At 35.7% G+C, this 72,089-nt stretch overlaps 2 protein-coding genes and 1 pseudogene across 2 annotated transcripts; all 3 read left to right on the forward strand.

The window, feature by feature from the left end:
- The first annotated feature begins 19,270 nt into the window (after positions 1-19,270).
- Positions 19,271-21,050, forward strand: LOC145099138 (protein FAR1-RELATED SEQUENCE 5-like). The gene is made up of 6 exons (XM_079036725.1): positions 19,271-19,388; positions 19,845-19,895; positions 19,980-20,173; positions 20,266-20,756; positions 20,820-20,924; positions 21,008-21,050. Exons 1-6 carry the CDS (start codon positions 19,271-19,273, stop codon positions 21,048-21,050), a joined length of 1,002 nt encoding a protein of 333 aa, XP_078892851.1.
- A 43-nt stretch (positions 21,051-21,093) lies between these two features.
- On the forward strand, positions 21,094-22,473 carry LOC145099139 (protein FAR1-RELATED SEQUENCE 9-like). The gene is made up of 3 exons (XM_079036726.1): positions 21,094-21,105; positions 21,182-21,607; positions 21,856-22,473. The coding sequence occupies exons 1-3, from the start codon at positions 21,094-21,096 to the stop codon at positions 22,471-22,473; spliced, it is 1,056 nt and encodes a 351-aa protein (XP_078892852.1).
- Positions 22,474-61,671: 39,198 nt separating this feature from the next.
- On the forward strand, positions 61,672-62,866 carry LOC145100520 (cytosolic sulfotransferase 5 pseudogene; annotated as a pseudogene).
- Positions 62,867-72,089: the final 9,223 nt, after the last annotated feature.

A 72,089-nucleotide genomic window follows, 5' to 3' on the forward strand; every position in this document is an offset into this window, starting at 1 on the left:
TCGACATGGTGCTTCAGTCTTTGCCTCCGACGTACAACCAATTTAGGATGACCTACCACATGAACAAAGAAGAGGTCACCCTAAGCAAACTCCAAGGTCTCTTGAGGGTCGCTGAGAGCAACTTCAAGGACAAGTCTGTTGCACCTACTCCCAATCCGACTACTGCTCCTGTCTTGGCTATTGGTCAAGGAAAGGGAAAGAAGAGGAAAGCTTCATCGAAGAGCTATCGCAAGGTCAAAGCCCGAGATGGTGCCTCTTCTAGTGGGACCAAAGTTGATCCAGCTAAGCCCTGTCCTAACCCGAAGGAGGCAGAGTGCCACCACTGCCACAAGATAGGACATTGGAAGAGAAGCTGCCCAGAGTACCTGCAAGCAATCAAAGAAGGAAAGATCAAGCCATCTTTCGCAGGTATATACACAATTAAATCTAACGATTCTAATCATGTTATTTCTTGGGTTCTTGATACCGGTTGTGGTTACCACATTTGTTCTAATGTGCAGGGACTAAGAAGAAGTAGGGATGTGGACCAAGGAAGGATCAATCTAATCATGGGGAATAGAAGATCGTCGCCTGTGACCAAGATTGGAGTGTATTCTTTAGTGCTTAGGAATAATTTGGTTTTAGATTTGAACAATTGTTGCTATTCGCCAGAAATGGCTAGAAACATCATTTCATTTCATGGTTTATATAGACAAGGATTTAGATTTTCTGTTAATAATGAGAATGGTTCTATTTTAGCTTATCTAAATGGTGTCTTTTACTTTGAAGCTACACCATGTAATGGAATATATGAAACTGTTATGATTGTTGATAACTTAGGAAATGATGTTTTGAATATAGATTCTTCCACTAGTATGGATAAAGCATCCTTGTGGCATTGTCGTCTTGGACATGTCAACAAGAAACGCATAGCCCAACTCCAAAAAGATGGAGTGTTGGAGTCATTCGACCTTAGGGAAGATGACACATGCGAGTCTTGTTTACTTGGAAAGATGACTAAATCACCCTTCACAAGTACGTGTGAAAGGGGTGAGGGTCTATTGGACTTAATACATACCGATGTATGTGGACCATTTAGATCAACCACGAAGGATGGGAACCGCTTCTACGTGACTTTTACCGATGATTATAGTAGATATGGGTATATCTATTTTATCAAGCAAAAGTCAAATACCTTTGAAAAGTTCAAAGAGTTCAAGAATGAAGTGGAGAATCAATTGGGCAGGAAAATCAAGATGCTTCGATCCGATCGAGGAGGAGAGTACCTAAGTCTTGAATTCCACGATTATCTCAAGGAGTGTGGAATAGTTTCACAATTGACGCCTCCTAGGACACCGCAGTTGAATGGTGTGGCAGAAAGGCGTAATCAAACCTTATTGGATATGGTTCGCTCTATGATGAGTCGTGCTTCACTACCTATCTCTTTTTTGGGGTATGCCTTAGAGACTGCCGCCCATATCCTTAACCGAGTCCCTACTAAGAAGGTTGCCAAAACACCTCACGAGATGTGGACAGGGAAAGCTCCCTCGTTGGCACATATCAAGGTTTGGGGTTGCGAGGCTTTCGTAAGATGAGATACTCACGACAAGCTCGAACCTCGAAGTGAGAGATGTATTTTCATCGGCTACCCGTAGACATCCTTTGGATATCTCTTCTATAGACCGAAGGACAATGTTGTCTTCGTTGCGAGGAGAGGAGTTTTCCAAGAGCGAGAACTCATAAGCCAAGGAGACAGTGGGAGGCAAATCGAACTTGAAGAGATTAAAGAGTCGATAGATGAAGGAACCTCTACTGCTAGCACTCAACCCGAGGAGGAAACTCCGGTTGAACCGATTGACGAGTCCTTACCTCTTAGACGTTCCGATAGAGTTAGAGTTCATCCCCAGTTCTATGGTTTTCATATTACTACCGAACGGGACACGTATATTAGTGATGGTACACTAGTAAATCTTGATGAACCTAATAGCTATAAGGAAGCCATGGCAGGCCCGGATTCTACGAAATGGAAAGAGGCAATGGATAGCGAGATCCAATCCATGTATGATAACCAAGTTTGGAATTTGGTTGATTATGTGCCCGGACGTAAGACCGTTGGGTGAAAGTGGATCTTCAAGAAGAAGACCGACGTGGATGGAAATGTGCACACATATAAAGCGCGATTGGTTGCGAAGGGCTTTACTCAAACTCCTGGAGTTGACTATGATGAGACCTTCTCACCAGTTGCGAAGATTAAATCTATTAGAGTGATGCTAGCTATTGCCGCATTTCATGATTATGAGATTTGGCAAATGGATGTCAAGACCGCTTTCCTTAACGGGAAGTTGGCTGAGGATGTTTACATGGCTCAGCCAGATGGGTTTGTGCATCCGAAGCATCTAAATAGAGTGTGTAAGCTTGAGAAATCCATTTATGGACTTAAGCAAGCGTCTCGCAGATGGAATCTTTGCTTCGATGAGAGAGTCAAAGAGTTTGGATTTGTACGAAACGAAGACGAATCATGTGTATATGTCAAAGCCAGTGGGAGTATAGTAAGCTTCCTCGTTCTATATGTCGATGACATATTACTCATAGGAAACGACATCCCGAATCTGCAGGAGGTTAAGTTCTGGCTCGGGAAGTGCTTCACTATGAAGGACCTCGGAGAGGCTTCTTACATTTTGGGAATAAGGATAGTAAGAGAAAGAAGTAAGAGACTAATTGGACTTAGTCAGAATAGTTACTTAGAGAAGGTACTAAAACGTTTTAGTATGGAAAACTCAAAGAAGGGAGAATTACCGATACAAAGTAATGCCAAGTTGAGTAAGACTCAAAGTCCGAGTACCGAAGCTGAGATAGCGGAAATGAGCCGAGTACCATACGCTTCCACAGTTGGCTCAATCATGTACGTTATGACTTGTACTAGCCCTGATGTAGCCTTCGCTTTGAGCATGGTTAGCAGATATCAAGGGAATCCTGGCAGAGCACATTGGATTGCGGTGAAGAACATCCTTAAGTACCTTCGGAGGACGAAGGAATGGTTCTTAGTCCTCGGAGGGAGTGATGACTTAAAGGTGCGAGGGTATAGTGACGCCAGTTTTCAGACCGACAGGGACAACTACCGTTCGCAGTCGGGCTGGGTCTTTACCCTAAATGGAGGAGCATTGACATGGAAGAGTTCCAAGCAGGAAACCGTAGCTGATTCAACGTGCGAATCAGAGTACATTGCAGCGAGCGAAACGTCGAAGGAGGCAATATGGCTAAAGAACTTCATCGGTGATCTTAGAGTTGTACCTGCCATAAAGGAGCCCATGGAGATTTTCTGTGATAACGAAGGAGTGGTTGCCTTGACCAAGGAACCGAGGGATCATGGTAGATCAAGACATATCGACAGAAAATATCACTTCATCATACATCGTGTAGAAGAAGGACAACTCGTAGTGAATAGGATATCATCAGAAGATAACCCAACAGATCCGCTTACGAAGGGACTGAGTAGGGTTAAGCACTTGCAGCATGCTAGGAGTATTGGGCTAAAGGATGATATTAGCATAGATTAGATAGTATTAGGAATGTGTAATAGATAAATGTAATTAACATTTGATGATTAAATAAAGGAGTTTTATTTATGAGTAATGTTACTATCTTATGTTAATTATTTAACTATTGTTTCACTTTGCATGTTTTGACTTCCAGAATAATTGAGTTTATTAGGAATAATCGAATTGTTCAAATTGACCACAATCGTTCATATGTTGGAAGTAGATATGAATGAAGATTGTCATGAATTGGTGTGTAGAATGTCTAAATGGTGTTAGACATAGCAAAGGGTTGCTACAACGTTCATGAGTGCTTATGAACTAGTTTTGAGCAATGGAACAAACCCGCGCTTGCTGGAATCACTTTATGGAATATGATATAAAAGGTGATCGCAAGACGATAATATCATATAGTCTTAAAACCTAGATATATGGTTTGTTATTTGTTGATTGATTGTACATTGATAATGAGAAAACGCATCAGTAACTCAGTGTTATAAAACGCATTGTTGTGTATAGTTGGTTAATGAATAAGTAAATGCATATAAGTCGAAGTTTATCTGTAACTTTTATCTAAGAAGGGAAAAGTGATATCTCGGCCGCTCGATGATTTGATTTGACTTATGTGCCGGGCCCAGTCAGAACTGAATTGATGTGTCCGATTAAGTTCTATGTCAAATGAATCAGAGATCGAGAAACCTATATGCTTGACTAACCATTCCATAGGATTGCCAACATGATATCTAACAGAGGACTGTACGTTCCCTTATCTCAAGGACAAGATTGATTAGATCAGAGTTTGACAGCGTCTTTGAGAGCTACGATTGCAAACCGAATTGTACTTGTACATATAGTTACTAGACTTATCCAAGTGAGAGACTGTTGGAATAGTGTCTAAGGCTGCAACTATATTAGGCAAGTATTTGACCCGGTTGTGCATGGTCCTTTTGGGTTGCCTTCACCATAGCAACTTGATAGGATGATTTATTAAGAGTGAGTAAATATTATTAATATATTATGAGAATAATATATTGTTATTTGATTAATATAAGTCATAGAACTAATTGGAATTAATTTTGTGACTTAAAGAGGTTAATTAAATAAAGGGGTATAAACTATCAATTGTTTGATAGTTAAGCTTTAGACTGTAAATCCTTATAGATATACAAGGGACGAATTCTAGAAGCTAAAGGATAGCTAAATTCGTCCAAGGCTTATCTATGGAAAGGATTTGGATAGCCTTAAGAGAAGATTATCCAATTAGGGTTTAGGTTGTAACCCTTAAGGAGTCTACAAGTATAAATAGACCCCATGGCTAAGGGAAATCGGCACACCTCCTAAAGTAAGAGAACCCTGACCGATTTCTTCCCCTCTCCTCTCTCCTAAATCATCTTTCTTGCTATTGGTGTTTGTAAGCCATTAGAGGAGTGACATTTGTGACTCTAAAAGCTCCAAGACCACAAGATCAACAAGGAACTCAAAGGTATGGTTCTAGATCTGTTTCAATGTTGTTATTTAACCTAATTAGCCATTAGAAGTCTTGGATTCAAAGCATTTTTAATTAGAAAGCCTAGATCCAAGCATTAGGGTTTTTCATGCGCACATAGGAAAGATCTTATGGCTAAAACCCATCAAAATCTTTGTAAATATGATCATCACAATAGTTGTAATATTGAGGCACTAATGATATCAACAGACAAGTGTGAATTATACAATAAACCAACATACATCCCATTGAATTCAAAGGTTGGTTTAAGATAAAGGAGGCTTATTCTGACATTCAACACAAGGTTTAGAGTACAAAATATAAATGAAGTTTTATCCTCCTCCATATACTTACATCAAAACCACAACTAACTCAAAATAACAATGCAAGGGTGCAAACTCCTTCTGAACATAAAAACATATGAGAAAATACAACTAACTCAAAATAACACAACACGAAATACAAAGGGGAAGTGTGTACCTTACTCAGTAATTCATTCACAAAAATTTTATGCAAAGCCACCATAACAGCAACCTCCATCATGACCCTGAAATCTGCAATCTTCCACCATAAAACACAAAGTATAGCATCCCACTTTTATATATCTCGTTTTCTATTAAAAAAACACTCTCACATATTTCTCTTTTATTGTTGTAATTCAAAAAACTTTGACCAAGTTAACATGAAATGTGAACTTCATAGCAATGACTGATCAAATCAGTTCATCAAAGAAATATGTTACTACCTCCCTTAGTACGTGCACCTCCAATTGCTCTTACAATTTTTTTTTTGTTGTATAGAAGCCTGTAAATTGGATAAAATTGTTAATAGAAAGATAGGATATGTCAAATTTTTACTAACATATGAGCCAAAAACATGTTAATAAATCCATATTTAGGAAAACTTCTTACCTCTCTCTTTAATAAAAAGGTTTCAGCCTCAATTTAATATGACTGTATAACAAAATTATCAAAATAGCAATAATAAGATATAGAAGATTTATTCAAATGAAAATGAAAATCTAATTCAGCCACAAGAAACTTACAGTTTTGGTACCACTAGTGGACTATATCTCAATCCACAACTCTTTGATGCAGACCCTTGTTATGAACATCTACATTTTCGAAATTTAGGTTCTGATTATTCACATTTTCATGATTGTCATTTTCATAACTGAGTTCCCAAACACTAGTAGGTAGCCTCTCTTTTTCTTTTCATGCTCCATCACTTCAAATTTGTTCAGAGACCAAAACCAGATACGTAGAGCTGAGTTGTCACTTTGAATACTGTATTATCTCAATATATCTTTTCTTGCATACATTAATAACCACTATTTAAGTGACATAAAGAATAAAGAAAATCAAACTTAAGAGTAATAACTGTTGTAACAAATGTTCTTTCCAAACTACAAATTGAAGACGCATAGGAGATATCACCAACCAAAAATTTCAATATGATATTATAAAAACAAGTCTACCGAGGTCCCATTCCCAAAAAGGTGAAACCACATCTTGAGAATATGAAAGGAAATTAGTTTTTATAATACCAAAAACAGGTTCATGAACAGCAATAATCAATTCTTTTGTTTATTGTTTGGCTCCATAATTTTGGGGTGAGGGGTCTAGAGGGCATGAAAAAACTATGGTTTTCTGTAGTTACCTGATCAGGTAATTGTACAGTTAATTTACACAGTCAATTAAACAAATTCACAAACTAAACTACAACCCTAAACATATAAATTGACACATAGCAATTTCTTCAACACATTATCGATTCAACATTGCACATTGCGTCTAGAAATTGGTGATATCATGAAATCAAAACCAGAAATGTCATAAGAAAATGCTATTAAAACATGGAAATATAAATAGAACCATCTGGGGAAGGGATGATGCATGAATAGAGTTGAGATGAATCATAGTTGCATAAGAAAATAAAATATATTTTTCTCTCAATAGACTTATATTTAGTCTTATCAAGCACAAAAGATCAATCAAACATAAAGAAAAATCAGATAAACAATAAAATGAAAATACAAGCAATAAATTACAATAAACACATTGGATTTTGGAGGAACAACTAACAATGCACTGGCTATATAAAGAACAAACCATGAACAGAAAAAAGATGAAATGCCTAAGCATGAAATCAGAGTGTCAATAAACATAGTAATTACATTTAGACTGATAGCAGTGGTTTACCAATGAGACATTGTCAGCGGAGGAAGTTGATTGATCGTACTTATAAACTATGTGAAAGAAAGGGAGGTGGAAGCAACTGGAGGTTGGAGTAGGAGGCTTCACCGGTGTCGTCAACTGGAGACCGGAGGCGGAGGCGGCATGAGGTGGAGTTGATGACTTTATTATCCATTTTGAATTTGTGAATGAATAATAAAAGTTGTATTACATTTAGACTTGCGCCAGGCTTTTGGGGGCTTTCTCCAAGGCCCAAGCATTGGCAACTTAACCAATCTTCAATTGTGTAACCGTTCAAGTAATATAAATATTAATTATTAATTTTATTTAATTTTTAGGTTTTTTATGGTTTAATACTTTATTTAAATTGGTAGATTTTTGGTACAGATTGTTGTAGAATAACATCACAGGGGCAATCCCATCTTTAGGTCATTTAACAACCATTCAATACATGTAAGAAAATTCACAAGGGTATTTTAGTAATTTTGAGTAATAGAAATAATTAGTAGGGTAGATTTTTCAAGTTTGAAGGAGTTTGACTAATTGCCAATTTGCTTCAATTTCAACAGATGATGTTAGAAATATTTTAAAAACATTAAACTCATGTTCACACTATTTAGGAACGTATGACAATCTTATTTTATTTTCTTTATTTTTTTGCAGCTGTTAAGAGTCAACAATGAAAAAGCCAATCTTTTTACACTTGAAGATACACCCATCAGGGTGGGTTCAAATAAAGGATATTTTAAGATCAACTATGGGTTTTAGTCCATTAAACTCGAAGATTGACAAAAACGACTTATGATGAACAAATCAAGAAGAAAAGGGGAGTTAAACACAAAGAGACTAAAATGGGCACTTATGCTACACAATCCTCATGTTATTTATCTAATGTTACTTTAAAAATCAATCTTTCAATTTCCAAAGAAATACTTGAAACGATCATCTTCCTCCTCAATTCACATCTTCTTTGTTCTTTCTTACCTGCAACTTGAAGGAAATACAAAGAACTAACCTTCCTTTGGAGTTATTCCTTTTTTAGAAGCTTTTCAGAGGTACAATTGTCTTTTAGTAGATTGTTGAATTTGGTTTGCTCCAATACTAGGAGTAACTTACCATTTTCCTTTTAACTTCTTATAATAACTATCCTTGTACTGCTCAACTCTGTCCAGCAAGACCAGAAATTCAAGTGTTTGTATATACATAATTCATAGTGTATACAAAACAAAGGATTTCTATGTTATTTATGCATTATGCTATTACATAAACTGTTCAATTTCTAACCATTATGATATAAAATGATTATTGTATAGTTCTTATTTGTGTATTAAAGGGACATAAATTCAACACAGTCAATAAGATAACCATCCATTGTAGAGATGATCAGATGATGGTGTTGTGACAGGGCGGTGTAGAGATGGAGAAAGGGTGGTGTTAAGGTGTTGTTCCATTTCATGATTGGGAGGAGGAAGTTGAGTACTTGATTCAAAATGGGCGTAATTGATGTAGGTATATGCGTATTTAACTTAGGAATTAAGTCGTACTTGATTCAAAATGGAGTATATTTGATTTAGTTTCTAGTATGTCTAATTAAGAGTATTAGATGTTCTAATTGTTTCTATTAGATTAATTTAGCATTTTATAATACAGTTTATATTTACAACCATATTAGATGTCGGTGTATTGTATTACCTATTTTCCAGTAGTGGCTACTGCCGGAGATTGGAGAAAGACCCACCATGGCGGCCAGCCATGGTGGCCACCGCTTGTTGCCATGTTCCGTCGCCACCAGCCATCATGGAAGGTGGTTGTGTGTGTGTGATTTTGTGTACTTTAGGTGTATGTGTGTGTGTGTGTTACTTTTGTGAGTTCATTGTAAATTGTAACAAAATGGAATAATGGAAAAGAAAATCGGTCACCACCACCGTAGGGTGGTGGTTGCCGCCTCTTGCCGCCACTGGCCGACGTGTCGGGTGGCGGTGTGCTTTGATTGTGTTTGGACCTCGTTTGATGGATGTTTGGACAATATGGGACCAATGAAACCCTAATGGGCCCAAAGAAAACCCTAATGGGCCCTATGAGACCTTAATGGGCCCAATGAGACCCAAAGCAACCTAAAAAGCCCAACCAAATGATTAATGGGCTAAGATTGGGTAGGAAACCCTAATTACGGGTTGGAAAACCCTAATAACATAAAACCCTAATTTGGGGGATATGGTCGGGACACACACACACGAGAATTATTTAATAAACTTGATATATTAAATAATAATTATTGGCAAGTTAATTTAAGGCATAATGGACTTAATGGATTAAGTCCTTAATGGATTAAGTCCTTAGTAGGTTAAGTGAGAAACACTTAACCCTAATTGTCATTTTATGTGAAACCCTAATTTCACTTGGGCTTTGTATTGGGCTTTGGTAATTAGGTTATTAATGGACCATCCAAGAATGATCATATGGATTAGAATATGATGTTGGGGCTTTAGGGTAACGCCCATATGAGGGTTGAGCCCAATTTGGAAAATTGGGCCATGTGTTAGACTTTGGGCCATTATTTGAATTTTCGGCCTTTGGTGTGTGTGTTAGACTTTTTGAGCAAATCATTGATTATCAATCTGGTTTCCACTTCCTGCAAAATATAGATAATGTTGGTAGTAGCTGTTTCACTTAAAGTCGAACATAATGTAGGAAAAACACTCTCTTTTGTCTTCGGGTTTTGGTTTTAGGTTTGGGTTTTTCCTACTAAGTTACGTTTTTTATTATATTTATTTCTTCCTTATTGACAAAAGTTTTATTTTTAACCTAAATTCTAAATCCCCTTTATCTTCTTCCACATGTTTCTTTGGTGGAGATTTATGGTGAAATTCATCTCTGGAATACTTTATGGGTTCTACTCTGAATGGTTGACTTTGCAATTTCATCTTAAGTTATGATAATAGTATTGAAATGATAAAGAAATATGACCCTGAAGTAAAGTTGTGATGTGAACATGATTTCAATTAAACGGGCGACAACTGGCAAAATAACCAATAAACTTAAACTACAAATCAAATAATAGTCTATGATATGAAAGTAGTAATTTACATAATAAATTTCAAAAGATAAATAGTTTCTTATTCAAAAGTAATGTAACATCCTGATTAAAATAGAATAAATACATAATAAACCCGGAACCCCGAGATGTAATTTTATTATTATTTTATAGCCAAAATCAAAGAATAATTAATGGGGTGTTGGTTTCGGGGTGCCAAATGAGATACTTTTGATTTCTGAGGGTTAAAGTGTAAGTGAGGGACTTATATTGAAAGGATTTTATGGAGTCAGGGGCCGAAGTGTAAATTTCGGATCTGATTTGAAAAGAATTGAAGAGGGCAGGTTTGAAAAGGTAAATAATGGGCTATGATTGAAAGGAATATTATGGGGAGGGACTGTAGTTGCCATCATGGCAAACTTTAATTAGAATCAGGTATTTAAGGGATCCGAAACCCTAACCCTACGGACTATTTGTGCAGCCGTCATCTTCTTCACTCCCTCTCTCTCCGCCGCTGCTATATCGCCACTTTTCTTCCTCCACAGCCCATCCGACCTCTTTCTTCCTGTTCCGATCTACCTGGGCCGCCGGAACCATTGTTGTGGACAATGATGCTTTGAACGGGCCCGCTCGATTGCGCCTCTACCACCCTCCGTTGTTCTCCTCTCCTTCTCCTTTCTTTCATTGTTCGCAGATGCACTCGGTTGTTGTGGGTGCCTTGTCGATCACCGAGAGCAGTCGGATGAAGTTGTGCCGATTGGATCTTGGAGAACCCATTGTCACGTGGGTTGCTACTGCGGTCGCTCGTGAAGAGCTCCTTTCAGTCGTGAACCACCACACTTTACTCGGCCGGTGAAGTGAGCACCAAGAGTGAAGTCGTGCATGTCGGGAGGTGTTAAGTCAAGATCGGAGCTGTGTCACCGATAGCCATTGTTGCTACCATTTCCCTATGCCACCATCGTGAACCTCTATGTAGGTGGTGGTGTAATGGCTCCTGGGGTCTGTGTGTGTTCTTACTACTGTGTGAGTTGCTGCTGCTGGAGATTGGAGAAAGACCCACCATGGCGGCTAGCCATGGTGGCCACCGCTTGCTGTGATGGTCCGTCGCCACCAGCCACCATAGAAGGTGGTTGTGTGTGTGATTTTGTGTACTTTAGGTATGTGTGTGTGTGTGTTAATTTTGTGAGTTCATTGTAAATTGTAACAAAATGGAATAATGGAAAAGAAAATCGGTCACCACCACCGTAGGGTGGTGGTTGCCGCCTCCTGCCGCCACTGGCCAACGTGTCGGGTGGCAGTGTGCTTTGATTGCATTTGGACCTCGTTTGATGGATGTTTGGACAATGTGGGACCAATGAAACCCTAATGGGCCCTATGAGACCTTAATGGGCCCAATGAGACCCAAAGCGACCTAAAAAGCCCAACTAAATGATTAATGGGCTAAGATTGGGTAGGAAACCCTAATTAGGGGTTGGAAAACCCTAATGGCATAAAACGCTAATTTGGGGGAAATGATCGGGACACACACACACGAGAGTTATTTAATAAACTTGAAATATTAAATAATAATTATTGGAAAGTTAATTTAAGGCATAATGGACTTAATGGATTAAGTCCTTAGTGGGTTAAGTGAGAAACACTTAACCCTAATTGTCATTTTATGTGAAACCCTAATTTCATTTGGGCTTTGTGTTGGGCCTTTCCATTGGGCTTTGGTAATTGGGTTATTAATGGACCATCCAAGAATGATCATATGGATTAAAATATGATGTTGGGGCTTTAGGGTAAGGCCCATATGAGGGTTGGGCCCAATTTGGAAAATTAGGCCATGTGTTGGGCTTTGGCCCATTATTTGAATTTTGGGCCTTTGGTGTGTGAGTTAGACTTTGGGCTTGGAACCAATTATTAATTGGGTATTTTTTGATGTTGACAGTTCGGGAAGTTGTCAGCCAGCAATTGGAGTTTTACCTGCGGGACTTCAATAGTGCCAGGTGAGTTCTCCTCACTATATCAACAGGGTCTAAGGCACCAATGCCGGCCCTTATCAGATTTGTATTCTAGTTTATTGCATGATATCTTTTTGATTTGCATCCTGGTAATTAGGATGGTGATATGTTTAATGACTGGGTAGTTAGAGTGTTGTTATGATGTTATGCTCTACTAGAATGGTACCTTAGTAGTTAGGGTGTTGTCATGCTATTATTGTCACACCCCAAAACCGATAACGGCGGAATACGTTTCGGGGTGGAGGACGTCATGTGCAGTACCATCACAATTGCATAATAGTAAAAACAAGAAACATGCAACCATTGCATTACACAGTGAGTTTAATTACAAGTGTGTTTTGTAATGTTCATCAAACACCAAAAGTAAATCAAAAATAAGAGATGGATCTTGTAAGCTCCACCTTCTCCAAAAAGCTGCACCTGTAACTGTCTATCTATGACCTGAGGATACAAGTTATTTTGAAAACGAATATCAGCATAAAGCTGGTGAGTTCATAAGAGTTTAGTGTGAGATTTTTGTATAAAAAGCATTAGAACTGATAGTATGAGAAGCTGCATTTTACATTCTTAAGTAGTAGAAAAACCTAGAAAATCCTATATTTTCCAGAAATACCTTGTGAATGAAAACCTTTATGAACATGAAATTTTCATCTTTGAAATCCATTTATTGTAAAAGTATAATATTAAATCTCCAATAAGTAATGCAATATGATAGTTTATGCCTGAAGTCAATAATAGTGGTGCAAACTTCCTTTAGTGTTAGATTCTTGATTACTTCGGGATATTAACTTAACTTTTAGTTTAGTATTTTAGTGTGGTTATAGTGTATTTCTTGTATGTTACCGATAGTGTGAGAAGTAGAGGACCCCATGACCTTCCCGGTCATGCACAATGTAGTGAAGTAGTGGCATCCCTGGACCTGTGTGGTTCAGACTGAAGTTAACAGTCGGGATGTAATAGCGTCTGCCTCGTATAGATCTATACATATAATGTCGTCTTCATGTCAGAAGACTCTGGGTGTAGTGCGTAGCGAATAGAGTATCTCGTAGTGGGTTAGTGTGTTATCTCATGATTAGTGCTTTCTCTTGTATTATAGTGTAGTAGTCTTTTGTATAACTCGTATTGTGTTCTCTTATTAGTTTATAGTATCATAATAGAATGTATTATAGGGTGTAGAGTAATAGCTATAGCGAGTAATAGTGGCCTTAACTATACCTATTATAGTTAACTTAGTGCGTATGATTCTTGTCAGTTTAGTGTTTTAAACATCGAATGAAATGAAAATACTCGTATCCAACACTAATATATATATGATATATAACTAAGAAATCAACGACAGTCGGACAGATAACAACTACCCTAAGCCCACAATCAAACAAGAACAGGAAATAAGGCGAGCTATCGGTCCTAAGTCCTTCAAGTCTTACTTATATAAATATATTGGTGTGGTTACATTTTATAAGGAATTTATTGAATAAAAATCTTTTCAAAAGGGAACATCTAGAAAATCGTTCTTTTATCCAAAATACTTTTGAAAACGAAAATCCTTTTTATAAAACATAGTGGTAAATCACATGTGATTTGAACTACGGATAGTGAATCACATGTGATTAATTTCTGTAACATGAATAATTTACTTGTATAAATTTCCATAAACATGTATAATTGACTTGTATCCCCCCCCCCCTAAAACATATAAAACATTTGAAAGGTTCATTAAAGGGGTATGAACTCACCTGAAATCGCGTAAATCGGGTGAATCGGGTAAATTGGGTGAAAAGTGTCGGTTGAGTGTTTTGTACCAAATAACGACTTGTGCACCTTTTAGGACCCTAATGTCATATGAAATATGTATTTTACAAGAAATTAATCATTTTATGCTTTTCATTAAAGTATTTAGGCATTCTAGCATCGATTCGGGGTTTTAGGGCTTAGAAGGGGTTCCCGGGAGTGGTATAAGGCCAAGAGGGGTTTGCGGGGGAGTCTAAGAGTTCAATCCCTTGGAGTTTATGTCCCAAAGGCCACTCCTTGGGAGTTTACCGCCGTAAGCCCCCTAGGCTTGGCCGTAAACTCATGTCCTCCTCCAAAAGTGCAAGTTTAGGCCTCAAATCAACTCCATATATTCCTAGTAAATGCCTAGGACTAATTTGGAGGGTTAAAACCTTCATTTGGTGTCAGTTGGGGGAGTTTACGGTCCAAGCTTGTGCTTGGGCCGTAAACTCCATTTTGTCCCTCAAAATGGATTGTTAAATGGTCCTAAGCACTCCCTTAAATCATAGCTAAATTCTAGAAGGCCTTAGGTGGGTTTTTGGGACATTTTACCAAGGAAATTGGGTGTTTACGGCCCAAGCATAGTCTTGGTCGTAAACTCCTCTTTTAGGCTCTAAAATGTGTTGTTTAATGGCCTTAAGCATTTCATAGGGTCCTAACTTAATTCCCACATGCCTTAGATGAGTTTTTGGGGCAAATAAGCATGGAAATTTCGTGTTTACGGCCTAAGCACAAGCTTGGGCCATAAACTCCCTTTTAGGTCCTAAAAACTTGTGTTTTCATGTTCAAACTCATCTAGGCTATTTCCTAAATTAATATCCAAGCTTAAAGGAAAGGAAAATGGGACATTTGGCCAAGTTTTGGGTGTTTACGGCCTAAGGGGCTTCCTAGGCCGTAAACTCCCTTTAATCCACTAAATCTTATGATTTTTGACCTTTAAATGTAATGGAATATGTTTAGAATAAGATAGGGAAGAAACCCTTACGTTTGGAATCCGGAATTCGTAGTTTTGGAGTCGGGTTCGGGTCTAGAGAGAAAGTAGTGAGAGAGAGTGAATGAGTGGTAAAAGAGTGTTCAAATGGTGTTCACTCTCATTTTAGATGCCTCGGGTATTGCACCTAGTACACGGCTACCCGATGCTAAAGTTTAACGGGATTAAAACTTTTTACCCGGGTGAAGTGGTTGAAAAGTAATATAACTCTATTTAGTTAAACGAGGTTAACACTTAAGTTATAATTACTTAGGATAATATCAAGAAATATAAATAACTAGATATTTATTTATTGACGACTCCAAACATTACGGAAAATAATATATAACGACGAATTCCGTTAGTGAAGACGGGATTTTGTAACGGCAATAAATTTGGGTTGTCACAATTATGATATGTCAGAGCGGTATCCTGCTTATGGTATGCTTGTATGTTGCTTTAATCTTTTAGATCGGTACCCTGGTAGTTAGGGTGTTGTCATGCTATTATGATCTGTTAGATCGGTATCTTGGTTATGGTATGCTTGTATGATGTTATGATATGTTAGATCGGTATCCTGGTGCATAGGATGTTTTATGCTATTATGATTTGTTAGATCGGTATCCTGGTTATGGTATGCTTGTATGCTGTTATGATATGTTAGATCGGTATCCTGTTAGATAGGATGTTGTATGCTATTATGATCTGTAAGATCGGTATCCTAGTTATATGATGTTGCTATGATTGGTGATCTGTTAGATTGGTATGACTGTTATATATGCCATTGTATGATTTTATGTACACATGTTTGTTTGATTTGGGGTTGGGTTGAGACGATCCTGCTTTGTGTTGGAAGCCAACATACCCAAGGCGGTCCGGACAAGCTGAAGGCCCCGCAAAGGGATTTAGTCAGATCGAAGGCCCGGCGAGCGGTCCGGATAGGTTGTAATTCCTGCGAGGCGGTCCAGACGTGTTGAAGGCTTGGAGAGCAGTCCAGATAGACTGAAGGCCTGTGAGGCGGTCCAGACAGGCTGACAACTTATTATGCAAGGTGTTATGTATTGGTTATATGATATGGTTATGTTTGTATGGTGTTGGTATTTTGGGGTAACTCACTAAGCTCTCGGGCTTACAGTTTCAGTTTATTGTTTCAGGTACATCAGATGATCGCAGGAAGGCAAAGGTGTGATCATACAGCTCCTCATATTTTATGGTTTTATGAATTGATTCTGGGAATACTTTGATGGCTAAACTATTTTGAAAACAAACTATAATAACTTGATGGTTTTAAAATGTATTAAAAAGTTTTAATTTGGCTTGAATTTTATGGGTGTTACAAGTAATTTTTTTTATAGTGTATGCCGACAAATAATGTTTTTCTTGAACGATATAAGAATAATTATTTAATTAACGAATGAGATAAGTTCCATAAAATTGAACTGCAAGTAGTTTTTCAGGATATAAAATTTCAAGAAAATGTAAACAAATATTTCATAGTTTATTCAAAACATGCTGATGGTATGTATGTATACTTAATTCAAGTCAACTCTTTTGTGTACAATTCAGTGATTCACATACAACTCATACAAATTTCAGCTCATCACATTGTTCAGGTCATCTGTGAATTTTATCAACATTGAATTTCATCAAATCATCAATAAACAACAAAAAGAAATACTTACATAAGAAGAAAATCGATGAGTGAGCCTGATTGTTACTGAAAAAAATAAGATAGAATAAGATATCAGAAGGACCTGAAATTGAAACATTTGTGAACTTTTTTAAGAAGATTAAGCCATAATCTAGCAAAAGAAAAAGACCTAACCTTAAGCTTTGATTTGGGGTTGACAATTGGTTTCAGAATCTGATCGGAAGAGAAATTCGAAGAGAAAGCATTGAATCATGTTTGCAGAAACTGACAAAATTAAGCTAACAGTTGAGATGACATCATAAACCTAAAACTAAATCCTAACTTCTAAACTTAAGAAAACAAAGACGAAAGAAGGGGCATTGATACCTGGTTGGTAAACATTTGATGAACCCAAAACCGGCCCTAATAGAGATTGTGACAGAAGGTCTTCGTTTTGTCCATGGTTGCTGGCACCAGTTGATACATACTCAGTGCACTCACATGACTTCAAAGTTATAAAGCACCATAAATAGGATCGACAATTGAAAGGGTAACTAATGAATCACAATACCCTGAAATAATCATTGATGTTGCACTAAAGGCACCAGTATATGTATATGTTGCATATGTTATTAGTCTAATAAAAGTGTATGTGACTATAAAATTATTGTAGTTATCTAAGAGCTCTTTAGCTTATTGTCATGACTCATGAGGTACGCTTATTTAGGAAAAAATTCATCTAAAATCCACACGAGGAAAGGCATTCGGATTAGAAAGCTACAGTTTTCATTCCATACCAGTCATTTGCGCGGTTAATCCAACTCCTACAAACTTCCGGGATGTTGTAAGAGTCTTCAATGTCGTTGCATATGTAAGCGTGAACAAACTTTATTTTTTCGATTAGTTTGATCAACTCATGTACAGTGATAGATTGCACAACCATCCTCTTGGACTATGTGGAAACGTCTTCATCTTCTTCATCGCCTCCATTAATGCCCTTTTGGTAGAAAGGTTGGAGGGACAACAAGTTCTTATGATTGAGCAATGGACACCGTCTAAGGTAATTCTGAAGGTTGGATTCCAGTACAGAGTTGTTCCATTACATGGGATAGAATCATACTACCAACTATAGAAAGAGGAAAACTAAGAATTCGATAATGGATAGTGGAGAAGAGCCAAAACTTACCGGGAGGGGTCTATTGAGCATTGAATCCACCTGTCATCCGACTTTGTAGAGTGGTTGTCGTAGAAACTATATTGGAAATACGCCAAGTTAAAATCTTGAGGAAGTGTTGGGTAATGCTTATTCCTTAGCTTACTCAGTCTTGGGGAGCGGGGAATCACACAAAATCACTTTTTTTAGCAACTAAAACTTGCATCTAACCCCCATTATTCGTGGCGCCTAAACCCTAAGAAGGGCTCTGCTTTGCCCAACTGGTTGCAGCCTCCTCACAAGAGTCGACGGTGGTATATGTTGCTCAGAACTATAGAAACCAAAAGACCTAGAGGGTGGAGTTCGAATTGATTGTTACACAAGACGAGCTTCTATGGCGATCAGAATTGAAGGACGATTACCATGAGTCCATATCATATACCCAAAATCGACCAGTCACGTCGATATTAGAAGAAGCATAAACCCAAAATTATGAAAATGTGAAAACCAAAGACGAAATAAGAGGTAGCGGTACCTGATTAAATGCCTATTGAACCCAAAATCATATGTCTCACACTTAAGAGAGTAATCGAACAACCGACATGAAATTTTTTTTTTTGTGTTGTCCGGTGATGAAATTGAAGCCGGAGAAGAAGCCGTCGACAAGAGCAAAGATACACAGGGCGGAAGACATTGTTGGACTGTGTATCTTAGGGTAGTGGGGGTGGTCGTTCTTTTATGGTGGGGAAACTGTGGTGAAGCAGACGATTATGTGATAGAGGGTGTGACATAAAAAATGAAATATATAAAGCGGAGGGTTAAACTAACCGGGGCGACGCTGACACGAACTGAAGAAGACGGTGGTGATGGCGGAGCTCAATTGCTTCTAAAGAGAAACCCCGTGGAAGGATCGAGATGAAGAAGCGGTGGGAGATAAAAGGAAGATGGTGGAAGGATCGGGAAGTAAAATTGTAACCCTGTGGTAACCCAACGAACAGTATCCTGGTTGTTTAAGGAACTAAATTGGCAACATCATAAAGTCTAGTGGCAAAAATCTGAGCTATTGAAAATATGGAAAGTTGTGGACGAATATTGCCAACCCCTTAGGAACATTACTGTTCCTAAGGTGCACAACTTATATATATATATATATATATATATATATATATATATATATATATATATATATATATATATATATATATATATATATATATATATATGGGAAGGCTCATGCAAAAATGCAAACTATATGTGAAAATGAAAGAACCAATCGTATATTGCCACATCATTATTCATGTTTTCTTCAATTTATTACTTAAATTTATTAATAAAGGGTAAGATAGTAATTAACATAAAATAGTGATTGAAATCGTTCTTCACATAAATAACCGCAAACAAAAACTGACATATTAATATAAAAATAACTTTTTCCGTATGTTTATGATCGACAAAATCATCTCCATTAAAATCTTTGATTGATTTATAAGTTACAATATCAAACTGAAGAGATGTCTAGTAAAGAATATGAAGATATTTGTTCTACTTACTCAATTGATAAAGCAAAGGAATCTTCCCAAAATTTAACTATCGGAAATTCAATATCAACGTTAGATGATGTTGATAAAGGCAAGTTTTCATTCTGTATAATTACTATATTTTTGATTCTAATATTAAAAAATTATAAATACCTAACATTACAATACTATAATACACACTCATTACATATATTTTTACGATTATACTGAAAGTTAATTTCAACCTTCAAACTGATGTTCATGATCTGAAGAAAAAAAAAAGTTAATCGTATGATTAATTAGATTTCATGTACTAAATATTTACATATACATACTAATTTCAATAATCTTTCTGAATATTGGACAGGAAGTAATGAATCGGAAGACTCATTCAATGTTTTAACTATTGAACCTTGAGAATCAACAATCAACAATGGTGATAAAGGCAAGTTTAATAAATAATAACATGAATATTTCTGATGTTATTCAATAATTAAATTTAAGATAGATTACTAAATTCCATAGAAAAATTACTAATAATTTTAAAATAAACAAACTGACTCTGAAGTTCAACTTTCAAAAGGAACTACAAGTGCAACAGCAAAAGAAAAGGATAAAGGCATGTTTACCTAATTTATATTAAATACATAATTATGAACATATTTAATATATTTCAATATTGAGCTTTTTGAATATTTGACAGGAACATCTTACATAAATCAAGATGATGTGTATATTCCACATGTTGCTGAAAATATCATTCCCAAAAAAGGACAAATTGTGTCAAGTTTAAATGAAGGAATTGAAATGTACAGAAATTATGCAAAAGCAGCTGGTTTTGGAATTAGATTAGGAACAACAACCAAATACGGGGATCTAAGTCTAAGGAAAAAACAAGTAAGATGCAACAGATATGGAAATCCAAAAAAAACATTGGTACTCTTACATCCAAACGACTGAAAAAACAGTAAAGAAAATCATATTCTAAGGTCACAGGATGTATGGCAATGATTGGTTTTGACAGAAATGCTGCAACAAATATAATCACTGTATATGCTTTTGAAGACACTCATAACCATCCACTTACTGAATTTAATGAAGAAAACATCTGCTCTCCAAATCATCGTCTTAGTATTTTTGATCAAGAACTAATTGTTAAAGCTTCAATTATCAACATTGGTGCCACAAAAGCACACAAGTTAAGAGCATCATTAAAGGGAGGATATGATAATTTGCCAGCAACAAAGAATGATTTCAAAAACTTTTGGAGAGATTATACAAATATTGTTGGACCAAATGATGCTCAATGTGTTGTAGACCAGTTGATAATTCGCAGAGATAATTATCAAAATTTCAATTTTCAATATAAGTTGGATGATGATGTGCTAAATGCTATGTTTTGGGTTGATGAAACAGGAAGAGAAAACTACAATAAGTTTTCTGATGTTATATCAATGGATGCTACTAATAGAACAAACAGGTAAAATTTATATTTATTAAATAATATTACATAATAAGGGATAAATTTTACAAATATTTTCAGGTACAATATGATATTTGTTCCTTTCACTGCAATAAACAATCATGACAAGACAATCAACATTGGAGCAGGACTAATCTCAGATGAAACAATTGAATCATACTCTTGGTTGTTAGAAGCTTTTTTGTCATCACATAAGAAGAAACCAAATTTAACATGACAGATTGAAACAATTTTACAAATATTTTCAGGTACAATATGATATTTGTTCCTTTCAATAGCAAAGGTGTTTGAAGGATGTACTCACAGATTATGTATGTGGCACATAATGTCAAAAATGCCATCAAAGGTAACAAAAAAATTAATTTAGAGAATTACATATAGCTTATGAAAATATACTAATAAAACCAAATTTAACATGACAGATTGAAGCTGACTTAGTTTCAAATACAGATTTCAAGAAACGCATAAATCAACTAGTTTGGAATATGAATATTAAACCAACAGAATTTGAGAACAAATGGGATTTGATGTTGAATGAGTTTCATTTGAAGGAAAATAAATGGTTGGCTGATATGTTCAACAAGAGAGATAAATGGATTCCATCCTATTTCAGAGATATACCAATGTGTGGACTTATGAAGACTACATCTCGATCTGAAAGTTCTAATTCCTTTTTCAATGTTTTCTCAAGTCCAACCAACTTACTTGTTAATTTTATGTTCAACTTTGACACTGCACTTTCAAAGCAGCGTCATGAACAAAAAAGATTAGACATTGCATCAAGAGATACTTCGCCACAACTACTATTTCCAAATGAAAATTTGAAAATAGAAAAGCATGCATCATTGGTATACACTCGAGAAGCATTCATAAAAGTGCAAAAACAAATAAAAAAGGCATTCTATCAGTGTTTTCAAAAAAATTCGGTTTTGATTGATGGTCGTCAACAATGCACAATTGTCTACAAAGAACTAAAATCAGGCAAGCGACCATAATTTAAGGTATTCAATTATGCTACTTCATTATTATTTTAATTTAACATTATTTATAATTTATAAATATATTTTTGAAATAAAATTTTATTATTACTTCTCAGGTTTCTTTTGATGCAAAAGATGAAACAATTGAATGTGAATGTTTGCATTTCACATTTTTTGGAATCCTTTGCAGTCATGCTTTCAGAATTCTTATAGATTATGACATTGCCATGATACCTAAAAAATACATTCTGGATAGATGGAGAAAGAACATAGTGGATATTGGTTTTCAAAAGATAAACAAAAAATGGAGAGTGTGCAGTACAGCAATTTCAAATCTCTTGCAGGATGCAACTTCTTTTTTTGAAAAATGCGTTGAATCGGTTATTCATGATATAGAAAAACTACAAGAATTGGTGAACTCTCTTCAACAATTAAGTGAAACTTGTGGAAAGGATGTTTCTACAAGATCAAGTTCAATTCCCATAAAAGATGTGATTGAAAATATCATCGGAGTTCCAATTTCAAGTGATGTGAAAATCAAAGTACCAAGTGAGATAAAAACAAAAGGAAGTCGAAAGAGGAGTCGAATCAAAAGTGCTGCAGAAAAAGCAATAGCAAAAGCACTTAAACCAAAACGCAAATGCAAAGGATGCAACCAATTCGTCAACCATGATATAAGAAATTGCCCAATAAATCCTTCAAATGTGCTTAGGCCTTTCAAAAAACATCAGTAACTTATATATGAATTTTAGATTTGTTTGTTGTTAAGCTTCTCTGTATTAAAACTATTACTATTAATCGCATTAAACGATTTGAATTTTGAATTACGTACCTATTCTTTTTCCTTCAACATCTTCTCTTCAACTCTTTTGACCATGTCTTTTGACAAATGTACAATTAAAAATATTAACTCGTTTGACCATGTCTTTCACATACAAACCTTTTCATCTAATAGAGACTTTATATTATACACACGTACATACACGCAACAAATCTTCAACAATGTATAATACTACATAACCTAATAAAATCTTTCATTTATTAGTTAAATCTATTCATAAATGGAGACATCAAATCAACTTATTTACAATAAATACAAACCATTCTATCGCATAAAAACCTTTTCATATAATACTAACTTCATAATTTAAATTTAAAGAAAAAAAAATAATGTAAAAACTATAAATAATAACAATACTGTAATCACATTATAACATACAAAAAAAAATTATATATATCAAATTAATAAAAAATGTAATATATTATTTTGAATTACGTACCTATTCTTTTTCCTTCAGCATCTTCTCTTCAATTCTTTTGACCATGTCTTTTGACAAATGTACAATTAAAAATATTAACTCTAATGAGATTGAAAAATATAATATTATATATTACACATGTATATATACGCAACTAATCTTTAAAAATATATAATACTATATTACCTAATAAAAAGTTCCATTTATTGCTTAAATCTCTTCAAAATTTACAATTACAAAAAAAAATTAAAAATAATAAATAGAGAAGTCAAATTGACTTAAATACAATAAATACATACAACCCTTTCACATACAAACCTTTTCATCTAATAGAGACTTTATATTATACAATAAATACATACAACCCTTTCACATACAAACCTTATCATCTATTCATAAATGGAGACATCAAATCAACTTATTTACAATAACTACAAACCATTCTATCACATAAAAACCTTTTCATCTAATACTAACTTCATAATTTATATTTTAAAAAAATTTAAAGAAAAAAAAATAATGTAAAAACTATAAATAATAACAATATTGTAATCACATTATAACATACAAAAAAATATTTGCTATATATCAAATTTATAAAAAAAGGTAATATATTATTTTGACATACATGTCTTTAGGTTAGTACGTAACGGTTGTTGGTGACATTTGAAAATCAATGAGCTTAATGACTTATAGATCACTATACAGATGTTAAGTTTGAAATGGCTAAGCAAGTTATCTTTGTCTCATTTGTTAATTATGAAACTCTTATCATATCCTTTTTGATAACCTAATTTTGAATTGTTAAGATAATAAACTATTTGAAATTATGATACTTGTTTCTAAATTTATTACTTAAATGTTTTCAAAAATCTTTCATTTATTACTTAAATCTATTCATAAATAGAGAAGTCAAATCACCAAAATTACAATAAATACAAACATTTCTTTCACATAAAAACTTTTTCATTTAATATTAACTTTATAATTTATATTTAAAAAAATAAATAAATAAAAAAAATGTAAAAACTATAATCAATAACAACACTTTTATCACATTATAACATACAAAAAAAATTATTTTATATATATCAACTTATTAAAAATAGGTAATATATACCGATTACTTTTATAAAATACAAAAAAAAAAAAAAATCATAAAAAGATAAGTATTATCATCTTCAATGTATAGATAACATCATTAGCTAAACCTACAACCGCCAAAATAGCTATACCACTTATTGAAGCAAATGATGGCAGAAAATTAATTACTCCTCTACTTACTCCGATTGTTACCGCTATATATTCCTCTTAAACAGAAACATAAACTTAAGGAAGAAAACACATACATTGATGGCTTCTGAATCATCCCTTTGGGTAGTTCGAAACACCTCGGATTATCTTGATCTTTACGACACATATGGTATGCTCTTTATTGTTACAATCGTATACTATTAATACTTATATAATATTCTTTTCAATATTCATTCAGGGTGAGACAACAAAAAGTACTTCACGATGATGCTACATCATGGAGGAAGTTTCGAATACTACCCAAATCACGATTACGCTGGAGGCAAGATTGACTATGTAGACTTCATCGAGGATGAAACTTTCTCCCCAAAGGTATTTCAAAGCATCTTAACTTCTTTTGGTTATGATGTTGAGACAACATATGCAAACTCTCTAGTCTCGTTTGCTCCCTTAGACGTTGGTCTAAACAAGCTTGCTTATTGGAATGATTTCATTAACTTTGTCAAAAAAGTTAAAACGGAAGGGTTTTTTTGTGTTCAACAAGTTTATTTGGAGCATAATCAAACCACTGTTACAAACTTCTTCCCAAATACTTTAAACTTTGCAACAAACAGTTATCTGTGCACAAAACTCTATTCAATAGTTGCATCAAATCCAAAAATTACTGTTTGGGAGGCTAGGATCATGCTTTTTGACAAATTCAACTTTTGGATAAATGTTGACAAACTCATTGAAGCTTTAGATTACACCAAGTATCAAGTGAATCTTCTGGGGAAGTAGATGAAGCTGCAAGGTGAAAAGTTGGGAATTTGGGTTTTTTGGGTTTTTGGGTTTAAGTAAATGGTGTTATTATTAATATTTGGACGCTTTTATAATATGTTTATGTGATCAAACTTTTGGGATGACTGTAATGGGGACTGTAATATATTTTTAAATATTATCTATCGTGGTTTATATAATGTTAATATTATATATTATTGTTGATATCTTACTCTGAAAATTTTAGATATGATGGTTTTAAAAATTATAGATATTATGTATTTATATATGTTAATATTATATATGATTGTAAATATATTAACTTTATAAAAGATTATACATATACAATCAAAATCAAAACCAATAAAACTTAGCCACACTATTCATATATTATTATAAACTGATGTTCGTAGAAGTACATTACATAAAACCGAAACAAACAACAACCAAAAACAAACAGACATTTATAAAACTTCATAACAAATTGTTCTACTTACTCATTCATAACCATTACTATTAATACTTCTACATAAACATACCGACTTGAATTTTACTTCAACAAATATATATCAAGGACCAAAAGCAGCTAACCTAGCTGCTATATTGATAATGCCTTCATGATACATTACACGCCTGTCATTTGAAGAAAGCTTTTGATAATCAACAAGAAGTTGCTCAACTTCATTTTTCATTAGATTTACTTCACTCAACAGAATTTTCATAGAATATCTTCTTCGAAGATTTCTAAGTTGCAAAATCTGCTCAACACTTTCCATTTTAAACCCACATCTCCATTGAGCTAAAGGACCACCTTTATAAGTTTCCATATGACGCATCAAAAAAATCCCACAATCATTACTGTTACCTCTTGTTTTCCACGTCATATATTGATCAACAAATTCCATTTCATACATAACTGAAAAAGCCATAAAATGTTTTATGTCTTGAAGATATCTACCAAACATATATTTATGCATTTAAATATAAACAAAAATTCAATCTAATTTATAAAAAATATATATATAACTCATTAATATATATAAACATTTAAACAAAAAAATACAAACAAACTTACCAGATTTTGAGTTAGATGTGGGTATGGTTTTTCAGAAGATCTATACAATATGTTGTCCAATATGACAGCTTTGTGGTTTTTAAAATAAAAAACAAACACAAAATAGTGACTGTTTGCACATGCAAGAAAGAACACCTAAATAAACATAAACAACTTCATAGTAAGATACAAACACAAAAAGAATAAAATTTCAAATAAAAATTAAACTTACCAAATCAATTCCTTTTAAATTTCTTCGTTCCTTAGACTCTCCCAAACAATGAAAAACATTTTCTTTAAAATTCTCGTACACATCATCATATTTACATGCTTCACTATGCATGTAAGCAGGATCCTAAATACAAAACCAAAATTCAATAAACATCATAAAAATATACTAAAAACTAATATACATACCAATATTGTTGTCTTGAAGAAGAAACATGAAGGAGTGTCCAAATTCCTAGCTCTCTCATCATAGTTCAACACTTCAACAAAATAATCAATAGTCCCAGAAAAAAGAAATTCTCCCGGATATAAGCTCTCAAACATGTATCTTTCCCCACGTTGACCATTTATGCTATGAAAAAGATCATCCCTATTAAAATAAAAATAAAAAACATTAACTTAAATATTATTTATATATAAAAATATATATACATATACACAAACACATTATGTTGGATTCCCACATAAACTGAATACCCAATTAGACTTGATATTCTCCTCCTTCGTCAAATTACTATCAATCTCAACAGCTCGTACAACAAATGGAGACCTAAGCACTGGAGGTAACATTTGACTTCTCTTTGGTCTCGATGAAATCATATCTTTCTCAAGAATTTTAACTTTTTCACTTTCATCGCAAGACTTTGGTTCATTCCCTTTGACTGAATCAGAACTTATTCCAACAAAAACAGAATTATTGTGCACATAACTATCAATACCTGGATTAACTTTTGGAGGAGTATACATATCATCCTCAATTCCTAAATTAAAAGAAGGAATACTCTCAACTACACACTTTTCCTTATGACCATCCTCGCAATCCAGAGGCAACTTAGTTTCAATAAATCCAGATTTCCCGATCAAATTTGCCGATCCATATTTATTAACAACAACACCTGGACTCACTTTTGGAGGAGTATGCATATCATCATCAATTCCTAAATTAAAAGAAGGAATACCCTCAACTACACACTTTTTCTTATGACCACCCACGCAATCCACATGCAACTTAGTTTCCATATTTCCAGATTTGCCAAACAAATTTGTCGATCCATATTTATTACCACCAACGCTGTTGTTAATAGACTGCCCAACATCTCGAAATTCATTAGACTTATCATCACAACTACTACTTTTTCCAGATGACTAAAAAGCATATTCGCATTTATAATTACTATGACGAAAAGCTTTATATGCAGAACATAACTCTTTCAGCTTCATTCCATAAAACTCTACTATTTTCAAATTTCCATGCGTTTTAAAGGCTTTATCCACTTTCTTAGACATATCTACTAAACACCACTTCATTTCTGAATGAAACTCCTGATAACAATAAAAAACATAACCAATTATAATTAATATATATAACTCAAATTTTAAACATAAAAACAACATACAAACAAATAAATCAAGTTTAGCTTCAGAAATACACAAATAACATTACTTACTAAAATTGATCCTCTATAAACTTCATCAACACTTTCCACTGTAGCAGATGGCCTTCCAAAACCTCCATTAGAAATTTCATTCATTTCTCTCACTTTCAACTGCTCTAAAGTCCAATTATTAATTACTGGATATCTTCTAACCATTAACATTTGCCTACATTGAATCCTATCAACATATAGCAACTACAAAAAAAACAAAATATAATAACAAAATATAAATATTACTAATATTTTAAAGATATTTACTCAAACAACATTAAAGGACATACCGTTAGAAAGACACTTGGACCATTGAAGAAGGTCTTAATATCACTTCTATCCCAAATCAACATTTCCTCTTTTACACAATTTAATACATACGTACACCAATCAAACTTATCTAACTTATATGATTTAGACAAATACGGTAGAAGCTTCAAATTGCATGCACCTTATTTGTTATATGATCCAAAACATGTACATACAAGAATAATAAAGTTTGCAACAAACACCATATCTGCTTCACATCGTTCTATTATCTTGTACACAACATCATTTGGAGTTATTAAAGACAACGGCTTCTTGAATTGATCTTTCCATATTTCATAACATTCCTCATTACCTCTTAAATCAACACTATTTAACTGATCAACCCCCACATGCAGCCCTAACACCCTATTAACATCTTCCCTTGTAACCAAAATATTAGAAACCTCAGTTTTAATAACCATCTCTAAAGGATCAAACGAATCAACAACAAAATAACATAATTTTGCTGGAATACTTTAAGTCTTCATGTCTATCAATGATCCAAATCCCAAACTCCTCACACATTCTTTTTGCTTATGATTCATAGACTTCACAACACCATATATAGAATGAAGAGAAACACGAGAATAAAATGACTTTATTTTATCACTATGCAACTCCATTTTCTTTTTAACTTTCTTATCAGCTATATTATCCACCCTCTTCACACTACTACTGGAACCATCCTCAAAATCAGAATCACTAGAAAACTCTACAACCAAATTATCAACATACAAACGTTGTAAAATAATATAAAAAAATTAACAAAACATAATCAATAAATAAATAACACAATAAATAATAAACATTATATTCAAGTTTACCATGTTCGGAGACAATTGTTTTACTAACTTTTCTAACACTTCTGTTAACCAACTTCCTACTCCTTGTAATGCTCCGAACTTCATAATCAGAATCACTTACATAATCTAAATTATTTCCAACAAAAAAATTATAATCTACATTAATAATAAACTTAAATAATAACCACATAATAAAAACTAACCTTCTGAATCAGATGATTTTGAATTTAATCGACCAAACAAACCATGTTTTCTCTTTTTCATCAAACTATAATCAGACTGACTAACATTATTCCTTGGCTTTTTCTTCTTCCAAGAATCACTAGATGAAATGTCAATTGTCTTATTCCTAGAATTACTGGAATAAATCTCAATTGGACTCTCATCATCTACACATGCAGGCATAACAAAATCAAACCGAAAAAAATGATAAAGTAAGTCAATTTGAAAAACATTATCAACAACAAATCATAACTTACTCTCCTTCTTAACTTCATCATATATAAATTTTTTCCCTTCAGATACTTCATCATCTTCTATTTCTATAGGATGATCACGAGAATTAACCATGCAATCAACTTTAACCACATTCTCATTTAAATAATCCTTCTTCCTGGATAGCATTCGTTGTGATGCAATTGTAAATTTCTTCATGAGTTTCGAATTCGAACTTTGCCTATTCATGTTCACTTTCGCATCTAACAAAGCTTTAAACGCAAACATTATGTTGAATAATGTTGAAATACATAATCTAATATAGATAAAACTAAAAGAAAACCCTTTGAATAAAATTTCAAACCACATAAACGTAGACCTTGAAACAATTACGCATAAACGGTTACATCAATTTGAAAACCGCCTACTAACTTCTCACTTACGGTTAGATTCAAAAAAATAACTACAAAATAAAATTACATTTATAACCTTTTAATTAAACAATTTATAAAAAACAAACGATTACGTGTGATATAAAAACAACTACTCTAATACACATGTTTCTTTCCTATTAGTTCTTACCATTTTCACATCTTACTCTCATTTGTACACGAACCCATTTCTATATATATATATATATATATATATATATATATATATATATATATATATATATATATATATATATATATATATATATATATATATATATTTTTTATATAGTTTCATTTATATTATGTTTCTAGGAAAAATAACAAATTGATATTTTCTATTCAGACTATTAACCAAAACAAAATAAATATATACATCCATAACCCTATATACATCACCTCTTGTATAGAAGGAAATTTGCTTATTACAAATATCCCATGATTCATTGGCGAAATCAATGTTTATACAAAAGTAATTTGTACCCACAATGAATCAACAGTGTGAATCCAATACTCCAAAATACCATCAACACACTGTCACACCCCCATACCGGAATGGCGGAAACGTTTGGGGGGTAGAGGACGTCATGTGTAGTATCATAACAACTACATCATAGTAATCAATGTAAACACAACCATTACATTGAATATATAAATATTCACATCCATTTGTTTCATAGTTTGAATGTATCAAAAACATGAAAAAATATAAGAGACGTGACTCTAAGCTTCGTCTTCTCAAAACTCCAGAAGGTACCTGTCTACTGATTTCCTAAGAATACAAGCGGTTTTGAAAAGAGTATCAGCATAAAGCTGGTGAGTTCCTAAGCATGTTGCGTAATGAAAACCTGTTATTGAATCTGTAAAATGTTTGTATACTTTCCAAGAAAATCCATTATTTTCTAACATGATTGTTCGTTATTGTATATATAGTATGTTCTTTTTTTGAAAACACTGGCTACCACCAGTATGTAGTGTATGTTCTGTTTGAAAACCATGGCTACCACCAGTATGTAGTATATGTTATGTTCGAAAACCCTGGCTACCACCAGTAATGTAGTATACGTTCTGTTTAAAAGCCCTGGCTACCACCAGTAATGTAGTATATGTTCTGTTTGAGACCCTGGCTACCACAAGTAATGTACAGTATGATAAACTGACTGTTTGTAAAGTACTGATGTTTGTCCGGGAAAATCCTATATTCTCCCTTGAATGTGTATTGTTGCGTTAACTATTCTAAATCTGAAATGCACAAGTGTATCCATACTTACGTTATTAACACAATTGTTCATGAAAAGTGTATTGTTACGTAATGAAAACATGTTATTGAATCTATAAAATGTTTGTATACTTTCCAAGAAAATCCATTATTTTCTAGCATGTTTGTTCGTTACTGTATATATAGTATGTTCTGTTTGAAAACCATGGCTACCACCAGCATGTAGTGTATTTTCTTTTTGAAAACCCTGGCTACCACCAGTATGTAGTATATGTTCTATTTGAAAACCCTGGTTACCACCAGTAATGTAGTATATGTTCTATTTGAAAACCCTGGCTACCACCAGTAATGTAGAGTATGGTAAACTGACTGTTTGTAAAATACTGATGTTTATCCGGGAAAATCCTATATTTTCCCTTAAATGTGTATTGTTGCTTTAATTGTTCTAAATCTGAAATGCAAAAGTATTTCCATACCTAATTATTAAAGCAATTTTTCAAGAAAAGTGTATTATTATGTAAGTATATTATTACTATCTACTGGCAAGTTTTGTGACCAAACTAAATGGATACAACGTGAATTGAACGCTAATATCCTTTATGACTTTGTCACCTGTAGACCTTCCGGTCCTACTGTAGCAAGCTGCAAGGTACGGGATTGTCAGTCCCACATAGATCTATACACAAAATCAACGCTCTCCCTCCAGGAGACTCTGGTTCATAAGGGTAGTTCTCCACTTAGTTATGTTTGTAAGCGCCCAAGGACGTGTCTTCCAACTAGATTAACGACTTGACAAGTAATAATATGATAAACACAATGTTCTTTTGTACTTGAATTCGATGTATACTTTGTAGGGTAGAAATAATAATACTTAAATAATTATTAAATGTTGTACTATTGGAAATCCAAATGTAGTATTGTATATCATAAACTAAATATGTCATAGTTTAAGTGTGTAGCAATGTATAACTTTGAATTCGTAAAACCGTGTATTGAAAACCCCAAACTATACCCATTATAGTTTGCCTGAAATGTATTGTACTTGATTTGTATATTGTTTCTGAAACTATGCAATTTTATATTTGTTTAACAGAAAGTGTCCCTTATGCACCGCATAATACAAAAGGGATAAAATATCTATGTATTTGTAGAAATCATTGATCTAAATCATTTGGATAAGTTTTAAACTTATTGAAATCCTTTTGTTTTAGTTCACCAAAAATCATTTGTGTTTTGCTTGTATTCCCCCCTGAAAATGTTTAAAATCAGAAAAGCATAGGGGTATGAACTCACTGTTTGTTATGTGCAAGTGTCGAACTGGAAATGAAGACCCTCAATTTGTTATACGTGGCACTTAACGGAATTCTAATATCAATTAAACACACACACACACACACACACACACACACACACATATATATATATATATATATATATATATATATATATATATATATATATCTAAATTAGTGTATAACAACTAATCATGCTAGAGAAACACCCTAGGGACTAGGAAACACTTGAACTAAGTGTTACAACCACATATGATTGACCAAAGGAGAGTGTATGGCCAATGGAAGGTGTGTACAGCCACACCATGGTGTGTACGGCCCATGAGTGTACAGTCGTACACTCATGAATAAGTGTGCATTTGAGGTGTTTTAAGGTCGTAAGAAGCATGAACGAAGTGTTCTTCGTCCTATGCTTAGCATTATTGGAAATTTAAGGCCAACAATGAGCATCAAAGAGGGTTTACGGCCCTTTGAGGTGTGTACGGCCATACACCCTTCATGTTCATGCTGAATTGTTTGATTTTAAGTTGAATCAAGTTTAGAATCAAAGGTTTAACATGTCCAACTAGATGATAGGGGCTAAACTCTCACTTTGGAGGGCGTTTAAACTATGTATGGGCAAACTATGAAGGTGTACGGACGTACTCCCTTCAAGATGATGAAGATCATGATGAAACATGAAGATCAAGGCGTGGATCAAAGGGTCTTTCAAGAATAACAAGCTTAAGGTTGAGATACTTACATTTTTGGAGCCTTGGGGTGTTCACGGTTGAAGAAGCTAGAGAGAGAATGGAGTCGTGTGCGGCTAATGGAAGAAAGAAATGAAGCAAATGCGGTCTACTCATATATATAGGAGTGGTGTACAGTCATCACTGAGTGTACGTTCGTATACCTATGTGTACGACTGTACACACCACTTGACGGTGTGATTGGCCCGAATGTAACGCGATGTACTGAAATTAACTCTCCCCTAAACCCAAACCTTGATTGTACTAGGATTATAACAATCAAAAAGACTCAAAATAATGTTAAAAGATAGCAAATTGAGTCTAAGTTGAATTAAATTGAATGGTTTATACATTATAGAAATTTCAGGTTGTCACATCATCCCCCCGATAGAGGGAATTTCGTCCCGAAATTCAAACATAGAATACGAATCATGGACTTCAAAAAAGATGAGGATGTTTCTGTTTCATTTGATCTTCGCGCTCCCAAGTAAATTTAGGTCCCCGCTTGGTATTCCAGCGGACCTTCACTATCGGTTTGCGACTTTGTTTCGTTTGTTTGATCTCCCGATCCTTGATTTCGATAAGTTCTTCCAGAAAATTAAGGCTCTCATTGATCTCGATTTCATCAAGAGGGATCACAAGGGTTTCTTCGGATAAAAACTTTTTAAGATTCGAGACGTGAAAGACGGGATGGATGTTGCTAAGCTCTTGTGGTAAACGTAGTTTGTATGCTACAGGACCGATTCTAGCGAGGATCTCGAACGGTCCTATGTATCTTGGATTCAGCTTTCCACACTTTCCAAAGCGTATCATGCCTTTCCAGGGTTGAGATCTTCATAAGAACACGGTCACCAACGTGGAACTCCAAGGGTTTTCGTCTCTTATCGGCGTAGCTCTTTTGCCTATCTCTTGAAGACTTTAGTCGTTCCCGGATTTATACGATCTTTTCTATAGTTTCACGGATGATTTTTGGGCCTGTGAGAGTCTTGTCAGGGACTTGCCCCTTGGCTAGCTGTGTGTCACCCACCTCAGCGTAGCACAGAGGGGATCTGCACTTATTGCCATAGAGGGCCTCAAACGGCGCAGCCTTGATACCGGTATGGTAGCTGTTGTTATAGAGAATTCTACCAAGGGAAAATGGGTGTCCCACGACTTGCCAAAGTCTATGACACATGCTCTCAACATGTCTTCCAAGTTCTGAATGGTTCTCTCACTCTGCCCATCTGTTTGTGAATGATAAGCTGTGCTCATATCCAGTTTAGTTCAAAGAGCTTTCTCTAGTGACTGCCAAAATCTTGAGGTGAATCTGCTATCTCGATTAGAGATAATGGAAACAGGCACACCATGCAAACGAACTATCTCTTGGACGTAAATTCGTGTAAGTCTTTCCATATTGAATGTTTCCTTGATTGGCAGGAAGTGGGCGGATTTAGTCAGTCGATCGACAATTACCCAGATGGTATCGTGCCCACTCGGAGACTTGGGAAACTTAGTGATAAAATCCATCATGATCCTTTTCAACTTCCACTCAGGTATTTCTAGCTGCTGAAGTAGACTTGAGGGCTTTTGATATTCAACCTTCACCTTGGCAGAAGTCAGGCACTTGCCCACGAAGGTAGCGATCTCTGCTTTCATGTTTGTCCACCAATATAACTTCTTGAGGGCCAGATACATCTTATTCGAACCTGGGTGAACGGAGTATCAAGTCTTGTGAGCTTTGTTCATGACAATCTCCTTATAACCACCGACCTTTGGGGTCCAGATTTAGTCCATGTAATGATAGACTCCGTCTCCCTTGATCTCTAAGTTCTTTTCTATTCCTCTCAGGGCTTCATTCGACACATTCTCTGGTTTTAAGGCTTCTAACTGAGCCTCTCTGATTTGAGCGGATAAATGGGACTGGTTGGTCATTGCCAGTGCTTTCACTTTACGACCTGAATACTCCTTTCAGATAAGGGCATCCGCTACCACATTGGCCTTGTCGGGATGATAGCGTATTTCGCACTCGTAATCACTGAGTAGCTCTACCCATAGCTGCAGTCTCATGTTCAACTCTCTCTGATCAATGATATGATGTAGGCTTTTTATGTTCAGTGAAGACAGCGCACTTGGTTACATAAAGATAATGTCTCCAAATCTTCAACGTGAAGAACACTGCTCCCAACTCTAAATCGTGAGTTATATAATTGACTTCGTGTGCCTTCAGCTGTCTTGAGGCATAGGCACTAACCTTTCCTCGTTGCATGAGTACACAGCCTATGCCCTGATCGAATGCATCGCAGTAGACAACAAAGTCCTCCGTCCCTTCTGGCAGAGACAGGATAGGTGCAGTACATAGGGTCTGCTTCAATGTTTGAAATGAAGTGTCTTGCTTTTCTCCCCAACTAATGTTACACCTTTCTGAGTCAGGGTGGTTAAGGATTTAGCAATCCTGGAAAGTTCTGGATGAACCTGCGATAATAGCCAGTAAGACCCAAGAATTGATAGATTTCTGTGGGCGTCTTCGGTGCTAGCCAATTCTAAATTGGTTTGATTTTGGACGGGTCCACGTGTATGCCTTCCTCACTAACCATGTGACCAATGAAAGTTACTTTCCTGATCCATAATTCGCACTTTGAAAACTTTGCGTAAAGTTTCTCTGTCCTTAGTGTTTCTAACACCTGTTTCAAGTTTTGTCTATGATCCTCCTCACTCCTAGGGTAGACAAGTATATCGTCAATGAATATGATTACAAACTTGTCTAGGAAAGACGACACACCTAATTCATCAGATCCATGAATACCGTCGGTGCGTTGGTTAGACCAAAGGCCATAACTACAAACTCGTAGTGTCCATAATGAGTTCAGAATGCTGTCTTGGGAACATCATTCTCATGAACTTGCAACTGATGGTACCTCGATCTTAGGTCTATTTTTGAGAAGTATCTGGCTCCTTGTAGTTTATCAAATAGGTCATCGATTCGGGGAAGAGGATAACGATTCTTCACGGTAATCTTTTTCCGTTCTCGATAATCTATGCACATCCGAAAGGATCCATCTTTCTTTTTCACATATAAGATCGGGGCTCCCCAAGGTGAGGAACTCGGTCTGATGAATCCTTTGCTGAGCAGCTCATTGAGCTGACTGGATAACTCTTGCATTTCCGTTGGCGCTAGCCAGTAAGGGGATTTAGCTACGGGTGTGGCTTCGGGGATTAGGTTAATAAAGAACACGACTTGGAGCTCGGGGGGGGGGGGGGGATTCTAGGAAGATCTTTGGGGAAGACATATGGAAAGTTACAAACTTCGAGAATGCTCTCGAGGTCTTTAACTTTTTGCTTGTCATCAATGACATGGGCTAGGAATGCATAGCACTCCTTTCGCAGACGTTTCTGAGCTTTAATGCACGAAATGATACGAAGGTTCGTGCTGAGTTTATTGCCATAAACTATGAGGGTTTCGCCCGAGGGCAGATTGAGACAGATAGCTTTTTCATAATAAAGGATTCCAGCATGATTGGAGCTCAACCAATCCATGCCGACGATAACATCGAAGCTTTTTATAGAAACTAACATAAGGTCGATTGGGAAAGAATAGTCATTCAGGGTAACGGTGCAGCCGATGAAAACGTCGTGAGTTCTCTTTTTCTTTCCGTTAGCTGTCTTGACAGTGAATGTTTCAGTTAAAGGTTGAGCTTTATGTTTGAATAAATGCTTAAATGCATGACTAACAAAACTTCTCTCCTCACCAGAATCGAAAAGAATGCATGCATAAGAGTTTTCAAGGAGGAACATACCCATAACCATGGTGGGATCAGCGACTGCTTCCTCTTGGCCCATAGCTAGCACTTTCCCTGTGTTGCCAGCAGTCGTTGTATTGGGGCAATTTCTCTTAAAGTTCCCGACCTCCCCACAGCCATAACCGGCTTGACCAATACTCGCTCCATAAGCCTGATTGGTTAGTCAGCTGGTGTCTTGCAAGATCGAGTTGTGTGCCCCTTCTTGCCATAGCTGTTGCATGGCAAATCATGACAGGGTCCGTGATGATGAAAGTTGCACTTGTCTCATTTTGGCAGATTTCTAGCATATCGACTGACAGGTGCTTGAGTTGTCGGAACAACGGCAGGAGTGGTAACAGCATGAACTGCCACTACTTGTTGTTTCTTGGAGGGCTCCTACGAAGGCTGACCCTTATGTTTTTACCAGAGTTTCTTCTTCCCACCACTTGCCTTTTCTGGTTCAGGAGTGGCTACCACTTCATTAAGGTCAACTTTGTCATCTATTAGAGTCTGCGCCAGGCACTCGGTGCTGTCATAAGTGGAAGGATTTGCAGCCAAGACATTTCCTTGAGTTGGGGGCGTCAATCCCTAAATGTATCTCTCTATCTTTTTGCTTTCCGGGGTGACCATTCCCGGGCAGAGAAGAGTCAGTTCGTCGAACCTAGCAGTGTACGCAACAATGTCTGAACCTTTCATCTTTAGGTTCCAAAGCCCGTATTCTAACTTTTGCCTCTCGCCCCTGGGGCAGTACTCAACAAGCATTAGTTCTTTCAATTTCTCCCAACCCATGGCATTAGCTATCGGACGGGTTAGGGATTTAACTTCGCTGTTCCACCAGGTCAGTGCTCTATCGGTGAAGGTGCAGGCAGCAAACTTCACCTTGCTGGCCTCAGAACAAGCGCAAATCTCAAAAATGGATTCGATCTTCTCGAACCATCGGGTCAAGGCAATGACTCCTCCGTTTCCATCAAAGGATTTAGGCTTTGCGTTCATGAAGTCTTTGTAGGGACACTCCTTCAGGTGTCCTTGGCCACGCTCAATATTTTGGGGATGGGTACCACTTCCTAATCCGCTAGAACCGCCAGAGCTCATTTGTGCCATTGCAGCAGCCACTATGGCAGTAACTGCTGCTTGAAACATAACTGGATCAAACCAAGGAGGTGGTGACGGTGTTGGATCCGTCGGGGGATTGTTGTTCTTTTTGTTGGGTCTTTTCTTCGGAGGCATCTTGGTCTAAGAATAACCAGGAAGAAGAGGATGGTAAGTCCCCTAGATTTTTAAATCAAGAGATATGAAACAAGACATATCCCAACCTGAAGATAAATTCTTCTACTAAGCGATAAATAAAGAAAAGTTAACGATACAAGTAAACTATAGCTAGGAAGAAATTAGTAGCAACACTTGGAATGAATCTCTATACTGTATTAGCTTCTAGTTAAAATACTCATATAGTATTTTAAATTATATGCTTTGTTCTATCGATATCTTGTTGTATATAGCTTGGTAAGTTTTAGGCCTGCTGCAACACCATAGTCACTCCCAAACACATGTTGGTCATGTCTCAAGTAAATATAGTTGCTCATACTATATTGAATCCATAAATGACTACATAACTATTCAGGTTTAACCACAGTGTCCAACATCCAAATACTTTTATTTTGTTCTACTCATGATTTTGTCTTCTAGTACGTATGTATGCTTATACACTTCTTATAAAATACTTATATTTTAAAAGTATACTTTTAGTTCAGAGCACATCGGCCCTCTTAGTGTTTATAGTTGTATACCATGTAAGGTTCGGTATACTTAATTCACTATAAACAATAGCTTTCACAGGAATATCTCACACCCCCAAACCAGAACAACGGAAACGTTCGGAGGTGGAGGACGTCATGTGTAGTATCATAACATCTGCATCATAGTAATCAAAGTAAACACAACCATTAAATTGAATATATAATTATTGACATCCATTTGTTTCATAGTTTGAATGTATCAAAAACTTGACAAGATATAAGAGACGTGACTCTAAGCTCCGTCTTCTCAAAACTCCAGAAGGTACCTGTCTACTGATTTCCTGAGAATACAAGCGGTTTTGAAAAGAGTATCAGCATAAAGCTGGTGAGTTCCTAAGCATGTTGCGTAATAAAAACCTGTTATTGAATCTGTAAAATGTTTGTATACTTTCCAAGAAAATCCATTATTTTCTAACATGATTGTTCGTTGCTTTATATATAGTATGTTCTTTTTTGAAAACACTGGCTACCACCAGTATGTAGTGTATGTTTTGTTTGAAAACCATGGCTACCACCAGTATGTAGTATATGTTCTGTTTGAAAACCCTGGCTACCACCAGTAATGTAGTATACGTTCTGTTTAAAAACCTTGGCTACCACCAGTAATGTAGTATATGTTCTGTTTGATAACCCTGGCTACCACAAGTAATGTAGAGTATGATAAACTGACTGTTTGTAAAGTACTGATGTTTGTCCGAGAAAATCCTATATTCTCCCTTGAATGTGTATTGTTGCGTTAACTATTCTAAATCTGAAATGCACAAGTATTTCCATACTTACGTTATTAACACAATTGTTCATGAAAAGTGTATTGTTACGTAAATATATCGTTACTATCTACTGGCGAGTTTTATGACCCTACTAAACTGATACAACGTGAATCGGACGCCAATATCCTTTATGACTTTGTCACTCGTAAACCTGTCGGTCCTACTGTAGCTAGCAGCAATGTGCGGGATTGTCAGTCCCGTATAGATCTATACACAAAATCAACGTTGTCCTTCCAGGAGACTCTGGTTCATAATGGTAGTCCTCCACTTAGTTATGTGTGTAAGCACCCAAGGACGTGTCTCCCAACTAGATTAACGACTTTACAAGCAATAATATGATAAATGCAATGTTCTTTTATACTTAAATTCGATGTATACTTTGTAGGGTAGAAATAATTATACTTAAATAATTATTAAATGTTGTACTATTGGAAATCCAAATGTAGTAACTTATATCATAAACTAAATTTGTAATAGTTTTAGTGTTTAGCAAGGTATAACTTTGAATTCGTAAAACCATGTATTGAAAACCCCAAACTATACCCATTATAGTTTGCCTAAAATGTATTGTGCTTTATTTGTATATTGTTTCTGAAACTATGCAATTTTATATTTGTTTAACAGAAGTGTCCCTTATGTTCCGCATAATACAAAAGGGATAAAATATCTATGTATTTTGTAGAAATCATTGAACTTAATCATTTGCATAAGTTTTCAACTTATTGAAATCCTTTTGTTTTAGTTCACCAAAAATCATTGGTGTTTTGCTTGTATTCCCCCTGAAAACGTTTAAAATCAGAAAAGCGTAGGGGTATGAACTCACTATTTGTTGTGTGCAAGCGTCGAACTGGAAACGAAGACCCTCAAGTTGTTGTACGTGGCACTTAACGGAATCCTAATATCAATTATATACATATATGTATCTAAGTTAGTGTATAACAACTAATTATGCTAGAGAAACACCCTAGGGACTAGGAAACATTTGAAATAAGTGTTACAATCACATATGATTGATCAAAGGAGAGTGTATGGCTAAGGGAATGTGTTTACGACCAGACCATGGTGTGTACGGCCAAGGGGTTACGACCCATGAGTGTACGGCCGTACACTCATGAATAAGTGTGCATTTGAGGTGTTTTAAGGTCCTAATAAGCATCAAGGAAGTGTTCTTGGTCCTATGCTTAGCTGTACTGGAAGTTTAAGGCCAACAAGTAATGTAGAGTATGATAAACTGGCTGTTTGTAAGATACTAATGTTTGTCTGGGAAAATCCTATATTTTCCCTTGAATGTGTATTGTTCCTTTAATTGTTCTAAATCTGAAATGCACAAGTATTCCCATACTTAATTATTAAAGCAATTGTTCAAGAAAAGTGTATTATTACGTAAATATATCGTTACTATCTACTGTCAAGTTTTATGACCATACTAAATTGATACGACGTGAATCGGACGCCAATATCCTTTATGACTTTGTCACCCGTAGACCTTCTGGTCCTACTATAGCTAGCTGCAAAGTGCCGGATTGTCAGTCCCACATAGATCTATACACAAAATCAACGCTCTCCCTCCAGGAGACTCTGGCTCATAAGGGTAGTCCTCCACTTAGTTATGTTTGTAAGCGCCCAAGGACGTGTCTCCCAACTAGATTAATGACTTTACAAGTAATAGTTTGATAAACACAATGTTCTTTTGTACTTGAATTCGATGTATACTTTCTAGGGTAGAAATAATTATACTTAAGTAATTATTAAATGTTGTACTATTGGAAATCCAAATTTAGTATTGTATATCAAAAACTAAATATGTCATAGTTTAAGTGTGTAGCAATGTATAACTTTGAATTCATAAAACTGTGTATTGAAAACCCCAAACAATACCCATTATAGTTTGCATGAAATGTATTGTACTTGATTTGTATACTGTTTCTGAAACTATGCAATTTTATATTTGTTTAACAGAAAGTGTCCCTTATGCTCCGCATAATACAAAAGGGATAAAATATCTATGTATTTTGTAGAAATCATTGAACTACATCATTTGCATAAGTTTTAAACTAATTGAAATCCTTTTGTTTTGGTTCACCGAAAATCATTTGTGTTTTGCTTGTATTCCCCTTGAAAACGTTTAAAATCATAAAAGCCTAGGGGTATGAACTCACTGTTTGTTATGTGCAAGTGTCGAACTGGAAACGAAGACCCTCAAGTTGTTGTATGTGGAACTTAACGGAATACTAATATCAGTAAAATACAGATATGTATCTAAATTAGTGTATAACAACTAATTATGCTAGAGAAACAACCAAGGGACTAGGAAACACTTGAACTAAGTGTTACAACCACATATGATTGATCAAAGGAGAGTGTATGGCCAACAGAAGGTGTGTACGGCCACACCATGGTGTGTACGGCCAACGGTGTACGGCCCATGAGTGTACGGTCGTACACTCATGAATAAGTGTGCATTTGAGGTGTTTTAAGGTCCTAAGAAGCATCAAGGAAGTGTTCTTGGTCCTATGCTTAGCTGTACTACAAATTTAAGGCCAATAATGAGCATCAAAGAGGGTTTATGACCCTTTGAGGTGTGTACGGCCGTACACCTTTCATGTTCATGCTGAATTGGTCGAGTTTAAGGCGAATCAAGGCTATATTGAAAGGTTTACCATGTCCAACTAGATGATAGGGGCTAAACTTTCACTTTGGAGGGCCTTTAAGGTGTGTACGGCCAACCTATGAAGGTGTACGGCCGTATTTCCTTTAAGATGATGAAGATCATGATGAAACATGAAGAATCAAGGCGTGGATCAAAGGGTCTTTCAAGAATAACAAGTTTAAAGTTGAGATACTTACGTTTTTGGAGCCTTGGGGTGTTCACAGCTGAAGAAGCTAGAGACAGAATGGAGTGGCGTGTGGCCAAAGGAAGAAAGAAAATAAGCAAATAAGGTCTACTCATATATATAGGGGTGGTGTACGGCCATCATTGAGTGTACGGTCGTACACCCATGTGTACGGCCGTACACACCACTTGATGGTGTGATTGGCCCGAATGCAACGCGATGTGCTGATAATGATGTCATTACATGTACATATTACCTCTGCTAATAACTGGTTCATCATTCAATAATGATGTCATTACCAGCAACAATATTGGATCTGGTAAACGCCATGCCCAATATTTTGAGTCAAAAAATTCAAAATTAAATACTTGATAATAAATACTAGACTTCTTAAGTATCCTACACATAAAAACAAAATAAATCTTTCAAGTACACCTTTTACTAAATGACAATGATGTTTACATGCTCACTTATACTTTCTTTTAGTAATATAATTGAAATATCCTATAATGGAATAGATTTCCACCAACAACCACAATAAAAACTTTAAAGGTATGAAATCTAGTTCTCGGATTTGGTATAGCCATCAATTTTCTAGTAGCAGGTTTACATACAATGTAGATAATAATGATAGTTGAGTTTGGGTAGGTCGAATAACACAAAAAGATTCCATGTCCTATTGATACTACAATTCTAGAACATAACGGTAAAAAATTAATATCAACGGGCATCGACTAAGCAGATGCTATGAAATGGTACTAAAGATCATATGAAAAAATGGTCTTTCTTGAACGATAAAACCCGAAATGATATCGTTACGCTGCCTATATAGATCGAGAACATGATGGTCAAATGTAAGTTGTTCCACTTCTTTACTTGTAGCCCGTATAATATCAAATGTTCTTAAACAATTTCGAGAAATAACCTCAATCAGGATATTAACATCAAAACAACATTATGTTCTTGATATCTTTCTTGTCACCATTGTACCCTACAAAATAAGATATGATATTTTATACGTTAAATGGAAATAATAAATGTTAAATTTATAAATAAGATAGACCTAACTAGTTATATATCCCTAGCACTCGATCTTTATTACGATTTTATCTGCAAAACCAAGTCCATTAAGTAGATAATGAGTGATGGTTATATAAATACTTGGGTATATGGTTAAAAAAGAGTGGCCTAGACGGTTACATGTGGAGTGCAAGATGTTATAATATTGAATAACCGCCATTATATATGCTGCTATATGCATTTAGTACTAGTTCGTTTTCTTTTCACAAAAAATATTGATTTCATTATAAACAAATAAAAAGACAATGTCTATCTACAACAGGAACAATTAAAGTGATTCATATGAGCTGCGGATCAAGATCTATCTGCAGCCTGTCATGATTTCATTAGAGCTATAGTTGGAACAATTAAAGTGATTCACAATATATATATTGATCCTAATCCATCCACAACCTGTCATTATTTCATTGGAACTAAAGCAAGAGCATGGCTATCAATGATATTGGTTTCTTCAAATATTTTTCTAATGGCTTCCAATTTCTCTCGATCAAACTAGCTCATGTTTCAACAATAAAGAAAAAAGACAATATAGTCTGCAACGAACAAAAATATGTTCAATTTTGAAACCATAAATGTTATAATTCACACCCTCCGATTGACCAAAGTCAACACATAATAAATTCAACTGCCTTACACATAGAACATTATTACGGAAGTAGCAAAATGTCGATCAGTCATACCTGCTAAGGACAACATTTGCACTTAATAAAAAACAGAAAAGAGTTCATCATTCCCATCCTATTTATATTATAAATGAGTTTCTTTATTCTAATCTTTTTGGCAACACACAGTAAGCAAAACTGTCTTTATATACAATGACCATTTCCATACAGAATTTACAAAACATAACATTATATATTTTTTAGAATCCAAACAAAAAATACATTACTTATGCTTCCCTTTACATTAAAAAGAAACATAAACCAAAAACAAAGGACAAAGACTTTTCATCAAGACTTATTCTCAATTACATCGTACAATCTGCCAATATGTAACTAACCTCCTTACATATTCTACCCCTAGTAACATGTAAGATACAAGAATTTGAGCAACATATTGTTCCCAAATGTAGTTAGTAGCATCTTCAAGAGTTGAATCCAGATTGGCGAAGACAAATTCGTTAATTAGATTCCTAATTTTTTAGGGTAGTCCCTCTTAAGTGTATTTGGCTAGAAAATATCACATCTTGGTGGTTCTTCATCGATGGACGTGTAAACTATCATGTTGTAATCATCAGGAAAAATACATAGGTAAAATTTGAACATCGTACTTAGTGTGCAGTGGTATGAGACCATAATCTAATGTCTGACCACATATGAACGAGCACCAGTTCACCTTTGTTTTAAGCCCTAGTTCACCACCAATGTCTTGGAGTGTTTGAGGAGTCAACTTATGAATGTTGACAAACTCCACATAAGTTAGTCGCTCTCTCGCATACTTCCGCTCAGGTAGCCTTTTCAAAAACCAATGATGATGCACCCTCATTGTGATATACATGACATTATAATATCCATACAGAAGGGGGACCTATAGGTGCCGATCCTCTGATCACCCAAGGGGCATTACACTTTCCCATTCCTATATAGGGGATTTTAGAAAGGGGATATCAAATTGTGTAATAAAAAATAGACTAAAATGATGAGACTAATTTACAACATTTATAAGATTTTTAGAGTAAATGAAAGGTTAATAAGGTTTATGGGGAATGTAAAGTTTATTTAGTTGAAGCAATGAAGATAATTATCAAGTTGAAAATTTGAGAGTGATTTATGACTAATAATAGAGAGTAATTTACCCTCCATATTGATATTTTAAATTCAATGAACCTTTCACGCATCAACTATTTAATAGAAAGATATGTGTATTACTTAATAAAACTACGTAAGTAATAAGTACGTTTCTATTAGGGGTGTGCATGGGTCGGTTTGGGTCGGTTTTGGACTCAAACCCAACCCAACCCATAAATGGTCGGTTTCTGGTTTTTAGAACCCAATAGGATCGGTTTCTGGTCGGTTCGGTTTCTTGGGTTCTGAGGTTGGTTTGGGCGGTTTTTCGGTTTCTTGGGTTCAACCCATACACTCACGGGTTCTGGGTTTAAACCCATGGGTTTAAGGTTTTAACCCATTTTCCATAAATGAAGCAACAAGTTAGATACTTCAAAAAATAACAAATTGAAGTTAAGTACCTCAAAAAACATGAGTCTTACACAAATAGTCAATTACAAGTTACAACTAAAGCTCGAAATAGTCTATTACAACCAAAACACAATCAAGTATGGGTGGTTTCTCGGGTTGGATGGGTCGGTTTCTTGGGACGGTTTGTCAGTTTTAAGTATGGGTTGGTTTCTTGGGTTGGATGGGTCGGTTTCTAGTTAGAAACCGAACCCGAACCCGATTATTCGGTTTCTAAAAATATCAAACCCAAACCGTCGGTTTTGCTTCAGTTTCGGTTTTGTCGGTTTTAGTTGGTTTCTCGGTTTTTTGGTTTGGGTTTGCTCACCCCTAGTTTCTATTACCTAATATTTAATAACAATACTCTAAAAGTGGTATATGTTTTGAGTACCCCTTTCCTGAATATACTGAAGATGAAATATTTGAAGTACCAAGGTGGATATGAAATTGAGAGAATGATTAATACATATCCAGTTGCCACATCTTAAATGGTATGTTTACTATAGAAATGCTAACAGGTACACCAAACTCCACACCAATACTAACACAAAATATACAAAGCAATATTGGGTAAAATTTACATCACAAAAACAATATTGTACGCGGTAACAGTTATAAATACCACTTATCGATGCACACATGAACATTCAAAAAACTTTTATAACAACACATGATAATTATGAGAAATCACTAACAACCACCTCTAGTTGAAGTTGTGTTTAAGAAATAAATTTACATTACATAAGCTATGTAAAACTAAAATAAATTAAAGTGAAAGTAAAACACGCTTGAAAATACAATTAAGAAAGAAGATTCAAATTAATAGTAATGAAAACAAACCTGACAATTTATTTTTGGAAGAGATCTATTTCCTTCTTTTTTATTATAATAGCACCAAAATCAACATCCGATATGTACAAAAAATGAGATGAATAAAACCACCAACTCAACACAACCATTAGAAGCAACATACAATCGTGAAGGTCAATAATGTTATCTTGAGGAAGACGATCGAAACCAAGAATGAATGAGACTTTATGAGATAAAAAACCATTCTACTTCTATCAGTCGGCATAGCGGTGAACAAAATGGAATCAAATGTAGAAATTAGAGAACAGGAGGTAAAGGTTACCGGAGATGAGAGATACACACATGTAGAAGGCACTTCCACTTATTTGTGATTCAGTGAACTATCCAAATCAAACCTTCATCTCTACAGGTTGTTCGAGAAACGGGAGACAAAAATTGATGAAGTGAAATGTGGAATTCACGCACGAAGCATCAAATTGACAGTCACATATAATCTGACTTCTTCAAAGTACTTCAAAACCTACCAAAAATCATAGAATTTACCAAATTTATACCCAACAAATCAAAATAACATTAGTCAAAAGAAAATTGAGTGAAAGAAAGGATTCAAAGCAGATGGTCAAGGGTCTAACATGACTTCTATGTCATAAGTTCTCCATATTACTTGAGACCTGCAATAATAATTAAAATCAAATTAGCAGGCATGGGAAAAGAAAATGAAGACCTTTATACTCATTGAAATGCGACTTCCAGACATAATCAATGGCAACGGAGTAAGAACGTGGGGAAGAAGTTGAACTCAGGAGATGTTAAAGGAGACGTAAGGCTGGAGGTTATGGAACTCTCCGTCAAAGAAGGAACGTGGTGTAGCAGTTGAACTGCGGATATAGAGGATACCTGATTTCTCTCAACTGCCGCTAATACGTATCTATTTGATTTTGGTCGGGTTTAACGCGTAAAATATTTTTATAACATGTCGAGGAATAAAAAACCCGTAAAAATTTCTCTCTCTCTCTCTCTCTCTCTCTCTCTCTTTCTCTCTCTATCTATATCTATATATATATATATATATATATATATATATATATATATATATATATATATATATATATAACGCCCGTGTTTCTAGGCTAGACATTAATGTTGATGTGATAGTGTAGGTTAACCTTTGTAACCCGTTTTGAAATAATAAAAATGTATTATTTGAGTATTATGTGTTTTGTGCTTAATTATGTGACCTAAATGAATTAAGGACAAAAATAAGCATTCAAATAAAATGTTAAATTAACCCAATACCTATACATAAAGAAGTAGTGGTCGTGACAAGGATTCCGAATGTATAAAGAATGCCGAAATTCGAGCTATAACGAAGGAGTTATGAGCTGTCGAAGTTTCGCGACAGTTCGATACGACACTGCGTGACGTAAATCGTGAATTTACGATAGAGCGATTTTTGGCCTTAGTTATCTAAACGAAAGTCATAGGATACGTTAAACCGAGAGCGTGCATAAAAGAATGTCGAAATTTGACTTCGTATGAGGAAGTTATGATTTTTCTAAGTTTCAGCGTAGCAGTATGCAACCCAATGTCTGAATATGAGATCGAGTGATTTTCAGCCGAAACAATCTAAACAAGAATCGAAGATCTCGTAAATCGTAGTTCAACGGTAAAAAGAAAGATGAAAACTGACGTCGGATGAAGAAGTTACGAATTCTTAACGGACTTTTCCTGTCCCAGCCTACTAAAAATATAATATTAAAAATAAAGTCAAAATTAGCCGACGGAGTCTATACGAAAGTTGTAGAGTATAATCTCTCCTACGTGTTGATATAAAGAACACCAAAAATGGAGCTGGTATGCGAATGATATGAATTTCTAATGTTCGGGGCATAAACTTTAACCCGTGTCAGAACTCACGACGTGAACATAGAGTTCACGAGGTGAATTAGTGATTGACGTATCTAGAGCCTGACAGGCTGACGTCGTGACTACGAACTTGATCTTGACCGAGCTCACGACGTGAGCATTTGAGTCTCACGATGTGAATTCAGAATTTCCAGCCTATAAATAGAAACCAAAGGGCAGCCGGTTTTGGTTGCTACTTTACCCTTCTTTCACCCTTACACTCTCTTCTACTTTGCAAGAAATACCCCCCGAAGTCCCAGTATCATCCTGACACCTGAAGCAAGTCCCGAAGCCCTGAAGATCCCAAGAAAAAGAGTTTTAAAGCTGAAACTCTGTCCGCGCGAAGACTAGTTTCATCAAGGAATATCACCTTAAGAGTCGTAGCGTTGTTCGATCATCGTCTTGTCAAGTGAGTGTGTAGTCATTTTCTTCTAACACATAGATTTGAAGTATACTGATTAAAATACATGTTATATATTTATATATTATTTGTTTATTTGAGATAGTGTTGAATGAATGTTTTATACAGGTTTTTTTGGAACTATATGTGTATTTTATCTACAAGTATGTTGGATAAAACATGGGTATATAGTTGATGTGTGATTAAATAAAATGATGAGAGGCCTCGATGTTGTTGTTGATTTTGTCATCTGGCGAAGTTTAGGTGATGACCACGGACTTTTCTAGACAGTTCAGTGGAACACTGGCACGCTCATAATCTGTAGGTGTTATTAAACATGGGTGTTCATTTGCTATACTCCATCCCCCCACACGGTTGCCTTATTTGACATAAATTGTTGGGAAACCCCCAAATCAGTGTTGTCGCCCTGATGAAAATCTTTAGGCTAGGTCCCTTGTGATAGTTTTTTTTGGGACGTAAAGTGAGGATAACGGGAATGAGTAATTGGTTTATTGATGGTTGATGAAATTAATATAATTATTTATTATGGGTTGAAAACCCTATATGCTCACCAGGCTCCCAAGCCTGACCCACTCAGTTTTCTTAGTATTACAGGTAATCAGAGCATAAGTTGGATGACTTGTCAATATATTTTTGATTATAGATCAGTAGTTGTATATAACTGTTGTAAGGTCTATTTAGCACTGTTTATGCTTTTGGTCTGTATCGGAACATGACATCCCGAGATTTTGTTATACAATGAAAATACATTTCTTTAAGAAATACTTTGACAAATTCTTATCATATTTTGTTTTGGGAACAAATTCCGTAACTCTTTTAATTAAAGGATTACTCTGATTTTATTTTAAAAGCATAAATTAAATCGGTCTTTTCTGGCCGTGAAATTGGGGATGTCACAGTTGGTATCAGAGCATTAGTTTAAGTGAACTAGGAATTTGTAGGATTTCTAAACTTAAACTTAGGGTCTGTTTGTTTACCTCTTAATTGAAAAATTAAGAGGCAGTCTCTTAAAAATTCAGATATGAAGTGTTTGGTAGTCTCTTACTTTTTGCCTCTTAAATTAGAAAAAAAGCCTCTTAATTTTTCAGACTTGAGATTGTGTCCGAAAAAAACAAGGCACACGTGTTCCTGATTTTGCCCAAAAACGTATTACTTCTTCCTTATTCTATTTCATGATACGACCTCTTTCTCCCTCCCAACATCACCGACGACCCACTACCCTACGCCATTACTCTATCCACCGGCACGTCACCGCCTCAACCTCAGCCAGAGTTGTCGCCTACGCCGCCTTCCATCCCCCTCAAACTCGTCGACATCAACATCAGGTAATGGCTCTCTGAAACGATTACCTCCCTGACACCTATCTATATATCTAAATCAATTATAGGGTTAATTTCTGAAATCGATTACTAGGGTTTATTTGAGAAACCTTTTTGTGCATCAGATAATGGTTCTCTGATGTGCTCTTGTTGTTGGGATTTTATGGTTTTTACTGTGATTTTTTTTTTCGGCATTGATCTTTTTGCTTTTCGTTTGATGTTGATGTATTGAAGATTTGAAGTTAGCTCTATTATTTATTAAAGGTAGATTTGTGTTCGTTTGCAGTTTGATCAGTTTTTTTCTCATAAACTTGATTAGTTCTCCTAGATTTGAAGTTAGAAGCTAGTTATCCATGCTTATTCATCGTTACCATCATTGCTCTAGTTATTAAAGGAAGATAATCCACTTCCAAGAGCAATCAATAGTTGAAAAGATATTGGGACTATATTACAATGACTTCAAATGATAATGGTGGAGTTCAAGAAGAGAAATCAAACTGATGTAGAGTGAAACCTATTGTGAATCTTCATTGACATTTTTGCCTCTGGTGTATATTTGAAGGTTATGGGGATATCATTGATTTGGAACACGCAGAAACATGGTTGTATAGATGTAATGTGTTCCATATAAGCATATAGTTCATGTTGTTTTTTATAATCTTGTATAAGAGGGTGTTTAGAGCAATATACTTTTATTGATTTCATTATTATAACATCATATTTTCACTACTTCCTATTAGAGTATTGTATTTTGAAAACTCTATTTCGTTATAGCAATGCCATCCAAACCAATGCAATTTTGATTGCTATAGTCGGATATATCTATGTCTAAATTTAATTTATGTTTAATTTGCATATTGTACGGTGTTTGTATATATATATTTATAATTATTGAAGAAGTTCGTTATTTTATAAAGAAAAACATTTAATTCAACAAAAAGTAATATAGAAGTGTAAATTTGACATTTTTATAATCAACCAAACAACATGTTAAAAATTCAGATCTTAAAAATTCAAACCCTCTTAGAAATTCAGATCCTACCAAACAGCCCCTTAGAACGGTAAGTGAAGATTGTGAGATGAGTGTCTGTTATATTTTAGACACGGGCACTAGTCTATTTTAGGAAAGGTGCCTCAAATGCTTTTATATGCTAAATGTTATATGTTTGCCATATATGATATTATTTGTTCAGATCTATGGTCTGTTGCCGACCAGATATGGATACCTTATGTGTTTAGGATTATAAGCGTATGACTACGATATTAGAACTTGCATGTAAACGTTTCAGGCTGATAAGGATGATTTAAATATCTATCGTGAATAAAGATCTGAATTCACTTTGTTCGTTGCATAGATCTAAAAATGGCAAGAACTAGAAGTGGAGTCGGAAACGCAAACGAAAACAGGAATCAACGGCCTCAACCACCAGTGATTGATCAAATACATGTTGTAGTTGCAGCACTTGAGCCAATGACAATGGCCAAAGTGCAAATGATGATTCATATGATGTTGGATCGTCAGATGGAGGAGACAAGGCGTTTGCTTCAGCAGAATCATGAAGAATCTACTATGCCTGTTGAACAGCCCGAATTGAACGAAGAGCAATCAAAAGGAGGAAATTACAGTAGATTTGTTTGTTAAACCGAACCGCTTGTGGTTAAGAGGATTAACCATGAGGATGGAGTCAAGAGAAATGAATGCAAGTACAAAGACTTTATGACTTGCAAGCTGTCAACTTTCACTGGAAAGGAAGATCCCATCGGAGTAATGGATTGGATATCGAAATGGAGTTAGCGTTCATGACATGTGGTTGCAAGGGCAAGCTACAAACCATATATGCAGCACGTCAGTTCATAGGGGGCGTTGTTCGATGATGGAACACTCTGGGGAAAACCCTAAGCCCTAATGAGCCACTACAACTAACTTGGACAGAGTTCTTGGTTCAATTCAAGCGCAAGTATTGTTAGGCCCAAAATCTGATTGAGTTTGAGAACCAATTTCTAACATTGAAGAAAGGGAGCATGTCAATCGATGAATATACCAACAACTTCACAGAAAAAATGTAGTTTGCTTTGCGTATTGTCCCAGACGAGCAGACAAAATTGACAGGTACGCAAAGGGACTTCCATAGGAGTATGCGGTGCCAGTGCGTCAGACACTTACTTTGGAAGCGGCTATCTGGGCTGCCAAGTCTGTTAAAGATATGATTAAGGGGAGAACCGCCAGCAAGGTTGAAGTTGGCGAAAAGAGAAAGTTTAAAGGAAGTTCAGGTTCCAACAAGAAATGTTAATTCTCGAAATCTGGTTCGAGAGGAGGAGGAGGTGAAGCCAAATGGTGTGATAAATGCAAGAAGAAGCATCAGGGGAAATGTGACGGAGAAGTCACATGTTTCAAATGTGGAAAGACTGGGCATTATGCCAACAAGTGTCTATCCAACAAAAGAGTGTGTTTTGGATGTGGTGAGGAGGGGCACATATCGAGAGATTGTCCGAAAAAGAAGGAGGCATCAAATCCCAACATTCCACCAAAACCAAAGGCGAGAGCCTTCCATATGACACTTGAGGCTACGAAATAAGAAGCTGATGTCGCTTCAGGTACCTTTCTTGTAAACGAATTTCCTGTCCAAATTTTGTTTGACTCTGGAGCCAACTACTCGTTTATTTTGCATGAATTTGGTAGAAATCTAGCTTTGCCTTTTGATAGATTAGATAATGCTTTATTAGTCGAAGTTGCTAGTGGCAAGTTTGTACCTGTTAGCTATCACATGGAAAACATCTTCATTGATTCGAATGGGAATAAGTTCCACGAAGAATTATTGCCTATAGAACTAAATGGCTTTGACATCGTGTTGGGAATGGATTGGCTTAGCGCTAATGATGCCGAAATATTGTGCATAAAGAAGATAGTGAAGGTAAACCTGCCAGGGAAAGAGTCATTTATGGTGTATGGAGACAAACGCAGAGTGAACTCTGGAATCATTTCCTTAATGAAAGCCAAAAAGTGTTTGGCCATGGGATGTACATCATATCTAGCATTCATGATCGATGCTAAGAAGGAAAAGAAGGAGGCGCAAAATATTCCAATGGTGTGTGATTACCCGAAAGTATGCCCTGAAGATCTTCCTGGATTACTGCCTGATAGACAAGTGGAGTTGAGAATAGACTTGTTACTAGGAACAACGCCAATAGCAAAAGCACTATATCGATTAGCACCAACGGAGATGAAGGAGCTGATGATGCAAGTTCAGGAATTATTGGAAAAAGATTTCATTAGACCTAGTTCATCACCCTGGGGAGCTCCGGTGTTATTCGTAAAGAAGAAGGACGGGAGTATGAGAATGTGCATAGATTACAGAGAGCTGAATAAGGCAACGATAAAGAATAAATATTGAATGCTAAGGATTGATGACCTGTTTGATTAGCTGCAAGGCTCAAGTTATTTTTCAAAATCGATCTAAGGTCAGGATATCATCAGCTAAAGGTGAGAGAGCAGGATGTTGAGAAAACTACTTTCAGAACACGATATGGACACCACGAGTTCTTGGTTATGTTCTTTGGACTAACCAGTGCTCCAACAACATTCATGGATTTAGAGAATAGGGTTTGTAATCCATTCCTTGATAAATTAGTGATAGTGTTCATAGATGACATTCTGATTTACTCGAAAAGCCAAGAGGAGCACGGCAGACACTTTGCGACAAGTGTTAGAAGTATTAAAGAAGGAGAAGTTGTATGCCAAGTTCTCTAAATGTGATTTTTAGATTCGAGAAGTCCAATTCTTGGGGTTACGTAGTCAACCAAGAAGGGATAATGGTTGATCTAGCCAAGATTGAAGCTATGATAAAGTGGGAACAATCGAAAAGTCCTACGGAGATCCGAAGCTTTTTGGGATTAGTCGGATATTACCGAAGGTTTATCAAAGGCTTTTCTTCGATCGCTATTCCATTAATAGCTTTGACTCACAAAGTAGCTACTTATACTTGGAGTGATAAGCACAAAGAATCATTTGACTTGCTAAAGAAGAAATTATGTGAATCATCGATTCTTTCTCTACCCGACGGAGTTGAAGACTTCGTTGTTTATAGCGATGCGTATGGTGTTGGGTTGGGTTGTGTTTTACCCAAAGAGAAAAGGTGATAGCATATGCGTCTCGACAGCTGAAGGAGCATGAAAAGAACTACCCCACTCATGATCTGGAGTTGGCAGCAGTAGTATTTTCTCTAAAGATATGGAAGCATTACCTTTATGGAACGAAGTGCAAGCTTTTCACTGATCATAAGAATCTCTAATATCTTTTTAGCCGGAAAGAATTAAATATGAGGAAATGACGCTGGCTAGAGTTACTTAAGGACTACGACTGTGAGATACTTTACCGCCCCGGTAAATGTAATGTTGTCACTGATGCTCTCAGTTGGAAAGTCAATCTTGAAAGAAAGAGGCCAAGATCATTGAGAATAGAAGTTGTCTCGACAATTATGGAGAATATAAATAAAGCTCAAGAAGAAGTTTCAGAGAAGAATGACCAAAAGGAGGAACTTTTGGGCAAAACGTTAGTGTTCGGTATAAACAATCATGGACTGAAGGTATTCGAAGACCAGATTTGGGTACCTAAGACAGGAGGAGTAAGAGATCTTATGATGGAAGAAGCTCACAAAACCATGTACTCGATTCATCCCGGTAGCACTAAAATATATAGGGACCTAAAACCCTATTACTGGTGGCTAACGATGAAGCTTGATATTGCAAAGTATGTGGCCGAGTGTGTGACATGTGCTAGAGTTAAGGCACAAAATCAGAAACCATATGGGAGTTTAGAACCTTTGTCTGTACCTATGGGTAAATGGGAAGACATTCTTATGGATTTTGTCACTAAACTGCCCATAACAAAGAACGGTCACGACATGATTTAAGTGTTCGTTGATCGCTTCACTAAAAGTGCACACTTCATAGCAGCCAATGAGAAATGCTCGATGGATAAGCTTGTGAATTCTTACGTAAAGGAAATTGTGAGGCTTCATGGTGTTCCGTTAATGATTGTATCAGACCATGACAGCCGTTTCACCTCAAGGTTTTGGAGAAGTCTACAAGAAGAATTGGGTACGAAGTTGTGTTTAAGTACAGCTTACCATCTGCAGACTGATGGTCAGAGCGAACGAACGATACAAACACTTGAAGATATGCTGAGGGCATGTACGATGGAATTCTAAGGTAATTAGAATGAACATTTACCTTTGGTAGAATTTTCCTACAATAATAGTTTCCACTCGAGCATAAAGATGACACCTTATCAAGCTTTGTACGGACAGAAGTGTCATACGCCGTCTTGTCAGCTTGAGGTTGGGGAAAAGCAGTTTATGGGACCCGAGATAGTCCATCAGACTACTAAAAAGCTGAAAATATTTAGGGAAAGAATGTTAGTAGCTCAGGATCGTCAAAAGAGCTATGCTGACAAGAAAAGACAACCGATGACTTTTGAAGTTGGAGATTCGGTTTTGCTTAAAGTCTCACCGTGGAAGGGACTTATAACATTTGGTAAAAGGGGAAAGTTAAGTCCAAGATTTATTGGACCATTTAAAGATCTTCAGAGGATTGGGAACCAAGCTTACAAGCTAGAACTACCAGAAGAACTAGAGGGAATTCATAACACATTCCATGTGTGTTATATGAGGAAATTCACGGGAGAAGTTCCTGACATAATTCCAATTTATGAATTAAGGATTGATGAAAACAAGAGGTTAATTAAAGAACCAAAGACAATCGTTGACCGTAAGACTAAGAAGTTGTGATGCAAGATGGTCGAATTAGTGCTTGTCCGTTGGAAACATGCCAATGGGCTAAATCTCACATGGGAAACGGAGAGTGACATTTTGAGTCACTATCCGCATTTGTTTGTTGATGTGTGATTCTGAGGACGGAATCATCCTAAAGGGGAGAGAATTGTAAGGCCCGTGTTTCTAGGCTAGGCATTAATGTTGATGTAATAGTCTAGGTTAACCTTTGTAATATATAATAAAAATGTATTATATGAGTATTATGTGTTTTGTGCTTAATTGTGTGACCTAAATGAATTAAGGATAAAAATAAGCGTTAAAATAAAATGTTAGATTCACCCAATACCAATACATAAAGAGGTAGTGGCCGTGACAAGGATTCTGGATATATAAAGAATGCCAAAATTCGAGCTATAACGAAGGAGTTATGATATGTTGAAGTTTCATGACAGAATCGATACGACACTGGATGACGTAAATCGTGAATTTACGGTAGAGTGGTTTTTAGCCTTAGTGATCTAAACTAAAGTCATAGATACGTTAAACCGATAACGTGTATAAAAAGAACGTCGAAATCTGACTTTGTATGAGGAAGTTATGATTTTTCTAAGTTTCAGCTTATCAGTATGCAACCTAAAGTCCGAATATGAGATCGAGTGAGTTTCAGGCGAAACAATCTAAACGAGAATCCAAGATCTCCATAATCGTAGTTCAACGGTAAATAGACAGACGAAAACGGATGTCGGATGAAGAAGTTACGAATTCTTAACGGACTTTTCGTGTCCCGGCATACTAAAAATATAATTTTAAAAATAAAGTCAAAATTAGCCGACGGAGTCTAAACGAAATTTGTAGAGCATAAACTCTCCTACGCGTGGATATAAAGAACGAAAAAAATAAAGTTGTATGTGAAAGATATGAATTTCTGAGGTTCGGGGCACGAACTTCAACCCGTGTTAGAACTCACGACGTGAACATAGAGTTCATGACGTGAATTAGTGATTGATGTACCCAGAGCCTGACAGGCTGATGTCGCGACTACGAACCTGATCTTGAACGAGCTCACGACGTGAGCATTTGAGTCTCATAACGTGAATTCAGAATTTCTAGCCTATAAATAGAAACCAAAGGGCAGCCGGTATTGGTTGCTACTTTACCCTTCTTTCACCCTTACACTCTCTTCTACTTTACAAGAAATACCCCCCGAAGTCCCGGTATCATCTCGACACCCGAAGCAAGTCCCGAAACCCCGAAGATCCCGAGAAAAAGAGTTTTCAAGCCGAAAATCTGTCTGCGAGAAGCCCAGTTTCATCAAGGAATATCACCTAAAGAGTCGTAGTGTTGTCCGATCATCGTCTTGTCAAGTGAGTGTGTAGTCATTTTCTTCTAACACATAGATATGAAGTATACTCTTTAAAATACGTGCTATGTGTTTATATATTATTTGTTTATTTAATATAGTGTTGAATGAATGTTTTATACATATTTTTTTAGAACTGTTTGTCTATTTTATCTACAAATCTGTTGGGTAGAATATGGGTAGATAGTTGATGTGTGATTAAATAAAATGATGAAAGGCCTCGATGTTGTTGCTGATTCAGTCATCTAGCGAAGTTTAGATGACGACTACGGACTTTTCTAGACAGTCCAGTGGAATGCTGGCAGACTCATCACTTGTAGGTGTTATTGAACATGGGTGTTCATTTGGTGTACTCCATCCCCCATATGGTTGCATTATTTGACATAAATTGTTGGGAAACCCCCAAAGCAGTGTTGTCGCCCTGATGAAAATCCTTATGCTAGGTCCCTTGTGATAGTTGTTTTAGGGACGTAAAGTGAGGATAATGGGAATGAGTAATTGGTTTATTGTTGGTAGATGAAATTAATATAATTATTTATTGTGGGTTGAAAATCTTATATGCTCACCAGACTCCCAAGCCTGACCCACTCAATTTTCTTTGTATTACAGGTAATCAGAGCATAAGTTGGATGACTTGCCAAGATATTTTGGATTATAGATCAGCAGTTATATATAACTGTTGTAAGGTCTATTTAGTACTGTTTATTCTTTTGGTCTGTATCGGAACATGACATCCCGAGATTTTGTTATATAATGAAAATACATTTCTTTAAGAAATGTTTTTGACAAATTTTTATCATATTTTGTTTTGGGAACAAATTCTGCAACTCTTTTAATCAAATGATTACTGTGATTTTATTTTAAAAGCATAAATTAAATCGGTTTTTTCTGGCTATATATATATATATATATATATATATATATATATATATATATATATATATATATATATATATATATATATATATATATATATATATATATATATATCACAGTTTACTTTTATAACTTTATTTTTTCTTTTAATTTTTACATGTTATGTGTCATAATTCGTTTTTATGACTTCAATTTTATTGCAGTTTTTTTGTTACATGTATTTTTTTTTCAAAATTTATGTTTACAACTTCGTTTTTTTTTTTCTATATTTTCATAATATTCTTTTAGAGCCTCATATAGTTATTTTACCAATTAGGTGTCAATATTAAACTACATATTTATTAACCATTTATTAACCATTTATTAACCTAAGTAATAATTCTAGAATTAGTTATTTATCATGCATCCATATATATATATATATATATATATATATATATATATATATATATATATATATATATATATATATATATATATATATCACAATTTACTTTTATAACTTTATTTTTTATTTTGATTTTTACATGTTATTTGTCATAATTCGTTTTTAAAACTTCAATTTTATTGCAGTTTTTTTCCAAATACCTATTTTTACAATATAACTTTTTTACTTTAGTTTCATGTATTTTTTTTTTCAAAATTTATGTTTACAACTTCGTTTTTTTTTTCTATATTTTCATAATATTCTTTTAGAGCCTCATATAGTTATTTTACCAATTAGGTGTCAATATTAAACTACATATTTATTAACCTAAGTGATAATTCTAGAATTAGTTATTTATCATGCATCCAGTAATATTGCATAATTAAAAACTTTGTTATATAAATGTTTACCTATTACAATAATACAACTTTTCACATATGTTTCTCAAACAAAAAAATCATTTTTCTATTCTTGTTTTGTTGTTGGTTTTTCTGTTGATCCACATATGATTCGATTATGTTTACTCTATGAATATCCAACTTGATAACAAGAACTATTCATATTGTAAGTTATGTAATGATTATTTTTTTAAAACATATGTGAGATATTGTTACGGGTGTAATAGGTAAACTATCAAATGAGAAACCTACTAATTACGGAACGTAGATGCGTGAGAAATTGATAATTCTAGGATCACCATATGTGTTAATAATTATGTATTTCAGTAAGCTACATCTAATTGTCGAAGCAAATATAAGAAGTTTTTAAAATATTCTGTCGAAAACCATATAAAAACAAAGAAAAAAAGAAGTAAAATGGATTTTGAAAAAGAAAACATGAAAACAAAGTAAAAGAGTTAAATTGTACAAATAGATTATAGAAAAAACAGGAAAACCTTCGTAAAAATGAACTTATAAAAATAATACTATAAATTAAGATATAAAGACCAAAGTTAAAAAAAAAGTTAAAAAAACAAATCGTGAGATGCATGTAAAAACAAAATAAAAAAGAAGTTATAAAAAGAAAACATTTAAAAAATACATATATAAAACTAATGAACACAATTTCTAAAGTTTGGTAGCTAATTATAGTCTAAAACAATTTCAGTAACCAAAAAACAAAGTTTCAAGACCTTAGATAGCCCAAAAAATATGAAAACCTATTATTTAAGGTTATAATGAACATTTTGCTACAAAATTAAAACTTAATTAACCTTTTAAAACTTAAAACAAGTTAAATGACCAAATAAACAAAAAACCAAAGTTGTAGCAATCAAATATGAATATTTATAATTGATTCACAAAAATAAGAAAAATATGAGCTAAGATGGGTCATTATGGGAAACGATGTTAGTCGTTATGTTGATGTGGAAGGCGCGCAACAACGTTGTAATGCAGGTACACCGCCCCAACTATGTCGTTAGGGGGCATTATGTGGTCTCAAGTTACGATGATAACGAGATGCAACGCCTCTTTTTCGAATGTATTGTTCATATGACCGTTTGGAAGGGTCAAAAGCAATTAAAAAAAATTGTTATTTATTTTTTCCATATAAATACACATATATACCCAATTTTTTTTCTCTCTTTCTTTTATTTTATTTAAAAATATATGTACATAAAAATCAGCCACGTTTTTTCATTCCACCAAATATGGAACAAAACCCGAACACCCCTCCTCTAAATAAAAACACATCCGCTCGATGGGGTTCACACAATACGAGAGTTATATGAACCTACTCAACACAAACTCACTACAAATACCATTTCAAAGAAACTTTTTTAATCCCAACTCACCTTAATGCAATTTCTTACATCGCTTTACATCAAACAAAACCCTAAACTTCAACAAAACCTTTTGAGTACTTTCGATTCCATGCCACAAACAACCACATAACCACCACACACACAACCAACACAAGAAATTGTTCCCGAAACGCAAGCGGAAGGCGGTTGGAAAAGGAGAATGAAAGGGAATTCAGTCCCGAAAATTGTAGAAGAACCACCACTACGGTGGACACCACACCGGAGTAGTAGACAATGGCAAAGGCGTAGTGCGGGATTTTAAAGAATCCAACCATAGAAAATGATATGCAAAGAGTTGGGTTTTGGGAAGTCGTGCTCAGAAATCCCACACGATTTTAAAGAAACAACCATATTGCAATATCGATATGCTTAGTAGCAAATGGACTCTGAGCAGTCGCTGGTGCACCAAGTTCAATGAGATTTTCATGAGACTAGAACCCCAAAAGCAAAATGGTGCGAATGATTTGATGTGTTCAAAGCCGTGAGAGAACAATATCATGTCGAAATGGGGCACTCTTTCAAGTTTGAAAAAATATGGAAGAATGTCAGAAAAGATCCAAAATGGATTAAGACGCAAACATTATCATAGACACAATCAAAGAGGTCTCGTAATTCTAGTTTGTTTGACGTTTCCGACGCACGAACTAACATCGAATTCAACGCTGACACGGATGGCATCCCCGACGACATCGAAAAGATCTACCCCCCACCCCCACGCCAACCGGTTGGGCACGACAAAGCGAATCGCACTCAATGACACGCAGACGAAGCCGAGAGAAAGGCACAAAAGTTGACGAAAATGAAAGCAAAGTTCGACCAACACAATGTAATAGTACAACAAAAGGTTGATGTGCAACGTAAACACTTGGAGTTTCTTCGTAAGCAAGCGGAGAAAAATAAAATAACGAAGGATTTAACAATTCTATAGACTAGCGAATAAAATATGAGACTATAACAAGTGCCAATGATCCGAAAGATGAAGGAGATGATCGAAAATAAATATTTGGATGGCTAGTATATTGTTTTCATGTTTTTAGGATTGTTCTTTTGCGTTCAATGTTTTTTTTTATAATGTTATTTTTTGTTTTTAAATGTTATGATGAATTAAGTATTTAACTAAATTGCATGTTTTTTTTAATAATCAAACGTGAATAAAAAATCAAATTCAAAAAATAATAAATCAAAAATCAAAAATCCAAAAAAGAAAAAAAAATAAAAAATAAAATGATGATACGGCAAGTTGAAGGTGTTATTGTAAATCCCTTCACTGCTGTCTACACCCACTAGTTTAATAAAAAAATGTTTTTTTAACGGTTTTGATTAATTATTATTATAAGACCCAGTATCACTAGCCATAGAAGCATTTTGTTGATCCAAATTAATAAGGGATTTTAAATTAGTGGGACTGTAAAGTCGTCTCAAAATTCTGCACGATCGTTAAACGCTTCTTCAACGTGATTGTTTCGGGTGGCAAGAATCCTGCCGATCTTTTCGCCAATTGTCGATCGCCATGCTAGTGTCTGTATATTACTTGTAATTATATTTATATATTTCATTTACTTTGATTGTACGTTTTATACCTACTTAATACTACTTTATCTATGGCAACGACTATTAAAGAAGTTCCATATTTCAAGTTTTTCCTGCATCAATCTATCAATCTACTACAACTCTCGACATTCTCAGTACTCCGAAAACATGTCGACGGACCTCAATATTCCTAACCAAAATACATGCTCCCACCCCACAGCCATTAATGGCGAAAACCCAATCTCAAACGAGCAAGAACACGTCCACAACAAGCTCAATGGAAAGGTAAACGACATTGTTGCAACTCTACAGAAAGGCAAAGGTTGGAGGGGTCCTGAAATCTTTCTACACAAAGGTTTCTGGTTGCCGCAACTACTTATCAAGAGCTTATTAACGATCCACGAATACTTCCATCCAAAGCCAAACGACATATTCCTCGCAGCTTTCATGAAGTGTGGAACCACCTGGCTTAGAACTCTCATGTTCGCCACCGCCAACCGCCACCTTTACAAAATCTCCGACCATCCTCTTCATCACACCGGACCCCACAGTGTCTTCCCTTCCCTCGACGTTCAAATCTTTCTTGATCAGTATTCTGTAAGTAAGTTTGACAATCTCCCTTCCCCTCGACTGTTTGCCACACACTTTGCTCATGATTTGTTACCGACCTCGATGACATCATCATCCTCGACATGCAAGTTTGTGTACGTGTGTAGGGATCCAAAAGACGCACTCATTTCCAAGTGGCATTTCATGAGCAAAATCAGGTCGAAGGAACTCACACCCATTTCGTTTAATGAAGCTTACGAACTTTTCTGCAACGGGGTCTCCGAATACGGACCATTTTGGGAGCATGTGTTGGGGTACTGGAAAGCAAGCCAGGAATCACCTGAAAAGATCTTGTTCTTGAAGTATGAGGATATGAAGAAGGAACCATCTGTGGAGCTGAAGAAGTTGGCGGAGTTCATGGGAGTGCCTTTTACAACGGAGGAAGAGGAGGGAGGTGTGGTGGAAGAGATTGTGAAGCTGTGTAGTTTTGAGAATTTGAGTAACTTTGAGGTGAATAAGGATGGTGTTCAGATGTTTGGGGAGCATGTGGCCGTGGAGAATCGGAATTTTTTCAGGAAAGGAAAGGTGGGAGATTGGGAAAATTACTTGACTGAGGAGATGAGAGACCGGATTGATTCGATCACTGAAACCAGATTGAAAGATTCAGGTTTGGCACTAGGGCTCACCCAAAAAGCTTAATATTATTTGAAGTTTATGTTTTATTTAATAGGAGACCAAACCTTTTGAGTCATCGTTCTATTTCAATTTATGCATTTTAAACATTAACATCAACAAATTGTATGTGGTTTTCAAAATGAAATAAAGACATTATTAAATAAAATAAAAACTAAGATGAAATCAAAAGTGAGTGATGATACTTTAATATTACATTGCCTTTTGTTTATATATATATATATATATATATATATATATATATATATATATATATATATATATATATATATATATATATATATATATATATATATATATATATATATATATATATATATATATATATATATATATATATATATTGTCACACCCCGAAACCAATGACGGAAATATTTCGGGGTGAAAAACGTCATGTAAAGTATCACAACCAATGTACATAGCAAACATAGTAAACACAACCATTAGATTACATAGGAATATTTAAATTTGTTTGAAAACAAAGTAATATATGTTTTATATATACATCAGTACGAACAAAAGTAAAGATGAGACTTCTAAACACCCCGTCTTCTCCAAAAGATCGCGGGATACCTGTCTAACGAGAACCTAAGAATACAAGCAGTTTTAAAAATATCAGCATAAAGCTGGTGAGTTGATAAGCGGTTTGTTTCTGGTGAAAGAATCAGTTTTCCTTTGGTTTTATGAAAAAGTTGTTATCCAAGAAAATCTTATATTTTCTTATAAGAGAAGTTTAGTTATTCCAGGAAAAACCCTTATTTTCTTTAAAAGTTGGTGGTTGGTTATCGATCCGGAATGAAGTGTACAAGTATCTAGCATACTTTTAGCGTTAAGTGAAGTTTCCTGAAAGCCTGGTTATCCTTGAAAAGTACATTAGTTTTAACACGTATATAAAACTAATAAGTAGCTAGTAAACTAATTACTAAAGTAAATGTCCATAATCTAAGTTGCGAGTTCCATAACCATACAATAAACTAGATAAGGCTCGTAACGAGGCCAGTATCATATTATGACTTTTGTCACCTGTAGACCAATCGGTCCCACTGTAGCTAGCAGCCAGGTGCGGGGTAGTCAATCCTGTATAGATCTATACACTCAAGTCACGTTCTCCCTCCTGGAGATTTTGGTTACAGGGGTAGTCCTACACTCTCGTATCTAGGGGGAGAGTTACAAAGGACGTGTCTCCAATCTTAAGATTAATGAATTTAAAAGTAATAATACGGAAAATTCTGTTATATTGGTCCTTCACTCTCGTATCTAAGGGAAGTGTTATCAAGGGCATGTCTAAAGTTCTAAGATTAATGTTATTGGTCCTTCACTCTCGTATCTAGGGAGAGTGTTATCAAGGACGTATCAAAAGTTCTAAGATTAATGTTATTGGTCCTTCACTCTCGTATCTAGGGAGAGTGTTATAAAGGACGTATCAAAAGTTCTAAGATTAATGATTTTAACAGTGATGATATGGAAATCATTTGTGAAATATAAAATATAACATTTTATAATGAGTTTCACGATTAGTCTAAAAATTAACTCTACAAGTTAAACGATTGGTAATACCGTTTTTTGTGTTAAAAGGATACTGAATATGAAACATTCCATACAGAATAATAAGTTTAAGTACAAGATTTCCTTATACTTTTGCTTGTATCCCCCCCCCTGAAAATATGAAAAACACGGAAAAATGTGTAGGGGTATGAACTCACCGTTCGGGAAATGTGTCGGATAGGATGCTAAGTGTCAGTTTAGGGCTTGAACACGCGCGAGGATCCTACGTAACATGAGGAGATACATAATTGTATCTAATTAGACTTTGAACTACTAATTAAGTAAGATAATACACTCTGAGACACGAAAACACTTTGTCTCAAGTGTTAGGAATGATTCAGGTTGCATCTAAGGGGGTGTAGGGCCTAGTTATGGAGTTTACTCTTCAAGAGTAAACTCTTAGAAGAGATTACGGCCCAGAGACCATATCCCCATGAGTTTACGGCCGTAAACTCATGGGTGGTGTGTTCTTGGATGTTTAAAGGTCGTACAATACTTGTGGAATTAGGCTAGGTTCAATTCTGCGGCATATGAAGTGACTAAAGCTTATATTTTATCACTTTGAGGAGTTCACGGCTGTAAACATAGAGTTTACGGCTGTAAACTCTTTCTTGGCCCCTTTCTTGTATGATTTGGGTTCTCAAATGAAAGAATACAAGGTTTCATGCATTAATCCAAGCCATAAGGGGAAGTTAGGGCACCATTTGACCTCCTTAAGGTAGTTTACGGCCAAAGAGCCATTCCCTTGGGGGTTTACGGCCGTAATCCCTTTATGTTCATGTTTTCTTTCAAGTTTAAGGTCCCTAATTCGATGGTGGTTGGTTCTAGACGTTATCTCAAGCCATATGAGGTGTTTAAGGGGCAATTTAACACCTTAAAAGGTGTTTACGACCTATGAAGGAGGGTTTACGGTCCAAGAATTCTCTTGGGCCGTAAAATCATGTTTACTCCCCAAATGACAAGTTTTTGGTGTTCCAAACTCGTACATGCAAGTCCCTAAGTCATAGCTAAGCACTAGGAGTGATTTGGAAGGGTTTTGGGGCTTCAAAACCCCATTTATGGGTGTTTGCAGTTTGGGGTTGTTCCTGGGCCATAAACACAAGATTTTGATACTTTTGGATGATTTAAACACAGATTTTCATGCTAAACAAGCTAAACTACAAGTTAGGAAAGATCACTTACCAATTTGGAGCTTGAAAAGGGGTGTTTTTGGAATAAAATTTGAGTTGTAGAGAGAGAGTAGAGAGAGAGAGGGTGTTAAGAGTGGAAAATCTTCAAATGGAGTTCCACTCACCCTTATATAGGGTTTGAGTTTGTGGCCCGGTGGAAATCTACCCGATACCGACGTTAAATGGAGCTTATGGTCTTACCCGATTAAGTTGTCCTAACCCGACGTGGTCGCAAACTAGCAATCTTTTTAAAAGAATCTGAGGGTGTTTCACATGTTTCTAATGCATTTGGACACTCATGAAGTCATGATAAAAGTCTCAATTTAAATAACCTAATCCAAAATATTAACGGAACAATTTGATAAAGACGATTTTTATTGACAGAAACGGGTTACAGTGACGGAATAAATTTCATGTTGTCACATTATCCCCCCGTTAGAGAGAATTTCATCCTGAAATTTAGAATTAAGATACAAATTATGGATTTGGAAAGAGATGCGGATATTTTTGTTTCATCGAGTCTTCGTGCTCCCAAGTGAATTCGGGTCCCCGCTTGGCATTCCAACGAACCTTCACTATCGGGATACGAATTTATTTCGTACGTTTGATCTCTCGATCCATGATTTTGATTGGTTCTTCGACAAAGTTCAGGTTTTCATTGATCTCGATCTCATCAAGAGGTATCACGAGGGTTTCATCAGATAGGCACTTCTTAAGGTTAGAAACGTGGAATACAGGATGGATGTTGCCAAGTTCTTAAGGTAGTCGGGGTTTATAGGCTACGGGATCGATCCTAGCAAGGATTTCAAAAGGTCCTATGTACCTTGGGTGTAGTTTTCCGCGCTTTCCAAAGCGTATCATGCCTTTCCAGTGTGAGACCTTCAACAGGACACAATCTCCAACCTCGAATTCCAAGGGTTTTCGTCGTTTATCGACGTAACTCTTATGTCTGTCTCGTGAAGCTTTCAGTCGTTCTCGGATCTGGATGATCTTCTCGGTCATTTCACGGATGATTTCACGACAAGTGAGAGCACTGTCGAGGACTCGACTGTTGGCTAGCTGCATGTCCCCTACCTCGGCCCAACATAAAGGGGATCTGCACTTGCGACCGTAGAGGGCTTCGAACGGGGCAGCCTTGATGCTGGTGTGGTAAATGTTGTTATACGAGAACTCGATCAAGGGTAAATGGGTGTCCCACGACTTTCCGAAAATCGATGGCACATGCTCTCAACATGCCTTCCAGGGTCTGGATAGTTCTCTCACTCTGCCCGTCTGTATGAGGATGATAAGTTGTACTCATATCCAGCTTAGTTCCAAGAGCTTTCTGAAGGGACTGCCAAAATCTTGAGGTAAACCTGCTATCTCGATCGGAGATAATGGACACAGGCACACCGTGCAGTCAGACTATCTCTTGAATGTAGATTCGCGTAAGTCTTTCCATCTTGAATAATTCTTTAGTCCGTAGGAAGTGAGCGGATTTTGTCAATTGGTCGACAATTACCCAAATGGTATCGTACCCACTCGGAGATTTGGGTAACTTGGTGATGAAATCCATAGTAATCATCTCCTATTTCCACTTAGGTATCTCGGGTTACTGGAGCAGACCCGAGGGTTTCTGACATTCGACCTTCACCTTGGCGCAAGTTAGACACTTGCCCACGAAGGTAGCGATTTCGGCCTTCATGTTTGGCCACCAGTATAGCTTCTTGAGATCCTAGTCCATCTTATCCAAACCTGGGTGAACGGAGTATCTGGTCTTATGAGCTTCGTTCATGACAACCTCCCTGAAACCTCTGAACTTAGGGGTCCAGATTCGATCCATGAAACAATAGACTCCGTCACCTCTGATCTCAAGATTCTTATCCATTCCCCTCAAGACTTCATTCAACACATTCTTTGGTTTTAGGGATTCCTGCTGGACTTCTCGGATCTGTGCGGATAAGTGGGAATGGATGGTCATTGTCAGAGTCTTCACCTTGTTGCCTGATCTTCCCTTTCGGCTAAGGGCATCTACTACCACATTGGCCTTGCCGGGATGGTAGCGGATTTCTCACTCATAATCACTGAGCAATTCTACCCATCGCTGTTGCCTCATATTTAAGTGCTTCTGATTGAAGATGTGATGTAGGCTTTTATGGTCGGTGAAGATCATGCACCTGGTTCCGTAGAGATAATGTCTTCAAATCTTCAGTGCGCAGACCACTGCTCCTAACACCAGGTCGTGAGTCGTGTAGTTAACTTCATGTTCCTTCAGCTGTCTTGAGGCATAAGCGATAACTTTTCCACTCTGCATAAGCACACAACCTAAGCCCTGATTGGACGCGTCGCAATAGACAACGAAATCCTCTGTCCCTTCGGGCAGGGACAGGATAGGTGCGTTGCACAGGGCTCGCTTCAAATTTTGGAATGCTATATCTTGATTTTCATTCCAACAAAATGGTACACTTTTCTGTATCAGAGTGGTTAGGGGTTTGGCAATTTTTTGGAAAAATTCTGGATGAATCTGCGATAGTAGCCGACAAGACCCAAGAATTGACGGATTTATGTGGGTGTCTTCGGTGCCGACCACTTCACTATCGCCTTGATTTTGGACGGGTCCATGTGTATACCCTCCTCTCTTACCACGTGACCAAGGAAAGCTACCTTCTGAATCCAGAATTCGCACTTGGAGAATTTCGCGTACAACCTTTCTGATCTAAGAGTTTCCAACACTATCCTCAAGTGTTGTTTGTGATCTTCTTTGGTTCTGGAATAGACAAGTATGTCGTCAATGAACACGATGACGAACTTGTCTAGAAAGGGACGACACACCCGGTTCATCAGGTCCATGAACACTGCCGGTGCGTTGGTTAGACCGAAGGGCATCACTACAAACTCGTAGTATCTATATCGAGTCCTGAATGCTATTTTGGAAACATCACTCTCATGAACTCGTAGCTGATGGTACCCTGATCTAAGGTCTATCTTCGAGAAATAAATGGCTCCCTGAAGTTGATCGAAAAGGTCATCTATTCGAGGAAGAGGATAACAGTTTTTGACGGTCAACTTATTCAACTCACGGTAGTTTATACACATCCGGAAGGATCCATCTTTCTTCTTCATAAATAAAACCCGGGCTCCGCAGGGTGAGGAAATCGGTCTGATGAACCCTTTGCTGAGTAGCTCATTGAGCTGGTTGGATAACTCCTACATTTCTGCTGGCGCTAAGCGATAAGGAGATTTGGCTACAGGATTTGCTCCAGGAATTAGGTCGATGCGAAACTCGACTTGACGTTCGGGAGGAATTCCCGGGAGCTCTTTGGGAAAGACATCAGGAAAGTTGCAGACTTCGGGAATAGTCTTGAGGTCTTTAACATCCTGTTTCTCGTTGATTACATGAGCTAGGAATGCGTAACACTCCTTTCGCAAAAGTTTTTGAGCTTTGATGCATGATATGATGCGAAGATTGGAGCTAAGCTTATCGTCGTAAATCATGAGTCTGGCCAGAGGGGAGATTGAGATGGATGGCTTTTTCGTATCAAAGGATATCAGCATGATTGGGACTCAACCAATCAATGCCAATGATAACATCAAAGCTCTTTATGGAAACTGGCATTAGGTCGATAGGAAAGGAACGATCGTTTAGGGTAAGGGTACAGCCTATGATTATATCATTAGCATTCTCATTCTCACAGTTAGCCATCTCGATGGTAAAAATTTTGGTTAATGGTTGAGGATTAGGTTTAAGAAGATGTTTGAATGAATGGCTAACATGTTAGGGTCTAAATGTTGTAATATGTCGAAGTGTTAGTTAGTTTGTTACGAAGGATCTTTTGTCTTTGTAAGAAGTGTCTTCGGATGTAATGTTATTTTTACTAAGGCATTATAATGAATAGTCTAAATGTCTAGTCCTTAGTATTTTGTTATGCTTTTGTTCTCCTATAAATAGGGGTCTGTACTAAGTGAGTTAATAGAACTTTTCACTGAGTCTTTACAGATTATTCTTTGTACTCTGTAAAATCAAAAGCATAATATGAGCAGAACAAATATTATATTTACTCTCGTGTTCATCGTTTTTCTTCTTTCTGAATTCTTACTTGAATTGATCTTAAACTTGATTTCAAATCTCATTAATTTGTATCAGAGCAGGAATCCTTTATGTGATCTGATTTTCATATGATCAAAAAGGTTTTTGAATCTACTGTTTGATTCAAAAAGTTTCCGTCCTTTTTGAAATTGAAAAATTCTTCTTGATCTCAATCTAGGATTTGATTCTGCAAAAATATTTGAAAATCGAGTGTTCGTTGTGTGATTCTGATTTGAATTATACAATTTGATTTCAATATTCTCAAAAGTTTTTATATCATCTTGAAGTTCTTGTCCGTATAACAATGGCGTCATTCAATCTGAATTCGATGACATCATTTTCTCATTTGCTTGGATCATCCACAAAAATTCCAATGCTTATTCCAGAATATTATGATCAGTGGGCAGATAGGATGGAAGATTACTTGAACGGATTGGATGAAGAATTATGAAAATGCATCACAGGAGAAATCAATCAACCTGCACAAGTTCAGCCAATCGGAATGTCTTCAAGTAATTTGGAAGTTGATAATCAAACCATGCGTTTAAAACGACTGGAGAAGAAATGCATGAGGGAATTAAGAGGTGCGTTGCCTCCTGTTGTGTACAATTATGTCAGAACATGCACAACAGCTAAAGAAATCTGGAACAATCTCAAAGACAAATTTCAAGGAAGTGAAAAGACGAAGATCACATCTGTGAAACAATGTCTGGTGGAACTCAAAGATTTCAGAAAAAAAAGAAAATGAGTCTATTGAAGCATACTGTGATAGGTTCAACGAGCTAATCTATCGTTGTAACCGTTATAGTATAATAAGGTCATCAATGGAGTACAATTTGATATTTGTAGTGGGACTTCGAAAGGAGTGGAGAAGTGTGAGTATGATGGTGAAAAATCAATAGAGTTTTGATACTTCGACTTTGAATGACTTGTACAATCAATTAAAATCTCATGAAAATGAAGTTAATGAAATAGCTGATGAAGCGATAGCAAGTCTTGGTGGACCATTGGCACTAGTTTCGAAAGTTTCAGAAAGAGAGAATGAAAAATCGAATTCTGATGAAGAAGAAGGTTTTATGATGAATTCTGATGATGAGGCTGTTGCATTTTACTCAAACAATAGAGTAAAGAAATTTTTTAAGAAACCTTTTAATCCAAAGAAGTCATCAGATTCGAAGGGTAGTTTTGAGAACAAAAACAAACTGGATGAAAAGAAGAAAGAAATGAAGACAGATTCGAAGAATGAGTTGGAGCAAATGAAGATGATACTGAAAGGTGATACAGGGATTAATTGCCATTATTGCTATGGAGCAAATCATTTGGCAGTAGATTGCTTGTTGAGGAAGAAGGAGGAAAAGAAAAATAAAACAAAAGATGAAGCATACTACACTGAGAAACTAGAGGAAGTAAAGAAGAAAGCAAAGAATTTGTCATTGGTGGCTCATGGAGAAACTGAATCAGATGGCACATATCAAATATGGTCTTCGGGTTCAGATGATGAAGAGATGAAAAATCCAACACATGGAGCTATGTATGCAAAGATGGAAGAGGATTCAGATGATGAACAGACTTACGAAGTGTGTGGGCAATGCTTCGTTTCGAAGTCTACTGACAGGTCGCCCATGACTACCAAGGTACGTAACATTCTTGAAACTTTTAACATTCCAGTTTCTACATATAATTCTGAGTTAGTATCTTTTGATGAAACTGTTACTTACTTTGATTCAATCGTTGTGTCTGCAAGCAATGAAGCGAAAAAGTTAAGTGATCAATTACTAGAGACAAGAAAAAAGTTGGATTCAAAAGTCACTAGGATTGATTACTTAGAATTGCAAGTTTCAAATATTATGGAGGATAGAGAAAAATTAGCTAAAGAAATAAACTTGTTGTTAGCACAAAGAAATATTTTCTGTAATTCTGCAAAAAGATTATATGGAAAATTAATTGAGTTACATCATTCGTGTGAAATAAGCAAGGAACAACATAGAAAATTACTACCATTTTTAGCTTATGATAGAGCTAAGGCAGATAGTATTTCATATGATTGTGAAAAAGAAATTTCTGATTTCAACAAAGTTCCAGATGATAGGTTTAGATTTGGAATTGCTAAAGTCGAAGATTATCTTGATGCTAATGATTTAGTAAAAATTGTAAATGAGACCTTATCTAAATCAGAACAACTTCGAATTTTGAAAAAGACTGAGAATTCTACATCTAATTGTGAAACTAATATTGCTGATATTGAAGATAATTCTGATAATATTAGTGAAATTAGTGATTTAGAAGATGTAGATTGTTCTCAATTGTCTGTCATAAATGTAGCAAATTCATTTAAAGGGAAAGAAAATTGTGAAGATTTATTAATAAAAATTGAAACTGATAAACCCTCAACTTCGAAAGTTTGTGATATGGAGTTTGTGGAATTACATGAGAGTCAAACCGATGATAGTGACAATGAGGAAGAAAATACAAATTCGAAGCCAATTCAAAGGTCGAAAGAA

This window comes from Lactuca serriola, chromosome 4 (genome assembly GCF_051521515.1).
Source record: "Lactuca serriola cultivar US96UC23 chromosome 4, Lser_US96UC23_V15, whole genome shotgun sequence".
In the NCBI taxonomy this organism is placed as follows: domain Eukaryota; kingdom Viridiplantae; phylum Streptophyta; class Magnoliopsida; order Asterales; family Asteraceae; genus Lactuca; species Lactuca serriola.

Excerpts from the sequence above, each read along its gene's own strand:
- LOC145099138 (XM_079036725.1), top strand. The coding sequence starts at position 19,271 with ATGTCTAGTAAAGAATATGAAGATATTTGTTCTACTTACTCAATTGAT. Across the intron at positions 19,389-19,844 it reads GTTAGATGATGTTGATAAAG|TTCAACTTTCAAAAGGAACT; the intron begins GCAAGTTTTCAT and ends CTGACTCTGAAG. Across the intron at positions 20,174-20,265 it reads TAAGTCTAAGGAAAAAACAA|GTCACAGGATGTATGGCAAT; the intron begins GTAAGATGCAAC and ends TCATATTCTAAG.
- LOC145099139 (XM_079036726.1), top strand. Across the intron at positions 21,608-21,855 it reads TAGAAAAGCATGCATCATTG|GTTTCTTTTGATGCAAAAGA; the intron begins GTATACACTCGA and ends ATTACTTCTCAG.